Raw genomic sequence first — 62,444 nt, forward strand, 5'->3', positions numbered from 1 at the left:
AAAATGACAGTATTTTTTAATATTAAAAATTCGATTTATTAATATTAAAAAATGATTTTGTAATATTAAAAAATGATTTTGTAATATTAAAAAATCATTTTTTAATATTAATAAATGATTTTTTAATATTAATAAATAGGGAATAAATTCCACAACGGCTTGCCATAAACGTATGGCAAATTAGATCATGTGTGAAGTTGTGTTGATTGGTTATTTAACGGCACGCTTAATGTGTGAATAAGTGTTGATTTACTGATAATTGACATGCTTCAGGTGTGAAACAGTTATCAATTAATCACCGGCATGCGAACTACAATATACTCTTTGAATATTTTATTTTATTACCTTTTCAATTTCAATTCTTTATTAGTTTAAGCACATTATTAATAAGCTTTAAAAACACGTGCTGTCCCCTTAAATCTCTATAGTATTCACATTGTAATACGAAATGGAATTCATCTTCAATGGTATTCAACGTACAAAGAGCACATATTCTGTCTCACCTTTTTACTCATTGATATCGTCCGACTTCAACAAACAAATTATGTGAAGACAATCTACATGATCTAGTAGATCAATTACAAAATAATACTTACAATTAAATTTTAAATATAACCTTATAGAATGGAACACTATCATGCTAAAAAAAATATTGGGTACGAGTTGGTAAAAATAGGATACGAGTCGGTTGAGTAAGAGTTGCCGAAGGTACGAGTTGACATGTATCCAACTCGGACCGTCTATTATGCCAACCCAGACAAAGTATAAAAGGAGTCTCCAGAGTAGACTATGATAAGATGAGATAAGATATTTTATTTCCAATTATGGGCCCCAAAGGGCATAAACATTACAACATCAATAATTTTTCATAATACAATACAAACAATGATATAGAAAAAAAGTTTAACGAGAGCTATTTAAGTTCTTAAAGTATACGTAGATAAAGAATCTATAGTATGTTTTTTTTAATACTAATGCATTTTATTGCAAGTGTGGTTGATATAGATAACAAACAAGCAGCCCAAAAAGAAAAAAGAAAAATAGATATCCATATATGTATAGTACACAAAAAGTTGGATTAATTAAACATATAATAATTAGCCAAAAAGAAAGTAGAAATTAAGCATGTCCATGACTCATCTTGTGTCAGCAGCAAATAGGAAAGTATTATGGTTTCCTAAAGGCAGCTGACACCAGGGGGCGATACCTTATGGGCCATAGGCATGTAAAATGTGTGTAAATGTCTCTTTCCTACCTGTATACCTACTATGTATAAATGATTAATGAAGATTTCAATCAAAATGTAGAATCACCACAATCATGACAATGAAGTAGAAATTAGAATTTACATCAAAACAATTATTGCACGGCACCTGATTTGCAGTAGCAGAACAGTCCAAAGAATACAGTCTGGATTCTACTTCGTCAAAATTATCTCCCCATTACGCCACCTAATTTTAGTAATCGTAAAAATGGAAGCCATTGTAGATTGGTATGAGGACTGCTGTTCAGTCAAACCCAGGATAGCTGTGCATTTCCAAATCACCATTTAAGTATTATAGATACAATGATCCGGGCTCATGGTTTCTTTTTCAAGAATCAACGCTTATCCATTGTATCTATAACTTAAACTATTATGTTAATTATGTTAATGTCTTTTCAAAATTAAAGCCTTTTCTTAATTAGAAGGTATTGTAAGTGAGTTTAAATAACTATGTTATCATGTTCAACGATGCATTAGCACATACTTACAACTTCTCGTCCAATCAAATTGCTTATATTTGCCTTCTAATTTTCATAGTACATACTTTTTCCATGTACTAAGTAACTACGCATGAATGACCACAAGGGTAAGATTTCATTGTATCGTAATCAAGATATTAAAACAAAAATTGCTACTGGCTATTTTGAAATAAATGCTGTGTTACAAATTAAACTAAACAGTGTGTAACTAGTTTTCAAATTGTTTTTCAAACATCCTACTATTTAATCTTTGGATCTAAAAATGTTTTTGACGATTAAAAGTTTCTTTCATTTAAATAAAGAGTAACACATATGTTTTTTTTTTTATACCTTGATTAGAGTACAACGCCATCTGAAAATTGTAATCATTTATCTTCCATGCAATTACTTTGTACACAAAAAAGAGTGAACCATGAAACCTTGTGAAGGAAAATTATACAGCAATTTGATATATTTCGTCATGAATTGATTGATTATTGGTTGCTTAATGTCCAGTGACAAATATTTCATGCATGTAAACTATCCACTAGACTACCTATGGGTACATACCAGGGCAGATCCAGTCATTTTTAACAGGGGTTCCAACCCAAGATAAAAGGGGGGTCCAACTGTATGTCCTCATTCAAAAGCATTGATCATCACAAAAAGGGCGTTTTCCATCCCCCTCCTGAACTCCCCCTCCCCCTTTTTGGATCCGCCAGTGCAAACTATCCATATGTGTAAAATTTATTATAGTTTTAGTTTTTAGGTGAAATTGAAAAAAATGTTTTCAAGATTGTAAAGCTTCCACTGCAATTTAATTATTGCCTGCTTTTGGTCAATTTATTTTGTCATCTTACCATGTGAAGAAGTACATGAATAGTAAAACACCGCTTTATGTCAATAAACATACTTACACCAGCAGCTACCATCTTTTCATTCTGGATTCAATATTTTACAATGATACTAGTGAGTAGATTTACAAAACTACGTACATGAGCTACACCTAGTCAGCCAAAACATATCAATAGACTAATTACAGGATTACTCAAGTTGTAAATATGTGCTAAATTTGGCAAGCCCCTCGCTCTAAATTTCATAGTATATACCTTTCCATACACTAACCGACACTTAATAAATCTAAGTTCACAACTAATTGGTTAGAGAAATACAAATAACATAACACGTCTACATGTCTTTAAATTTTCAGGCATCTGATTATTATCCGTAATTTACAAAATAAGACATATTCGAACTTATTTCTTAGTATTATATAATAAGTATGTTACCGAAATTTCTAGTAGGAAGCCTAATTCTAGGCACATCAGGATTTACTCGCATATGGATTTGCGGATAAACATTTGTAAAATAATGTAGTAAAACAGATGCAATTATACTATATTCATAAAACGAAAATGGACAAATTGAATGTAATCATTTTCGTTTCAAATATGTGAAATAGCCAATAATAATCCAAAAATGAACGGGAAAACCCGCTATTCTTACAAAAATATCCACAATAAGATACAAAATTAGAAAAACGGAAAAACTAAAGAATAGGGACAACAGAGAGAATACAGGGATTCGAACCTTAACCGACAAGGGTCTACCTTTAACTTGACTCTTTAACTCATCGATCTTACCCTCTTTAACTCATCGATCTTGACCATGCTAACCTCACGGCTACCAACTTATACTATACAATTGCCTATTATGTATATATATGTAAAGTTACAAGCCCTGTCTGTCCGTTGTACCATGTGTATCATATGTTCATTTATATCTATAAAATAGACATCTAAATTGCAACACATTGGTAGCCGAGAGGTTTCGTCGATGTGTTGATGTCACTCACACATAACAGATTTCAAGGCAGATAAAAATTACAAAAAATGAAGGTAAGTTTTTAAATCAATTCCATTATAGTGAACAGAAATCAGTAAATTAGCCAATTCAAACTTTATGAAATTAGGCACACAAAGGAAACAATTGAATATAATTTGGTGAGTCCATTTCAGTGACAGATTTAGGAAGGATTGATTCTGTAATAGTTATCCCACCGTCGGACTTGGTGTGTCAGTGTAAGATCACCCCGACGGCGGAGGGTCCGCATCCCCGAATCTCCAGCAGAATTGTTCCTGCTACAATACAAATAGCCCAAACTCAATGTTTATATACTTTGTTATAATTATCATTATAGACGTTCAGAGTTGACTTTAAAAAGACGGTCCGAGTTGACTTAAATTGACAGACTTAAGGTTAAAAAAAAAGATAAATAAAGAATTCAACGAATAGATAAAACAAATTCAACCTAGACTTTTTTTTGCTTGAATGTAGTTTTATAATAAGTTTACAAAGATAAGTAGAAATTTGAATTCACATTAAACAATTTATTTGGATTATGTTTTGCAAAGCCAAAAACATGTAAATGATACTGCCATATAAAATATAACATTAAATCATTTATAATCATTTAAATACTACACAGTAGTTCAAATCCTCTCTTAATACTTTGTCTGAGTTGTCATTATAAATCCGAGTTGACTTTATAGACTGTCTGAGTTGACTGTATAGACGGCCCGAGTTCAGGTATAAATGTGAGCCATAAAAGTGTCCTATGAAAAAGTGTCCACCCGGACATTTTTTCACAGAACAGGTATATTTAAATGTGTCCGATGCTGTGAAAAAGTGTCCATTCAATCGGACATAATTTCGTGATAAAATAGTATTAAATTCTGTCCTGTAAAGGTTGATCTTCAATAAGAGGATACTTTTTCACAGTTTAAAAAGTGTCCTTTAAAGGGAGATAATAAAAAAGTCACTGAAATGTTTCAGATAAATATAGGAAGATGTGGTATGAGTGCCAATGAGACAACTCTCCAAGTAACAATTTATAAAAGTAGACCATTATAGGTCAAGGTACGGCCTTCAACACGGAGAATTGGCTCACATCGAACAACAAGCTATAAAGGGCCCCAAAAATTACTAGTGTAAAACCATTCAAACGGGAAAACCAACGGTCTAATCTATATAAAAACGAGAAACGGGAAACACGTATAAACTACATAAACAGACGACAACTACTGTACATCAGATTCCTGACTTAGGACAGGTGCAAACATTTGCAGCGGGATTAAACGTTTTAATGGTACCAAACCTTCTCCCTTTTCTGAAACAATAGTATAACATCACAACATAGAAAGACACACTATAAAATATCAATTGGAAGGCTTAACTCAAACAAAAAACTATATTTAATTTTCTATTACCAAAACGTTACTCAGTGAATTAAGAACCAGTTATAATTTTATATAAACAAAAATGGAAGGTGTTGAATTCCAAAGCATTGTCAATTATCTTAGCTTAAAAGATGTCGACAAAAAGTATCCACCAGCCTCAACTGACAATGAGAATATAACTATCAGGCGAAAAGCATCCAACTATAAAATAAAAAAGATGAACTGGGCAAGTTGAAGTGAGTGTACTTTACAACTATTGATAAAAAAAAACAAAAGAGAGAGTAGTACGACTCGTAGTTCACATCTGTTATTCACATAGTTCATATTAAGTTCTATTAAATGTATAACTGTTTTTGTACCATATTTGTTTTGCGTTCATTTAAGAATTAAATGCTTCTTTTTGTAAATTTATTGGGGTGTAAAAGCGTTGACCGAAATACATTTTGTATGAAGCGCGGAAGCGCTTCATTCTGAAAATGTACGTTCGGTCAACGCTTTTACAACCCTATGAAATTACCAAAAGAAGCATTCAATACTTATAATTACATTTTTTCGCTATGAACATGAAAACACGATTACTATCATTTTGTTATTTCATTTACCTGTGCACTTTATTGTGGAAACGTGTGTCATCAGGTATGTTACAATTCATGAAATTCATTTTGAAATGAAGAATGACGCGAGATTGCTGTTAACCAATCAAAATAACGTATAATAATGAAACATACATCTAATGTAATTATTATTTTGTACATAAATTAGGCCGTTATTTTTCTCGTTTGAATTGTTTTACATTTGTCATTGCGGGGCTTTTTATAGCTGACTATGCGGTTTGGGCTTTGCTCATTGTTGAAGGTCGTACGGTGACCTATAGTTGTTAATTTCTGTGTCATTTGGTCTCTTGTGGAGAGTTGTCTCATTGGCAATCATACCACATCTTCTTATTTTTATATAGAAAAAAAAACGGATAGCTTGAATTAACTCTTAATTTCATGGTTGTATCATACAAATGTAATTATAAGAATTGAATGCCTCTTTTTATAATTTTATAGGGTTGTGAAAGCGTTGATGTGCCTGTTCCAAGTCAGGAACCTGTAATTCAGTGGTTGTCAGTGGTTGTCGTTTGTTTGTTTGTTTTCCGTTTGCTGAATTTTGTACATAAGTCAGGCCGTTTATTTTTTCATTGTTATTTCGGGGCCTTTTATAGCTCGCTGTGTGGTATGGGTTTTGCTCATTGTGAAGGCCGAACGGCGACCTATAATTGCTAATCTCTTAGTCATTTTGTCTCTGGGGAAATAGCTGTCCTAATTTTTTATTTATTAAATTCAGATATAACTAGAGACAATAACTGATTCGGAAGAAACACATGAACACCTAGCACATTTCTGAACATCAGCATCTGCATATTGAGTATGAATCTCCTAATTGTTATGTTTGTCAGTGACAGATCCAAGGGGGGATTGTTCCGGGGGGGGGGGGGATGGAGGGGGGCGGGGTTTTTGTATGGGGACACTATGATATGGTTGGAACCCCCCCCCCCCCCCTTTTTATATGAATTGCATGTGTTGGAACACTCCCCTTCCCCTTTTAAAAATGGCTGGATCTGCGCCTGCTTGTGATATCTTTCGAGGTTTATTTGATAGAGGGTTAATGCTTAATTACGAGGAAAAAACTTAACCTTTTGTTCTAATGCTAAAATAGAAACCAATTCTAACTTAAGAACGTTTAAATTGAGAATCGTTCCGGAATATCTTTGTCACAGATGACCGCAGAAATATTCCATTTTTGTAGCCACAACCATGCCCTCTTTTCACTGTTTATGATATCACCGAACATGCCGAATGCAATTTATCACGTGATTTATACTTGTCATGAGTAACACGACAGGTACAAATTATGGGGCAACACAAATACCGTATGGTAAATGATAAAAAAAAAACCCTGAAGGCAAAAAACGAAAAAAATATCAAAAGGGGCATGTCAATTTAACCCTTGACACGTTTCCTGTCTTTAAATTGCAGTGACTGTTTATATGATGTGAACGATGTTATAACAAATATACATGATGATATTAAAAATGTTTTAACACCGAGTGCGTATTAATATGTAGAAACCCGCTTATTGCACATGTTAATTAAATAGGACCAAGAACCACGCCATTTCTATAAGTATATTAAATACTTAGATCCTAGATATATAATAGCCATATAATGGAATATCATATCTATGCTTAGACTTTAGCTCTTCTCTTTAGAATTGTTGTAAACATTTCTGTGTTATAGAAAAGTAGACTTTCTACGATTAAACCAACTTTGAGACATCAGGATGAACCTTGTCGATTGCAGTGTGATGTTGGGGTCGCAGTTTTATAGGCATATGTATCATTTTTTACATCGCGATGACCTTGAGGTCATTCCGATGTTTTGCTATCGCCTAGATTTCCATTATGTAAATTAGTTTTGGGTTTGTAACCGGTCTATAAACATGAAAAATATGCGCACATAAACGAGTGCAAAATAACATTCCTTATCGTTTGATATAAATACATTTCTTCAATGAATACTGATAAAAATATTTTTGTTTACCACATAAATTAATAATATGAAAATTTTTTGTAGTTAGATATATATACATAAGTAAAAAATCATTGATAATATCAATGCACACGTACCGAAAAATTGTGTTAAAGCATGCGGAAGAATATCTCAAAGAACGTTTTGCGAAAATACCGGCAAGGACCGGTAACGCTGTAATTGTTTTTTGCGGGAAAATATGAATGCCTACTCGTATCCAATCTTAGAAAAATCGAATTTTTACAGAAAAGTGTCCACCATGCACTTGCATTGCACTATTATTAGAATAGTAGAATAGAATGATATACAAATGGATGCAAATCATATATATATGTAACTGTTATTTTAATATAATATATAACAACAAATCAGTGTATACTGATTTGTATCACTACAATATAATAGTTATTACGGTGAAGTTGAATTTCCTGTCATTTATTCATCATCCACGCACGAACTTGTCTCAGAAAAAAATATATCTCTGTACATTAACCTCAGTTTCAGGTAAAGAGATATGTTGTTTTTTTTCTGAGACAAGTGCTTTTGACTATCCTCAAGAACTTGTGGTCATCCGATGTTCAGTACTTCAGTACTTTGATCTGATTTTCTTTTTCTTTTCATCTGTATTATCTATAATTGTTGGTTAAAATAAAACAGTTTCTGATAGTTTTTTAAACCAATACTACAACAGTGAAATAAGCACAACGAAATAAGTTATCGATTTTATGGAATTTTGAAAGATTTATATATAAAGACTTGGACATCTGTATCCAGAATCAATCAGTGCGACATGTGTTGTTAGAGGAGCTAAATAAGGGAATTGTTTATAATATAAAGTAAAGAAATGCGGAATAAATATTTTGGACATCTAGTTTTCACCCAGTCTGAAATTTGAAGCCATATACTGTCATCGTAAACCCTCCGAACGTTCCTTTATCTTTATGTATAATTTTTAAACCTCTGATTTGAAATAAAGGTTTTTTGAATATAGAAAAAAAACACTTATATGTTCGATGCACTGGTGCCTCAATCAAATTGAATTAAAATTAATTGTATGTTTACATTTATTAAAGATTTACAAGGAGGTGACACATACTTTTGATAACATACATCGATAGAAGGATACCTCGATAAAATGATTTCTTAAGGTCTATTTCTGCATCTACTTGCATTGATTTATACACAAAACGTGTTTTATTTCACTGAATGAAGTGTTGGTCGCTGGTGAGTAATGAATCTTAATATTTGCAGTGTGTTAGTTCTTCTGGGCTTATATTCGAGTTTGACTGTTAGTTTGGCCTTTCAGCTAAAACAGTCGAAAAGAGATGATCAAGAACATTTGAGTGTAGGACAATTATTTGCCCAAATGTTAGACAGTATTCTTGGAGATACTAAAAATGTGACTGTTAATAGCACGACTTTACCGTCTACTTTCAGTTGGTTCACCAACAAATTCTCAACCAACACTGCCGGAACGAGCAAAGCAACACCAACACAAACTGGCACGAAACTTACCACATCTTCTCAATTAGGAGTGTCAAACACCAGTAATGTAAATCTACCATCTAAAAATGTTACCATCGATGGAAACGTGACTCTAGCACCGACATTGTCACGTCCTTCATCTACGACATCTGTCTTGTTGGAAGAAAGATGCGGAGCGGAGTTTACATTAACAGAGTTGTGTGGTACTGGGTTGGCTTCGCTTCTTGTCGATTTGAACATTTGGGATGTTTATGGAATTATGTTCTCAAATGACGTGATTGAAGCATTACTTCTGAATTGTGCTACTGGACACTGGTGTTTATACGACGAGTTTTCCTATTGGAATGGGTTAATGATGGAGAAAGCTGCCATGGTAAAGGATTCTGAAATCTTCTCTCAAATCTGTCAATCGTCATCCTTGTCGTGTTTTGACACCTTTCTGAACAATGTCACCGGATGTCCTATACAAGAGGTAAGAACTATTCTGACAATGTCACCGGATGTCCTATACATGAGGTAAGAACTATTCTTACAATGTCACCGGATGTCCTATACAGGAGGTAAGAACTATTCTGACAATGTCACCGGATGTCCTAGACAGGAGGTAAGAACTATTCTGAACAATGTCACCGGATGTCCTATACAAGAGGTAAGTACTATTCTGACAAAGTCACCGGATGACCTATACAAGAGGTAAGTACTATTCTGACAATGTCACCAGATGTCCTATACAATATACAAGAGGTAAGAACTATTACGTAGAATACATTATGTAAAATACAAGGTATGTTTATGGGAATTTTTGTCAGCTGCGTACCGATCTAACCCTTTCGGATTGATATTTACAGTTGGTTCTTGTGTTGTGCTGCTACACCACGGTCCCATTTTATGGCCCGACACAAGTTTGGTTTCCGGATGATACTTTATGTACCACTTGACCAAATCTGTTTAAATTTGATCACAACTCCATGACCATTAAATACAGGTCAAATTCGGTTTTCAAGGATTAAGTTCCTAAGTAACTTTAAGATTTACATCTCTTTGGTTTCCTGATGGTAATTATGGTATCGCTTGACAAAATCTTTTAAAATTTGCACACAATGTCATGCATCATATTATACAGGCCAAGTTTGATTCTGAGGATTTTTACATCAACATTTTAAAAGTTATGTTCCTAAATAACCTTATAACTTATAAGTTCGGTTTTCTTCGGTTTCAGAATGATATTAGAGTACAGCTTGACCAAATCTTTTGAAAATTAAACATAATGTCATGAGCCATAAAATACAGGTCACGTTTAATTTTGATAGTTTTTACATTTACAGTTCAAGAGTATTACCCATATTTACCTCAATAATCACATTTTTTGGTTTCCTTGTGATAATTTTAGAGTACACTGCCTGATCAAATCTTAATAAATTTGCACACAATATTTCGGATCATATATATTATACAGACCAACTTTAATTTTAATGAGTTCAACAGTTATGTTTCTTAGTAAACTTATAAGTTGGATTCACTTCGGATTCGGAATGATAATTAAAGTAAAGCTTGATCAAATCGTTTAAAGCTTAAACATAATGCCATGAACCATAAAATATAGGTCACGTTTAATTTTGATGGTTTTGTAATTTACCATTCAAGAGTTATGCCCATAGTTACCTTAATAATTATATTTCAGTTTTTGCACTTACTGTTTAAGATTTTTTTTTTCTGCAAACTGGGGTATTCGTAATCACTAGATCGCCTTCTTCTAGTTTTGAATGTTCCTCCTTTTGTCATCCGTACCCACTACATGTTAATATACGGTGTGAGTTTTGCTCATTGCTGAAGTCCATAAGGTTATCTGCAGCTGTTCACATTGCTGGCCTTTGGTCTTTCGTAGATAGTTGTCTCATCGGCAAGCATACTGTTTTTTATATAAATTCCTTCCTTTTTTTTTGGAAAGGGGGGGGGGGGGGGTGGGGTGGATGGCCCGACAAAAATAATTAGTCTGAGCTTTTGCGTCACTTTCGTCCGTCGTCTGTTAGCCTTCAACAATCCACTAAAATCATTGAGCTAGACTGAATCCAATACTATTGATACTGATATAAAAATAAGGAAATGTGGTATAATTGCTAATGAGATAACTACTAGTATCCATCACTGAGTTCAAATGACGGCGATGAAAGCAATTTAAGGTTACCGTACGATCTTCAACAATGAGAAAACCTATACCGTATTGTCAGTTATCAAAAGCCTATAAAAAACATAAAAAATTTGAAACGAGAAAAACTAACGACCTAATTTATAACAATACAATTTACGAAAAACAAATATGGCACACATTATTCAACGACAATCACTGAATTACAGGCTCCTGACTTGGGACAGGCTGTGTTGTCAAACATGTTTGCTAGCGCTCAACCTCCTCTAACTTGGGACAGTGGTGTAACAACACAACATAGAATATACTATAAAATTCATTTGCAAATATTTTAAAATAATAGGTAGGTACTTGTCACAAAAACAGCTAAAATGAAAACAATAGACACAAAGCACCTATATAAGAACACAGCTAGTTCAAAGCCAATTACAACCGTAATAAATAAATCATGTTCTCCAGACAGAAACATTTATTTATATCTTAATTTTAGAGAATGAATTTTACCGTTGAAGCTATAAACATGCTTTGTGATATGAGAAATGACCATCAGCTGGATTTAACCTGTTATGGTCATTTATTGGCAGCATATCACGTGACTGTGGTGGAATTCCTAAGAGACAATAACAACAAGGTAAGTACTTTTATAAATAGTTACTTGTCATTTTAATGGTCGCATTAAAGTTCAGTATTATTATTAGTATTATTATTAAAGCTTTGCAAAATTATGACAATTCTATTGACAAATGAACCGGTTGAATTGACGAGGAAACTTTATTGCAGTAAGATCACTTGTGAATTTACGAATTATACCAGTTAATTTATTGATATAAAATCCAACTTTGAATTGTAACCAATGACAATACAAAGCACTACAACACATTATAGGCGCTTGGGAATTGACACCCCCCTTTTTTCGATATATATATATATATATATATATAATGTTTTGTGTTTTACTGTTTTTAGTAAATGTTCTGTCATATTCTAACTTATTTTCACTTAGCTACTGTACTGTACTGTGTTCTATTTGCCCTTGATATACATAGAATATTACAATAACAACATGCTATACATGATGCCGATCAGTTCTTATTTTCGTATAAGAGGGACATCATATATGAAGTACTGCTGCAAGAAGATTTGTTTGTTTAAATACCATGAATTTTTTTTTTAAATGTTAAAACGCACCGTATACCCGTTTATTAAAAAGATTAACTATATTTTACTTTATCATTTATTACTTCACACAAATACGTGTCCCACACACATTCTCGTGGTATTTGAGTTGACACACATTCTCGTGGTATTTGAGTTGACACACATTCTCGTGGTATTTGAGTTGACACACATTCTCGTGGTAATTGAGTTGATACACATCTCGTGGTATTTGAGGTGACACACATTCTCGTGGTATTTGAGTTGACACACATTCTCGTGGTATTTGAGTTGACACACATTCTCGTGGTATTTGAGTTGACACACATTCTCGTGGTATTTGAGTTGACACACATTCTCGTGGTATTTGAGTTGACACACATTCTCGTGGTAATTGAGTTGATACACATCTCGTGGTATTTGAGGTGATACACATTCTCGTGGTATTTGAGTTGACACACATTCTCGTGGTATTTGAGTTGACACACATTCTCGTGGTATTTGAGTTGACACACATTCTCGTGGTATTTGAGTTGACATGCACTCATTCTCGTTGTATTTGAGTTGACACTCATTCTCGTGGTATTTGAGTTGATACAAACTCTCGTGGTTTTTGAGTTGACACACATTCTCGTGGTATTTGAGGTGATACACATTCTCGTGGTATTTGAGTTGACACACATTCTCGTGGTATTTGAGTTGACACACATTCTCGTGGTATTTGAGTTGACACACATTCTCGTGGTATTTGAGTTGACACACATTCTCGTGGTATTTGAGTTGAAACACATTCTCGTGGTATTTGAGTTGACACTTATTCTCGTGGTATTTGAGTTGACACACATTCTCGTGGTATTTGAGTTGATACACATTCTCGTGGTATTTGAGTTGATACACATTATGGCGGTATTTGAGTTGATTTTGGGATATTTTCTGCAGCTTTTACCTTCTTCAGCAGGGTATTGAATATATTTGTTTGATATGGCTGTACATCTCTACAACGTATACAAAACCTGAACTACATTTCTGTTATTTACATTTAATTAATAGTTAGTATGCTATGAGGTGTGCTGTCCAATAAAGGGTCCAAAATAAAAAACAATGGGTCATATTATTTTTTTTTATTATTACAAATTACTTATTTCAGTTACTTTGATATTATATGTTAATCAATTCAATCAAAATTATTCATGTTATGTACTTTGTTTAACCTAATTTTAATTTACTTTTATATTATGTTTATAAATTATATTGTAATTATTCTGCTCTTTTTGGGCGCCGTGATTGGCAAATAAAATTTTTGTTTGTTTGTTTGTTTTGCTGTCATAGTAATAAATATTGTAAAAAGAAAATGATAAGTATGACAACCCTGATCATAATGCATCATGTATGGAGTCCATTCTCTTGTTACATGTCACAGCTGGATATAACATTTCATTTTTGAAGTCTCCTTTTTATGGTCGATGCGAACCAGTTTAAGCTAGATTTTATTCAGGAGATTTGCCATTGATTGTCTAGTCGCTTGTGTTAGTCACGAGCTACTTTACACCTCATTTCAAATAAGTACACGTTTTTAAATCAACTAAAATATATTTACCGTATGCTTAAAACCTTAAATTGGAATAGAAGATAATATTCCATCTCTTTATATAAGAATACTTGTCCTTTTTTCTGTTTCCAATATCAAATCTACAATTGAAATTGATTCTGTTACACTACTGTCCCAGATTTAAGTAGGGTTGAACGTTCGCCAACATGTTTAACCCCACTTCATTGTATATGTTCACAAGTCAGCAGTCTGTAATTCGGTGGTTTTCGTCGGTTCCTTTCTATCCTATGTGGTTTTCGTCGGTTCCTTTCTATCCTATTTGTTTTTCGTTTATTGTTTTGTCATAAATCAAGATGTTGTTTTTTTTTGTTGTTGTTTGAATTGGTTCACATTTTGTCATGGGGTTTTCTGTAGGTGACAATACGGTTTAGGTTTTAGTTATTGTTGAACGTCCTACGTTGGCCTATAGTTGCTAAGATCTACGTCATTTGGACTCTGGTGGATAGGTGCCTCATTATAGAATCATACTACATCCCCTTTTTTATATTCAATATATTGTAGATACTATGTTAAATCCAAAATATAATTAAAAAAAACAAGTTTGACACGAAATGATTATCTCTCTCTTAATTAACACGATTTTCTTACCCGGGCAGGGAAATACATGTATATGTGAGTTTAACTTAGCTTTAAGATGCAAAAGACACATTCCAACCGAGACCGACTTCGTTTTATGAGTTGGAACCATCCTAACTTCTAAACAAAAAAGAAATCACAAAAACAATCTTATAAAATGTTTTGATTTTCAGAAATTACAAGAAGGTGTGTTTGAAAACGCCGCCTGCCAAAGTCCAGAAGTTTTGGTTAGTACAAAAATGTAACTTCATTTCACTTGTATTTTTATGGTATATAACATAAGAGATAGGTATAAAAAAATAATGATACATATAAGAAAAGTATCTTCAGTTAAATTGCATTAAGATGTCTGCTTTAGCTTAGTTGAAACTTGGAGCAAGGGTAAGCATCTTGCATTAAGTGCCAGACCGCTCATGTGGTCTTGTTCCAGCGTATCGCGTCGAGTACCTGAGGTCGCGTGTACGACCCAAGCTGGGTCAAACAAGACTTAGAGACCGGTATTTTTGCTTCTCTTTCAAGACCGCGTTAATTAAGAGTAAGAGCAAAGACTGGCCGACTCGGGAACATAATAATGTATATATCAGAGTATAGTCACATGTCATTCTGATCAGCTGCTTTTTGAGCCAGCACGTTAAATCCCAACTCAGCGTGCCAATGAAACTGTTAGCAAGGTCTGCTCTGAAATCTCATTTACAATTATTCTTGGTTTATAAGCTCTTCATTTTTTTTATAAGTTTGGGATTTTCCGATACTTTGGCCTCGAGCATCGCTGAAGAGTCATTTATTGTCTGGTACAATAAAATTGGTAGCGTTAATATTATGATCGTCCACAGTATTCATTTAACATTTGCTGATGTTAAGAAATCAGCAATCAAAAAATTTAGTGCTATTTGATACCTTTTTGAATAATAACGTATTTCATTGAGCATATTTTCTTGTATATGTTTTTAAAATTATACTATTTATATTATAAAACATTGAGATATTAATAAGGATGACTGTTAAGAGTGAGATACATAATTTATGAATTCATCTACACAAAACTTATGACAAAGCTACAAAATATAATTATGTTACTGATATCATGATATTATGCACTTCTTCAACTTGTGACAATGATATATGTTTCAAAGTATGTTAGTTTAATCTGATCAATAAAACGAACACATGCATTATGCTAATATAACTAGTAACATGCTATGTGTTGTAATGTTACTTTGAAAGTTTAATCAAACCCCAGGTTATGATTACTTCGTGTCAATAGGAACGATATAACATGTCAATAGGAATGGTATGACATATCAATAAGAATGGTATGACATATAAATAGCAATGATATGACATGCCAATAGCAATGATATGCATGTCAAAAGCAAAATATGACATGTAAAATACAACGATATGATATGTCAATAGGAATGGTACGACGTGTTAATAGGAATTATATGACATGTCATTATGAACGATATGACATGTCAATAGGAATGGTGTGACATGTCAATAAGAACGGTATTGATATGTCAATATGAATGATATGACATGCCAATGACAATGATATGACATGTCAATAGGAATATCGTTATATCGTACTACATAATTTAATGGAAATATTAGTTTGTTTACAGATCAGTAGTACAGTTTATAAACAAAAAAAAGGCATATGAAATATTTAACATCATTGTTTTCTAATTTCTTTACCAAATCTCATTAAAAACTTCGAGATTTCAATAAAATACGCCCCAAAAGCCATCTTTCATTTAACACGTGTATCATCTGATTTAATCTTTCTAGATACAACATATATATAGTTCTAATCCGTATGTTTTCCCGATGTATACTCTGATCGGGGTTCATAGCTGTAAAAACAACATCTGATAGGAAAAAGAATACAGCTTGCTTTTTATATTTGCTTGACCTTCAAAACATTTCAAAATTACTGCCATCATCAAAATCAAGTTTACTGGAAGTTATTGAGTGGCTTAATTCTTTTGATTCATAACTGGAATATTTATTCAGACAATCAATGGTAGACTTTTTCAAAATAAAATACTTTTTTTATATTTTCAGATGACTAAGAGCGTGCTCTGTGTAGAGGCAAAATGTCCTAGCCATAACGAACTTTTGTTGAAGTATGTTATAAATTATTGATAACACTATCACTTTTTTGTAGTTTTATTAAGAATGTAAAATCGTTGACAATGAGGATTTCTCTGTTCATTATATGCTGAAATTGTTTAAATCTTTTACGATTTTAAAATCCTATAAAACTTCAAAAAGAAGCATTCAATTCCGTTCTTAAAATAACATTTAATTGACACGAAAATACACATAGGCTTCAATTTCTTAAGTTTTGAATTGTTTTTTTATCATGGAAAATATGCAACGATGAATATAAATGTTTAAAAAAGGATAAAATGGGGAGAAATGACCTTGCCCTCATTATCGAGTGTTGGGGACAATTTTTTACATCATTTATTCTCTCTTCCCGCTTTTATTTTCTTTACAAAATGTTTCTCTGATTGTGTTAAATCTGAAAAGTACTCTGCACGGATATAATCATATGTCTTAACTATTTCAGTTTCTCGCCATGGCAATGGTTCAGTCCAAACGTAAGTAAAATCAAGGAAGATTGTCACTTACCAGCAGACACGTGTGATGAAGATGCCACCTTTGGACCTACGGCAACAACTTCCACTTATATGACTACAGACGAACCAATGACATCCAGTTTACCAACACAAACAACAATTATTCCTGGGATGGCAAACGATGCATTAAGTGGGTCTGGTAACGGAGATGACGATAACACAGTATGTATACATTACACCTTTTAATTCATGTTTATCTTTTGTCCGTCATTTAAATAAGGCAATGGCTACGATTACCCGCAAAAAGTAACAATAAGAAATACTTAGTTACTTTCGAGACTAATTGCCAAAATGTATTTTCGGGCTGGGACTTGATTTTAATCGGACATTGCAGGTAACAATAACATCATTTTAGCTCACCTTGACCAAAGGGCCAAGTGAGCTTTTCTCGTCACTTGGCGTTCGTCGTCCGTCGTCGTCTGTTAACTTTTACAAAAATCTTCTCGTCTGAAACTACTAGGCCAAATTTAACCAAACTTGGCCACAATCATCCTTGGGGTATCTAGTTTTAAAAATGTGTCCGATGACCTCGCCTGCCAACCAAGATGGCCGACATGACTAAAAATAGAACATAGGGGGTAAAATGCAAGTTTTGTCTATTATATTGAAAACCGTTATATTTGATTTTTTGATTTTTTGTGTTTTAACGCCACTTTTAAGCACCGCTTTTGGGCTATTTCGTGGCGGCCAGATTTTATTGGTGGAGGAAGCCGGAGTGCCCGGAGAAAACCACCGACCTTCGATAGGAAAACTGACAATCCTAGTCAATTAAGATTGGAGTCGAGTGCACCCGCACGAGCAGGGTTCGAACTCACAACCTCAGTGTTGACTGGCTAGTGGTTACAGTAGTTAGACCACTCGGCCACTGAGGCCCCGAAAACCGTTATAAATAGAGAAAATCTGACAAGGCAAAAATGTTCAGAATGTTAAGCTCTACCAATTGTCCATTACGTCAAAACTGTCAGACGACTTCTTATAGGAGTTATTGCCCGTAAATGACAAATTTTACCATTTTTTTCATTTTTGCCTACAATCTTGCAAACTATAAAAGATAGAGAGAAACTTTAAATTGCAAACATGATCAGCAAGATAAGTTTTACAAATAAGTCTAATGGTTGAAATCGTCAATCGACTCCTTATTAGAGTTATTGCCCTTTGATGACGATTTTTACCAATTTTTTGCGTTTTTGCCTTACACCTTAAAAATTATAATAGATAGAAACTTAAGTAAGCAAAAATGATCAGCAAAACAAGATCAACAATTGAGGTAATATGGTGGAAATCGTCCGACGACTCCTTATTGGAGTTATTGCCCTTTAATGACGATTTTTACATTTTTTTTTGCGTTTTGCCTTATATGATAAAAATTATAATAGACAGATAGAAACTTAAATAAACAAAAATGATCAGCAAGAAAAGGTCTACTAACAAGTCAAATTTTGACGATAGTTAGTAGACTGTCACTCTTTATAGGAGTGATTGTCCTTAAATTAGGAACTTTTTTTATCCTCTTTTGTGTTTTGAGCAAAAACTAAAGAAGATAGAGAGAACCTAAACAGAATAAATGATCAGCAATACAAGATCAACATAACAGAGATTTTTGTCATGAATTCTATTCTTGTCTACAATGTTGGAGAGTATCCTTTGTTGAATATGCATATAGACCAAGGTGAGCGACACAAGCTCTTTAGAGCCTCTAGTTGATTGTTACCTGCAGTTATTGTTATTCGCAAAATATATATTGACTGATATAAAAAAAAAGTTTGATTTGTGAGCCATCTGTGAAATAAATTTAAACGAAAAACTATGAACATGATTAACCTTCCAGATGTATAGACCAATATGACGTTCTCTTTTGTCATAGTGGGGTCGATTAAAACAACTATGGATTCGAATGAGAAAGATTTCCAATCTGTGGTCGGTGAAAAGTTTATATCCTTTCAAACTTTTAATGATAAACTTCAACGATTCAAAGAAGCATTTTTTTTTGCTGTTATATAGAAGTTCTTGTAAAATAGGAGCACCATCCAAAGAACAAACAAAAAAAGAGATCAGAATTAAAGATATCATGTATTCTAAATTGAAACATACATGAATTCATAAATTTGTTCAAATATGTAAAACAAGATATACGGGACAATGATACGAAGACAGTACAAAGCAACCCGATGCTACACACAAAAAATGTAATAATTTGTAAATGTGAAATTTTGCGGGTAGCAATAACTGCAGGTAACAATAATCAAAGTACTGAAGTACTGAACATCGGATGACCGCAAGTTCTGGTGGATGGTAACAAGCACTTGTCTAAGAAAAAAAATCACATCTCTATACCTGAAAGTTAGGTTAAGGTACATAGATATATTTTTTCTGAGACAAGTTCCTGTGTGGATGATGAATAAATGACAGGGAATTCAACCTCACCGTAATAATTATTATATTGTAGTGATATAATCATTTGTTATCAGTATACTCTGGTTTGTTGTTATATATTATATTAATGTTTGTATACCAGTTATATATATAGCTTTTCATCCATTTATATATCATTCTATTCTACTATTATAATGATACTGCAGTGCAAGTGCATGGTGGACACTCTTCTGTAATAATTCGTTTTTCTAATACATTGGATTTGAGTAGGAGTTCATATTTTCCCGCTTTTGTTGCAAAACGTTCTCGAGATATTCTTCCGCATGCGTTAACACAAATTTTCGGTATCCATGATTTGCTATTGATATATATATTTCTCACGACAAAACATTTTCATACATTTATCTATGTTCTTAAAAATTATTTTCATGAATATTTATTGGTGAAATTAGTATATAACAAGCGATAAGGAATGTCATTTTGCACTCGATAATATCCGCGTAATTATACGAAATACGTTCGGTTATCAGTCAAACGGCAAGGAAATTTCTTCGGCAACATAACACCGGTATGACCTTCAAGGTCACATCCGATGTAAAAATTATATTATTGTTACCTGTAACCAGAATTTGTCAACAGACTCCTCAAATGAATTATTGCCCCTGACTGACAATTTTTACCATTTTTTGTCAAAAACTATTGTGGATAGAGACAAACTATACAGGCGAAAATAATTAGCAAAATAAGAGCTACAAATAAGCCAGCTTGACTGAAATCATCAGTCGACTCCATATGGGAGTATTTGCCCTTGAGTAGCAATTTTTACTCATTTTATAAAACAATTTTGGCTATAATCATGAAAACTATATAAAGAGATACATTGAACAGCATATATGATCAGCTAGACAAGATCTACAAAGAAGACATCATGGCTAAAATCATCACTGGACTCCTTATAGGAGTCATTGTCCTTGAATGACGATTTTTACCCTTTGTGTAAGGTGATATACCAAAAGAAATTGTAGAAAAAGTGTTAAATGCGAAAAGAATCAGCAAAATTAGATCTACAAATAAGTGACCAAAATTGTCAGTCTTGTTACAGGAGTAATTGCCTATTTCCATCCAGAAGCGAGTGAAAAAGTCACCAAGGCAACATTGTTATATACTAAATAAAATAAGGAGATGTGATATAGTTGCCAACGAGACAACTATCCACCAGATTTAAGCAACTATGAACCACAGTATGGCCTTCAACAATGAGAAAAACTCATACTGTATAGTAATCTATAAAGGTCTCTGGAGACAAAATGTGAAACAATCAAAAATAGAAAACCAAAAGCCTGAATTATGTTTTTATGAATTCATAATGCACATAGGAAAAACATCAGAAGTTAAGCCATGTACTGAAGTAAGTGGTTGTATATATATTTCTTATAAATTTCTTTTTTAGAATGATGGCTCTTTCGTTTCCGAAATGACGATGATTTTAGGAGTTTGTGCTGGTATAATTATAGCAGTGTCGGGTTTCTTTGTATTGATATATTCTTGCTGGAGAAAACACGGATTGAGGAGAATAGACAAGGTTGGATACACACCACTAAGGAATCAGGACTGACTAATATTAGATGATTGATACTTATATCATTATGAAATCAGGCCCAATACATAATTTTCTTTATTCACTGTCGTGTCCTTTTTTTGCCAGATTGATTTCCGTGCTAAGATTGAAAATTACTATGAACACTATAAGTCTTATATTTGTTTTTAATTTGTTTTTTATTTTTTACGTTTAACTGATTTCAGGTATACAGGTTTCTATTAAAAATTAAAACATTGAGTCTGTATGTGACATTATAATGCAACGGAGAGAAAAACAATGTGTAATTCAATTGTACTCCAGAATCTGGATTCAACTTAAATATAAAATGTCATAAAACAAATTGAGTTACCCTTAATTAGAGAAAACAATACATAACAAGACTAATAGGGGCTACACAAATATGTGGCAGTACATAACAAGGATAATAGGGGCTACACAAATATGTGACAGTACATAACAAGGATAATAGGGCTACACAAATATGTGACAGTACATAACATGGATAATAGGGCTACACAAATATGTGACAATACAACAGACCACACCAACCAACAGCGGTCCAGATAGTCTGACTTGGTAATTGCACAGAATGTGAATGGGTTACCTCCCCTTTGCCTATCTAAACCATATATTGTAAAAGTAAAACGCACAATAACGCGTCTGTATCGTGCACTATTTTGAACAAGGGAATAATAGACACATAATTTAGAGACAAAAAGTGCTCGCATACAGGAGGTTAATTACATGTAGTGTAGCCACAGCTGTTGGTTACATCTATACCACCGGTCAACAAAACAGAATCATAATAACACTCATAAAAGGTTTAATGACATCTCATCATAACATTTAATTGAAATCAGCATTATTGTGAGAGGCCAGTACATTATTCAAAATTGTCAGATCATCGGAAGAAAGAACAATTTTAACTCAATTAACTAGTACTAGTATACCAGACATTAAGGCCTAATTGTTGATGAATGATGTAAGAACTTTCCACGAGTTTTTACGAAAAACATTATTTCCTTTCAAATCAGAGAATGTCGGAGAACACAAACTATTAATGGTTGTTTTCATTAACTTTTATTAAAACATTGATTTTACAAAAGTGACAACAAAAAGAAATTTGAATACAAAATATAACAAATTATAACAAACTGTAATTATAAAGTATGACTTTGTATAACATCATCTTTATTATGATACTACCAACAAATAATATTGAACAACATGAAATCAAATATTTACAGTAAATTACAATACAGAAGTCATGTTGCTTGTCTGGACTCAGTTACAATGTTATAATCTGTAGTTAACATCAAGTTCTAGAACTGAGAGAGCAAACAACATACCATGCATCTCCTTATTTAATAAAGATCATTTTAATTAGTTTTGGTTGTGTCTACACTTGTCTACTACAGTTCAGGTATACTTGAGTCTTTACGATGATAAAAAACATCTGTATGCGTTAAACAACAATTACAAACAGAAGAGAATTTGCACAAACACATGTGTCTACAGTGCGAGATTCTAGAAGAGATAAACTTCAAAGAGTTGTCCATTGAAGTACACTCGGAACATATTTGGAACGTAGACAGACAGGCTATTTATTGTCAACAAATGATAAAAAAAATAAAATGCTTCGCTGGGGCGCAGCTTGATACGACCGCAGAGGTCGAACCCTGAACAGTTGGGGCAAGTATGGACACAACATTCAAGCTTGATACAGCTCTGAATTTGGATTGTTATTAAATATTTGACACAGCATAGGTTTCTGACACAGAAAGAATGTGGTCTAAGAACTTGAATTTTTTTAATTTACCTATAATGGTCCAATGTCCAAAATCAAAATACATGGTTAGATTCAGCATATCAAAGAACCCCATATATTCAATTTTTGTTAAAATCAAACAAAGTTTAATTTTGGACCCCAACTTGGACAAACTTGAAAACTGGGCCCATAATCAAAAATCTAAACACATGTTTAGATTCAGCATATCAAAGAACCCCAAGAATTCAATTTTTGCTAAAATCAAACTAAGTTTAATTTTGGACCCTTTGGACCTTAATGTAGACCAATTTAAAAAACGGGACTTAAAATTAAAAATCTAAATACACGGTTAGATTTGTAATATCAAAGAACCCCAATAATTCAATTTTTGATGAAATCAAACAAAGTTTAATTTTGGACCCTTTTGACCTCAATATGAACCAATTTGATAGCGGGGCCCACAAATAAAAAATCTAAATTCATGGTTAGATTCAGCATATCAAAGAACCCCATATATTCAATTTTTGTTGAAATCAAAAAAAGTTTAATTTTGGACCCCAACTTTGACCAACTTGAAAACAGGGCCCATAATCAAAAATCTAAACACATGTTTAGATTCAGCATATCAAAGAACCCCAAGAATTCAATTTTTGTTAAAATCAAACTAAGTCTAATTTTGGACCCTTTGGACCTCAATGAAGACCAATTTAAAAAACGGGACCCAAATTAAAAATCTAAAAACACGGTTAGATTTGGCATATCAAAGAACCCCAATAATTCAATTTTCGATGAAATCAAACAAAGTTTAATTTTGGACCCTTTTGACCTCAATATGAACCAATTTGATAGCGGGGCCTACAAATAAAAAATCTAAATACATGGTTAGATTCAGCATATCAAAGAACCTCATATATTCAATTTTTGTTGAAATCAAACAAAGTTTAATTTTGGACCCCAATTTGGACCAACTTGAAAACTGGGCCCATAATCAAAAATCTAAACACATGTTTAGATTCAGCATATCAAAGAACCCCATATATTCAATTTTTGTTGAAATCAAACAAAGTTTAAATACTGGACCCTATCTTGGACCAACTTGAAAACTGGGCCCATAATCAAAAATCTAAACACATGTTTAGATTCAGCAAATCAAAGAACCCCAAGAATTCAATTTTTGTTAAAATCAAACTAAGTTTAATTTTGGACCCTTTGGACCTCAATGTAGACCAATTTAAAAAACAGGACCCAAAATTAAAAACCTAAATACACGGTTAGATTTGGAATATCAAAGAACCCCAATAATTCAATTTTAGATGAAATCAAACAAAGTTTAATTTTGGACCCTTTTGACCTCAATATGAACCAATTAGATAACGGGGTCCACAAATAAAAAATCTAAATACATGGTTAGATTCAGCATATCAAAGAACCCCATATATTCAATTTTTGTTGAAATCAAACAAAGTTTAATTTTGGACCCCAATTTGGACCAACTTGAAAACTGGGCCAAAAATAAAAAATCTAAATACATGTTTAGATTCAGCATATCAAAGAACCTCATATATTCAATTTTTGCTAAAATCAAACAAAGTTTAATTTTGGACCCTTTGGACATTAATGCAATTTGAAAACTGGACCCAAAATTAAAAATCTAAATACACTGTTAGATTCGGCATAACAAATAAATAAATGTGATCAAAGATTTTACAAATCTAATGCGCCATACTGTGCAATTAAAGATTACTTCTTGAAATTTTTCAATATTTGAAATTTGAAAAAAAAAAAATATTTGAAGAATAATTCTTTTTAATTTCTGAAATCTGAAATGAGAAAAAATTGGCCCCCCACAATTTCTTTTTATCCCCCCCCCCCCCCCTTTTTCCCCCCAAAAAATTCTTTCCCTCAAGATATGGTCATAATCTCAATTCAAATTTCCAATGGAGTTGGCAACCATAATTACCCATTTAAATTTACCATAGTGCTAACTTAATCTATTTTATAATAGAATTAATAAAAATATAGTGTCAAATCTTTCATATGGATTTTTTTGTAAAAAAAAAAGATGAAAACATTTGCAGATATTTTTACTGGTCTTCCTTTATAAATATGCATTTCTTTAAACATAATTTAAAAGCAGTGTAAGGGAAGTAACCAAAACGTTGTATTTGGATTACCTCCCTTACACTGTTTTAGATTATCTTTATTGTTCATTAACCATTACTTTATACATAATTTAAAAGCAGTGTAAGGGAGATAATTTCAATGATGTATTTGATTTATCTCCCTTACACTGCTTTAAATTATGTTTTGAACTAAAGTATTTGTCCATTAACCAGGACAACCTTGTTTTTCCCCCTTTTTTGCCCCTAATTCCTAAACGGTTTGAGCCATAACCCCCCAAAGCAAATCCTAACCATCCCTTTGTGGTATGGAAACTTGTAGTATAATTTCAGAGAGATCCATACACCGTTCCACAGTTATTGTCTGGAAACTAGAAAATGCTCATTTTTGGCCCCTTTTTGGCCCCTAATTCCTTAACTGTTGGTACCATAACCCCCAAAATCAATCCCAACCTTCCTTTTGTGGTATTTAACCTTATGGTCAAATTTCAAAAAGATCCATTCATTTAAACTAAAGTTAGAGTGCGAAAACCAATATGTATTCGGACGACGACGCCGGACGACGACGACGACGACGACGACGACGACGCCAACGTCATACCAATATACGACCACAAAATTTTTTTGCGGTCGTATAAAAAGTATAAAAAAAAAATATGTACAGGTTGTAACGATTAAATTCTTTTGGAAAAATGTTTAATTATTGAGCAATGAAATTTAATCATATATATTAATCCTGAGTTCATATGTTTCTCTAAGTTCAGTATTTCATACAATCAGCACTGGAGTACTGGGTACATTGTGAATTACTGGTCGATTCTGTATAACCTGTGGTGTTACTTAATCCAGAACCTAGAATATAAAGCAATAGGCTAAAAACCAAGTATCATCAGTACGACCACTTCTATTTCAGTATCTTCGTATTCTAAAAATTGTTTTAATTAGTAATTATGTGCCTGGTATCACTTCTTATCAAAGTACTTCTTTGTGAGAGATTGGTTGTCTGTGTGAAAACATTTATAAATTGATTAAGTTTGCTGTTTTCGTTCAATAAAAAAGTTACTGCCCAGTTATATAACAGCAAACGGGTAGTGAAATCACCTCTAAATAATCGACGTCATCGACTATGAGATTTTATATCCAATTGACAGTGTTGTCCATTACACCGATCATGTCATGACAAGACTAGCGTGTTTTATTGCAGGTTGTATTATATATAAATACGCGGCTGTCATTCAGTATTCTTTCACATAAAATTTTATTCATATTTTCATATTGAATTATTTTGATATTACATTCATTTTAAATCTGTGTCTTACATTGTTGTTTAGGTTTAAGATATCCTGGTGAAGTAAATCTAGAAAAGCGCTTTGGTCGCACGAATGTTTTAATTCATTTACATGTCTGATACAAGCCATTTACAAATCTGTAAATCTTTGATTACTTCTTGCACATATTTACCTGTGATTAAGTTGTGTAGATTACAATAGTTTGTTCCAGAGTCCAATACTGCATACCAAGTTTCTGATGTAGAGTAACCCTGTAGTGGATAGAAAACACGTTAGGACAAGCCAAAAGTATTTAACTAGTACATAATGAAAAATAGTTAGACAGAAGCTCCTCTTTATTAAGATAATCTTTTTTTATTTATTGAAAATATTCATCGGTTTAATGTTATTGCAAATCGTACATGTTGTTTTGAAAACCTGTTGTATTACTGAATAAATATAAAAGTAAACATCTAATATTACCTCAGTTTTGCAATTCATCCCTGCATCACTAAAAGTAAAAGTCAGATCATCTTTATAATGTTTGCTAGGAGTTTCGTGTGTGGCTTTTAAGGTGTTGGTGGATTCACTAACGAGCTGAAAATGAAACAATATTTATACACACTATTTACATTTAAAATTTTTAGTATATAAATGAGTTAAGAATATTATTGTCTCTAAAACGCTAAAAACATATCAAAAGAGGCAAGATTTTTTGTTTGATTCAATGCACTACCCTTTAACCTCCGTGAACCTTTAAAATCAGTGTAACACTATTTAAATTTCGACTCGAAATATTATAAATAAAAAGCCCCACATTACCAGTCTTTATTGACAAAGTTATATTCATATTCATGTAGTGACTGCAGAAAGCATGTAAAATAGTAATGAATGTCTCACACAATTATACTTCAACTTCACGATCCGCTATATTAAGATGGTCTCTGTAGTTTGGAGACTACATTGATGCAACAAGTCTATTGATCTTGAAATAAAGGATATCATAGATATATATAAGTCTGCTTTATATATAGACTGACATCTAGAAAATGACAAATTGAGAGGATCGTTTGAGAAATTAAAATGATTATAACTTTCCCATTGTTCATTTTCAATTTTTAAGTAGCTACATCCCAGCGGCATCTGCCTACATGTCTTCTAGATTAGATAATACGATATTCAAGGAGTGCGTTGCCTATTATATCATTTATGGAGGTTATGTCTTTCTACATAAATTTTGACTGCCCTCTAAGTCTTGGTATCTACTTCCCAATTGTTCTTACTTTGTATAGACATTTTTCGCCTCCGTTCTTACAATTGTCCGGCCCATTCCATAGTGATATTTGGTTTCTCAGCTTTGTTTTTACATTATTACACGTCATGGAGGGGAATATCCTAAAAAAGATACAAATAAACAGCGTGAGAGGTAAAAAACTATACACAAAGAAACCAGAGGCTCTAAAGAGCCCGTGTCGCTTACATTGGTCTATATGCATCTTCGACAATAGACAGTCTCTAACATTGTGGACTAGACAAGAATTCATGACAAAAATCTGCTTTTGTTGATCTGATATTGCTGATATTTTTTTTCTTTTAACAGTTTCTCTCCATCATCTTTAGTGTTTGCCCAAAACCTATAAAAGGTTAAAAATCGTCATTTCACGGCAATCACTCATATCAAAAGTCTACTAACGATTTCTGCAAAATTTGACATATTCGTAGATAATTTTTGCTATATAAAGTGTTGATCTATCTTTTTTAGTTTGCAAGATACTAGGCAAAAACGATATCTAAAAACGCAAAAAAATAAGGTAAAAATTGTCACTAAAAAGCAAGAACTCAAATAAGGAGTCGACTGACGATTTCGATGTTGACTTATTTATAGATATTATCTTACTGATCATTTATTTATCTATCATAATTTTTAAGATAATAGGCAAAAGAGCAATAACTTCTATAAGAAGTCATCTGACAGTTTTGATGTAAACATACAATAGGTAGATCTCATCATTCTAAACATTTTTGCTTATGTCAGATCTTCTCTATTCATAGTGGTTTCAAGATAATAGACAAAACTTGCATTTTAACCGTATGTTCTATCTTAAGCCATGTTGGCCATGAAGTTTCTTTTCTTCTTCTTGTTTGACAGGCTGGGTCATCGGACACATTGATCAAACTAGATAATATTACCCTAATGATGATTGTGGCCAAGATTGGTTAAATTTGGCTGAGTTGTTTCAGAGAAGATTTTTGAAAAATTAACAGACGACGACAGACGACGGACGCCAAGTGATGAGAAAAGCTTACTAGGCCCAAAGTTGGGTCAAAAATTATTTTAACAATTCCATGTGCGTATGTTTTATAAGCAGGACAATAGAGCATTTAAATAAAAGTGTCATATATAGATAATCCCGAGGGATAAAAGAAAACATAAAACTGAAACCCGTCTAGTAAAGATGCACAAACATTCGTATATCAAAACAAAGTACATATGCTAAAAAAAACAATAACTCATTAATTTGAATCCAAACTCTTGTGAAACCAGGTGCTCTCAAAAGGATTTTAAAAAACTCCCGTGAAATCGTGTCCTCTGGAATAACCCTTGAAGTATTTAAAAAGCAACAAGGTGTACAACTATATATATAATTCTGGAAAAGTATTGGAACTCCCATATTCAGAAGTCAAATCAAGTACTCTGGAACCGCAAGCATTTAAACTCCAGTACAATCAGATATGAAACTTGGAAATCTAAAATTATGAGTTGAAAGAAGACAGACAATGTCATCTGCGAAAACAAGGAGCAGCCCCCAAAATAGTGCGTTAGAGATTCAGCAACCACGAATCCCACTAAACAGTGGAGTAGTCGGTAAGGATAATAACTTTAAAATTGCACAGAAACCTGCTTCACAGATAATATTTCAACTTTCACTCGTCCTTCGAATATTTATAAATTATTTGATACGAAATATCCCTACAGCAACCTCTTTGAACGAAACGAATTCGAGTTATCTCTCTTTTTTTCTTCTGAAATGGTTATCAAACTCTTAAAAAAATCAAACTGAAAGAGAAACAAGTTACAGGTCGTCATTACTATACAACAATTTATAGTAGAAATATATCTTACCAATTTACTCTGCATGAAGCATGTAATGGATTTGTGGCAGCGAATCCAACAAAAAGTCCTAGGCCGGCTAAAACTACAACTGTTAAGACAACCATCGTTATTTTACAACACAAAGGTATATTCTTGCAACATGAACCGCAGGATTTAGGCGAATAATCAGTTCCAAGCTTCCGGTATGGTTTACTGCTCATGACAATGATTGTACACTTGATAGTACTCGGAAACGAACAATAGTTACATAAGGTATTTACTGTCACATGATTATGAGCGTGGTTTATTATTTAGTTTATAAATAGAACGAGGGACAAAAAGGGTTGGCAGAGACAGTTAATTAACAGTAGAATATCACAGTAAACGGAAAGCGGTAGTATTTTTTCCTCCATAGGCGACCCTTCTAACATGTTCTAAATTTGTCACTTTTTTATATAAAAACCAGAACAACATTTATCATTTTGTTTTAGAAATTGAAGTGAAGTGGTGGCATGACCATATTTGAGATTGTTTATCAGGTATTGGACTATCTCCCAAATAGGTCATAATAAGCTATTTGGGGTATTATAGCCCAAATAGGATATACATTTTCAGTGCGAAACATCTTAATTTTTTAATTTTTCAAAAATTTGATATTTGCATTTGTTGAGGTCAATAATAGCAACTTATGGTAAGCGATTTTTATATCAGCATCTCCCAAGGGATCAAACTCATTAACGATCCGGTATTCAGAAAACTCATTAACGATCCGGTATTCAGAAAACTCATTAACGATCCGGTATTCAGAAAAGTTGCTAACCAAACGTTGTTGCCTTTAAATTTTATGTAATCATTTGCACTTTTCAATATTTTCCGTTGAATCCCAAAATTTATTTTTGGCATTATTGGGGTATTATAGAATTGTAGTACGAAAAGACAATTATTCAATAGCAGTACATTTCTGAAGATTTTAGTAAGGTAAAGAATTTTCTTTTAAAAGAAAGTCCATGTACACGTGTTTTATAGTAAAACTTCGCCTTCAAGTATATAAACATAAAACATAGTCAAGTTTTTTAATTTGAAGTATCATAATTATGACTTTGTTTTTTTAGCTCAATCATATTTTTCTGTTGATTTTTTGTTGACTGTTGTTTTATCTCATTTTTTCTTCGGTATTTTACCTAGAGGTTATAGTTATTATTGTTATTCCTTTTTACAACTATCAATTTTTTTTTTACTCAAAATTACATGTCATTACCAACCATTCCACCTTTGTTTCCTGTGTCAGTTGAAATAATCACCCCTTTCTTTCTTTACATTACATCAACACAAACCCAACTGACTGATTATTTTCAGCTCCGACATTCCGACACCCCATTGGTATGACACCACAATTTTCAGACATCCCAATAGTTCGACACCATTATAGTGCGACAAAGGTTAATAACTGTCGAAATAGAAATTATGCTTCCTTGAATCGGTGTTGATGTGGTATTTGAACTGCTTATGTTATGAGTGTATTAAAGAAACACATAATACCATCCCACCCATCTGATATCTAACAAAATGATACATATTATAGTCGAAAATAAAAGTTTCATTGAAATATCCTAACAAAATTATAAATTTTATTATTATTTATTACGGTTGGAACTCCGAAGACATTATCTGTCAGAATGAACTTGCATTTAATATTCATTAAGCATTTACACTGGACATTAAGCAGACACAAATATATCAATCATGTAAGTCTTAAAATTGAACAAGGACGACACACTAAAACACCTGTAGAAGAAAGAATTTGTCCCTTGTGTCTTTTAGAAGTAGAAGATGAATTTCATTTCACTATAATATGTACAAAACTAAATACAATTAGAGAACAATTATTTTCCAAAATTAGTGAAATAGTTCCCTCTTTTTTAAATATGACTAATGAAGCAAGATTTAAATTTTTGTATACCTGTGGTGAGACTGATATAATTAAAATTATTGTAAAATTCATAAGCACCATGTATAATTCTAGAAATGCTTTATTGAGTTCTTAATAACTTTGTGGTACCACCTCCTCAGCAGAGATTATATACATTCATTTATTACTGTAACAATATTTTCTTTTTATAATGGAGGGGATATACAGTTATATATATATAATGTTTATAAATGTGGTCAGATTTTGTTTGTATGTTTTTGTATTGTCTTGGTAACAATCCTATAGTTTTGGATTTTGAACCAATAAAATTGTCTTATCTTATCTGTAAGAATGGCCACGGGAATGTACTCTTAACATCAACAATTCGATTTGTTATTGCATATTTATAAAACATCCAACCCTTCCGCGTTCTTTGTTGCTTCTTGTAAAACATAACTATTCTGTGGTCTTTCCTTTCTGCTTTCCAAATTATCGATTATCGGTCGAAAGTTTAATCGATTGAACAATACACGTACCACGCTCTGCAAAATTAACTCTAGCAAGCTACACCACGTCCCTGTCATTGGCACATGAATAAAATGAAAGATGAGACGCAAGAATGCTTCATAAGTACAAACTAACAAAAACAAGACTTTGTATAATACATTTATATTGAGAACAATAACACATTATAATGATACGAAGATACCCTGCTTTATATTGACAGACATGCTGAGTCGGATTATACACTTGCAACTTGTACAAAATTGTATTTCCGACTCCGTGGGGACCAGTCTTAAGTTTGCTCTTACTCATAAATGTCACTTTGTTGGCGGATAATCAGCAAATACCAATTTAAAAGCATTTCTTTTTCTTTATTCTATTTCTAGTTGATTTTCGTCTTCTCATGCAGTTAACTTTTGACGCAGACTTAATTAGTATTATCACCCAATGAGACAATGTATGGCATGCCACAATATTTAATGAATTATAGCCAATGCCAAATAATTATTATTAAATGAGAAGATTATCATGATATTTTTGATATATTTCCATTGCACATTTCCAAATGACATTCATTGATTTTTTCATAGAGCCTGAATTGCAGATTTTCCTATAAGGTTTTTAAACGTCTCTGCTGAGTTTCATATATATGGCATGATCACATAGAGTATAAATCTGCTCCTCTGAAATTACTAGGCCAAATGTTACAAAACTTTACATAGTTGTACCTATGGGTATTTATTTTACAACTGTATCTGGGAATTTAATTCATCAACAAACATGGCCGCTGTTGCAAAAAATAAAACATAAGGGTAAAATACAGATTTTGGATTCAGAAAAACTAAAGCAGTTAGAGTAAATCTTACAAGGTAGAATTGACAAGCAGGTCAAGGTATTTATTTCGAGTGCCAAATTTTCAGAAAAATGAAACTACCCATTTTGGAGTTATTTCCCGTAAAATATATATTTTGCAAATTTCGCAGTTTCTGCTTATTATCTTTAAAACTATAACAGAAAGAGAGAAATTTTTAATGATAAGAATGACCAGAACTGTAAAATCCACAAAAAAGTCAACATGGACGACATGACCCCTTACAGGAGTTATTGCCCTTGAAAGACTAATTTAACTGCATGCTTGTTTGCAGAGACTATACTTATAAATATATATATATATATAGATAAAGAGAAATTGTAAAAATTGTAAAAAACAAAAGTGTTCAGCAAAATCAGATCTGCAAATAAGTCAACATGGACGAATTGTCAATTAACTCCTTGTACAGGAATTATTACCATTGAAAGACTAATTTTACTCATTTTTGAGGCTTTTTTTGGCAGAAACTGTAATGGATAGAGAGAAATTGTAAAAAACAAAAGTGTTCAGCAAAATAAGAACTTCAAATGATGTCAAATTAACCGAAATTGTTCATTGACCGCTTATAGGAGTTATTGTCCTTGAAAGATTACTTTTATCTATGTTTTTACCATTTTTTGCAGATATCATTATAGAAAGAGAGAAAATTACAGATAAATAAACTTTATCAGACTTTTTAATATAAAAATATATTGACTATTGCCTAATTATTCGGTGTTGGATTCAAAGGGTGTCAGACGACTATTAAAGCGTCGGACTAATGGGGTGTCGGACCAACGGAGTGTCGGAATATCGGGGCTGAAAGCCATCCTTCGGTTGTGTAGAATTTCAACTGACACGGGAAAATGGGCATTTAGAAGAGAAGGCAGTTTCTGCTCGATGCAATCTGTATTTCCAAGAAAAATATTTGTCTTTCATACCAGAATTAAAGGAATAATTTCACCAAATATCTGCGATTTATTCTTACGGTTGTGCTTTTTAATGCAAGAGATAGAAAAGGTGTAGTTATAAAGAATATTTAGATAAAGAGATTTGTACTCTTATTTATCTGACCTGGAAATATTTATAATCTGTTTGTTTTAAAGTACAGACTCGTTAGATATGTGTGACCTAATATATAGTTTGTCCGCTAGCCATTGCTTTTTTGTAGAATGTCAGTCACATTTATGTTTTTAGACCTTTTTGTAGAAAGTCTTTCAAACGTCATATATTTCGTTTAGTTTTGTTTTATCATTCCATTTTTCGTTTCGTTTCGTTTTGTCAATTTTCCGTTTTGTTTTGTTTTGTAAACTTTTCGTTTCGTTTTGTTCATTGCGTTTTTATTTCGTTTCTCATTTTACTACCACCCTTAAAAAAGAACGTAAAAAAACGAAAATGCATTACATATTTTGGGAAATGGGCCTATCAGCTACTTGATTATATTTATAATAAATCTTATATTGTGTTGTCGGGTTGCTGTCTAAGTGATATATACCCCAAATGATAATCTTTTGGGATAAATTACACAATTTCAACTTCTATCTCCAATTAATGAATGGTCGTTACTCTAAGCGAATAAGCTGCAGATATCATTCTTAGTGTCCAAAAGTATATCAATGTAAGTTCAAACGTACTTAGAATGCCAAATATTCTTCTAAATGTTGAACATTCCAAGGTCTCATATCAGTGACGTTGTTTGTTACACCATGTTTGGTCACTGTTTGAAATGAGATACGTATATAACCTTGACAAAGAAAACGGACTTCCATTACAAGTGGGGTCTCTAAGAAGAACAAGCAATATGAATAGTTTTATTTCAATAGCTCTTGTTGTTGTCTTTGCTGGGTGTTCAATTGCTTATCCAATCCATGCGTCCTGTAAAATTCAATGGTAAGTATATATTTACTATTTATACTTTTCTTTATATTAATTCTTACAGAACCATTTTATTTCGATAAACTGATATTCATTGAATATTTGAAGACACGGGATATACGTGAAGAAGGAATGAATTTCATTTCTCATTATTTACCCTACTGAAATATAGCTATTCATTTATATTTTAGAATTCTGCAATATTCAGATGCAGTTCAACGTGTTCTTAATACATACATTTTTTTAATACCGCCCACGTTTACTTCTTTTTAAATTCTGACCATGGCTATAGCTTGCGGTTACACGCGATGATATAAAATTACAAGGAGTATCATCTTTAATTTCCAATTATTGTCAGAATCTTATAGTAGGGTTTGAGGGCAAGAGTTTTACATATATTACAGATATAAAATGAGCACATAGATATGTTCTCCCATTTATAGGTCACGTGTCTAGGCACGTTGTTTCTTATCAACCAAGGTCATCAAAATTATTTTTACTGCCACAGACACTATATGGCTAGTTTTATTCTGAGCTCTTGTCGTAATATCGTACGTTATACAATTTTAGCTTACCTTGCCTTATAGGCCATGCGAACTACTATCACCAGTGCGTCCGACATCCGTCCGTCGTGGTCGAATTGTCTTCTAATAAATACTTGTCAAAGACCACTGGACCAATATAAACCAAACTAGAACTAATCCTTAGTATGTCTAGTATAAAGTTTTTTTTGTTTATCGTTCATATTAATCAAACAAAATTTACAGAGACAAAGATGTTCAAAATGTCAAAAGATCTAACTTATTTTCATTTCCACCAAATTTATTGGTGAATGATTATTTTTGACAAATGTCCTTGTCTTTGCTTATCTTGAAAAGAATTATAAATACACAAAAACATGTTTGCTGATTATCATGAAAAGTATCAAAAATCGTCAGAAATTGTAAACAGTTAAATGGTCAGCATTACAAGATATACAAAAATGCCATAATCACCAAAACCATCATTTGCCTTCGTTAATGAGTTACTGCCATAAATGAGGATATTTCACAAATTTTAACATGTTTGCTTATTTTCCTGAAAAGTGTAATATATAGATAGAAACTGTAAGTAACAATGATTCGCTGTTGCAATAGAAGATCTACAAAACTGATATATGCTGAAACGAACAACTGGTCAATTCTTTATAGAAATAATCCCTTAAATTATTACCTTCTACACAGATATGATTTATAATAATTTTTTCTTGAATGTTTCGTTGATAAATTTAGAAATAAAAAAAAATTTCAACTAAGGTTCAAACTCCCTCAGGCAAGTATAACTTTGTGGATTTGACTATTCTCTTGAGGTTCCGTTTGGTCATATAGCTCTGTAAGTATTCAAGTTTTAATACATCATTGGCTTTCAAATTTCGGGATTTGAGCGTTCCTGATATCATGCTCTCAGCTATGTGTAATTTATATAATAGTATTTGCGTATGATCTCAGAACCTACATTAGAAAGACAGAAAAAGTAAACTGCAAAAAAGGACTAAGAAGTCGAACAAAACTATTGTGATCCTGGTACTGAAAAACCATTGTTTATTGACCTTGATTTTAAATAAAATGCACTCGAGAAGATGTTTATTTGAAAATAAGTTATTTTTATCTGAAAAAAAAAGAATTAAATGCAAAAAAAGATAAATAAATATTCAATTTGGCATAATTTTGACAGGTGAGCGAATCAGATTTAAGGAAGCTCTAGTTTAGATGTTCACTTGCCTGTCCTTCACATATACAAAATGTATCTTGAAAATTCTACCGTACGGAACACATACCTAGTCTTTCATCGGAAGTGCTCTGGAAGACCACACTGTTTTTGGCAAGCAACTAGTTCAAGTGGCACTAAATCTTGATATCGATAAATTAATGTTTTAATTACTAGGATTAAATTTCTAACAGCGACAAAATAGGCAGAAGATAACAAAGTTAAGTTTAATACTGCAATTAAATAACAGAAAGAAAAAGGGAAAAGGGGATGCATGAGATACTAGAAAAGAAAAATTGCTTACCTTATCAGTTTCTTGTCAATTGTTTCTTTTTGATAGAATTGTCAAACCTGCTCTTTTATATGGATCAGAAGTATGGGGATCATTATTATGTTATTCACATTGTGATATTATAAAAAAAAGTGCATTAAAATTTTGTAAGTCCCTTCTTCATTGGAAATCTTCCTCTCCCAACTCAATGATTTATGGTGAACTTGAACATGATCCAACTTTATGTATAGATGTTCAACTATATATTGTATTGTACCATAAACATAGTTTCAAATCAGTTGATGTGCGGATGGATTTCCTTATGTTTGACTCAGTAGTTTATAAATGATATTGGGTTGAAATTAAATGAAATGGTTGTGTCTTCCAACTGTAAAATTGTCTCCAAGTATATAAGCATTTACGACAAAAGAGACGGTTTTTTTTTTTCGTTCCCTATTGTTAATTTTCCCTTTTTGGACGGTGATGTTCCTTTGGCCCCTTCGTACGGTGTGTATATTTCACAAGTTGTACGCTACGACCGTGTCTGTAGCCGAGAGATTTCAATGAACGTAATTTATGTATAACTGGTAAATTATTAAGTCCGGGATTTCGTTACCTTAAATTAATTAAAACCTTTACTAAATTCTTCCATGGATACAAAGATTCGGTTAGGAAGTTGGCTGTACTTGTAGAATTCTTATAAAAAAATCTCAATTTGATAACAAAGCCGGTAGATACGACCCATGCATGTAATAGATAAGAAAGGATATGGGATATCCATCCATGACACAAAATCCATACATGCACATCAAAAAACACAATAAGCAAAGGAACAACGCTTTTATTGCTGTTCTTCATCTCAAAGTCACAGTGAGGCCTTCAACACGGAGCAAACACTCTCACCTCACTGCATGTTTAAAACGGTCCCAAGCACCGGTTTGATAGGAATTATTGCTGTTCTTCATCTCAAAGTCACAGTGAGGCTTCAACAAACTCATTGATACTTTGAATATACTTATTTTTCAAAGTTATCAACTTAACACCGTAATGAAATCTTTAAATATTCATTTTACATATTTTTGATAATTCAAACATACTTTAATATAAATTGTTATTTATGTACAGTTATGAGTAATCATGATCCTACATCCTGTCGATACTGTTTACTTATATTTTGGCATTGCACATGATCATGCTTTTATGTCGTCCTTTTCCTAAATCCGTTGTATTGTACTGATTGATACATGTACTTCATGTGGAGCAGAATCTGCTAACCATTCCGGGGCACCTGAGATCACCCACGTTTTTTTGTAGTCTTTAGTTTTCTATTTTTTTTTTTTACTGTTGTTTGTCGTTTCGTCCTTTTTCGTCATGGTATTGTCAGTTTATTTTTCGACTTATGAGTTGAATATTACTAATGGGAGGAAGAGTACAGTGCTGTGGCTACGAAAACTGAACCACCTTCATAGTCATATGTGACATAGATAATCATAATGGTCAACAAAATCATGATGGCGTCCGTAAAGTTTCAAGTTTTCAGAAGCTTTATTTATAGACGAATAGTGATATACAGAAAAAAATAAGCTCTATTAAGTTTTTTTGTCGTCTTAGTATCGATAAAAACAATATTTACAAAAATCTGTTCATGATTGATTGAATTCATTAAATAAAATTGAGAATAGAAATGGGGAATGTGTCAAAGAGACAACAACCCGACCATAGAGAAGCCGTTTTAAAGGATGTTTTCAAATTCATATCATTCATTTTATATTTTACGTTTACTCTGACAGAAATATCAACTACATAACTAAATTATAAATGCAATTTGTATTTGTAATTTTGCTAGGACATTTGGAATCAGCTGTGATATGGTGAAGGAAAAAATCAAGAACCAGATTTCTACATGGACTACAGCAGATAACTGTCCCAATGGAGCAGGAGAAAAATGTCTGTATACAGTACGTATTTTGAGTATTTGGAATTCCTTTATAATAGACAAGTAAAATTTTACAGCAAGAAGTTCATTTTCTTAAAGAATTGCAATTTAACCGATTAATTATATGCTTTATACATTTTAACGTCAGTATTTTGTGGTTAAAATTTAAATGCTTTAACCAAACATAATTTTCAGTATGAATACCTTCATTTAATATAAATAAATGATATTGGTTCCGTTTGCACGGCATGTGTTTCTAAAATATCCACACGCAAAACTTTATGAAAAAAATATTTTATGTATCAAGCATTAAAAAAAGGACCAAAACAGCTTATTCTTTTTGAAGCCAATTTTACCCGAGGGAGTAGTAACCATACCTTAGCTAATTAATATTTTCATGCCTGTCTTATGAAACAAATATCTAATCGTAGAAATAGATGGTTTTTTTTGCATCTGTTTTATACTTATTTATGTATAAGGTTGCAAGTGACTGGAACTGTTTACCAGTTGCTGCGGATAAACGATCATTAATATTGCATCGTGAAAAAAAAACCTGTTTGGTAATTTTAATAGCAAGCTGGAAGGATAAAGACGGTAACGCCTCTTGATTTAGCGTAGTAATAGTAATATTATGTCTGAAAGAGACGTTGTAACTTGATTGTGACTATTGATTGAACAAATTAAAGAATCATAGACATTTTTGCTGTAAGTTAGAGGATTAGTAGACTTACCTCGCAATATTCTGGTACCTTCATTATAATACTTGTGATTTAAATAACCAGCTTTTATTGCATTGGTGTTTCAGTTTGTGAGTGAAACAAATACAACTATAACAGCAAAACATGCGACACCAGTTAAGCACTACATGGACGATTTGACCTTCACCTTTACTCCAAGTAACAGCATGTGCAACGTCAAGGTAAGTTCAAGGGTTATTCGGATATATTTTAGATACAATATACATCCCTTTATACTTTTAGATACAATATACAAATTCTATGGTCACATGAAAACATTTAATTGATTAGATTTGGTGTTTTTTCATGGACAAATAATACAATTCTGGAAAGCGGGGGAAACATCACTAATCAGAATCGTCAGTTTTATGCGATCTGGTAACCTATTGCTGTTTGGTGTTTTTGTTGGATACTAGTATATATGTACTAGTAAATACAAGTCTAAATTGAAAACAACGTTCAAACCTATGATTGCGTTGGATAAAAACCGCAATTTTTATACGTGTGCATGCAAAACGAATTTCTTGGAAGAGGGGTCAAAATACAGCACAAACAACATTTTCCATAAGACAAAAAAAAAGTGAAAAAGTATATTTTAACAAAACTCATTTGACTAACAGGTCGAACAACGGATGTTCTTAAACCCTGCTGTACTAGTATATATATACCTTTCCCTTATTCTAAGCCGAATCAACGATTGATATGTTTTTAATCAACGGTTTACCTGACCTCAGTTCTTCATGTCATACTTTTACAAATAAAGTGAATACAAACCATACACTCAACTCTTAGTTTACGCAGTTATTTATACAGCAATGTCCTTGAAAATCCCCAAAGACTAACTTCTGTTGACAGATTGTAACCAACAGTTACTAACAATCCAGATAAAAGGAGTAAATGTTAATGTCTTCAGCAACTGTAAAGAGTGACACTGACCGCGAGACAGATATTTTTTTGTTTATCATGCATCACCGATTGCTTACTTGTCATGCGCAACGCGACAGATGCTGCTAGTTAAGCAGACACTGATTTGCCATCCAGATCACACGGGTGTACCCCCAGTTTTTGATTGGAATCGCATTTCTCGCTCTGTTTTTTGTGTGTTATTAATACGGACTATTTAGACCTCGAGCATTACTTAAGAGACATTAATAGTCGAAATGCGTATCTGGAGCAGTAAAATGGTAGCTTTAATGTTTTTAGTATGTTATTGCTTCATATTAATTTTTATAATTGTTCAAAAAAGTAGTTCTGTAAGATTCGTATTAATAATATCTAATGCTTTAATTTTTAGGGTTACTCCACATCAGAAACGTGGTATGCTTACCTTGACTACAGTACTAACTATTGTAATCTCAACAACCTTATCACAGGTATGGCATTACCTAATCACTGGTATAACAACCATATTTAAAAACACAAACACAAACATGATTAAAAAGGCATTACGTATACAAGTATTTATAGGTCAAATTAACAAAACATGTTCAAATTCATCAGTACAAATAACTTGATTGAATCATTCTCTATTTTATGTATCAATATTCCAGAAAATACTATTTTCAACTCTATGTACAAAACGCCGCATCTAAATTTTCCTAAAACACTCCTGTATTTACCAACGCATTTCATATTCTGATTCTGTATACATTTTATTTTGGTCATAAGAAAAACTAGTAGTGGTTACATGCAGCTAAACTTGCAAAACTTGACACGTTTAAACATTGGTCTTTCTGGATATTATTTCGAAAGGCGTTATCGTACATTGAATGTCTATCTTTCTTTCAGGTTCGGGACTTGACAAGGTTAACGCATACAAGGAAGTCACTAGTGATGATGTTTGTACACAGTATTCCAGCAAAGATTGCGAAAAATATTAAATTATCTGCTTGTATATGTTTTCAATATTTACTTAATATTCAATATTGTACTTCATACAAAGCCGACCAAGTTGTTTTCATCTTAAAAGAGACGCAAAAAATAAAAGATTTTGCATAAAGAATAATCATTGTAGCTCTTTTTGCAGTTTGTATAACATTTTAGAATTCGAAATTGGTGTTTCACTTCATATTGTTCTACAATGATATAAACTACGGAAGCACCATGGGTCCGTAAGCCGTGTTGTGATCTTGTGGAGTTGTACAATGAAGACTGTAAAGTCTGTTGACATTTAGGTGAAATGGTAGGAAACGAAAAAAATTGTCATTTTATAATCTATTATTGCTGCTGTTACTTTGACCTTATAACTATAAATATTTGAAAGAGGTCATTCTCGACCAAAGATGCATAGTCAAATAAACTTTGGGAAAGATTTTATTCATATCTCCCCTGATTCGGGTCAATCAATTCCTGATGTAACATTGACCTTTGACCTAATGACATAAAAATTAAATGGGTTGTTTGTCATTTCATCGGAATTGCGAAATCAAACGAGAAAGTCCGGTAAGGGCTAATTTTGACCTAAAAGGAGTAGGCCCGGTGTCATATGGTATTTTGAACCCCCTGAAAAGTGAACCCGGGGTCAAAATACCATATGGAAAATTGACCCCGGGGTCATTATACCGCATGGTATTTTGAACCCCACCATGGAAAATTGAACCCCCCTGTTTTGGCTATATAGTATTGCAGATTATCTATAGTACAATATGTTGGCTATGACTATTTTGAAATTGGAGGTGTATAGTCGGGGTTCAATATACCATGGCAGGGGGGCCAAAATACCATGACTGAGAAAAAATTTTCAAACAACTTTATAAGCATGTTTAATACATACCAACTACTAATTGAAGTATTATTACTATGTAAAGGAGCTAGAAAAGATATAATTCTTGAAATTGGAGGTGTATAGGAGGAAGTTCAATATACCATGGCAGGGGGGTCAAAATACCATGGCTAAGTAAAATTTTCCAAACATCTTTATAAGCATTTTTAGTACATACCAACTACTTATTGGAATATTTTTACTATGTAAAGGAGTTAGAATAGCTATAATTTTCGAAATTAGAGGTGTATAGGAGGGGATTATACCATGGCTAAGTAAAATTGTCCAACCATCTTTATAAGTATATTTAATACATACCAACTATTTATTGGAGTATTATTATTTTGTAAAGGAGTTAGAATAGATTCATTTTTTTAAATAAGAGGTGTATAGTAGGGGGTTCAATATACCATGGCAGGGGGTCAAAATACCATGACGAAGAAAAATTTTCTAAACATCTTTATAAGCATGATTAATACATACCAACTACTTATTAGAGTATTATAACTACATGTATGTAAAGAAGTTCAAATAGCTTTATTTCTTTTAAATTAGAGGTTTTAAAGTAGGGGGTTCAATATACCATGGCAGGGGGTTCAAAATACCATGGCTAAGTAAAATTTTCCAAAGAACTTTATAAGCATGTTTAATACATACCAACTACTTATTGGAATATTATAATTATGTAAAGGAGTTAGAATAGCTTTATTTTTTTAAAATGAGAGATGTATAGTAGGGGATTCAATATACCATGGCAAAATGTGGGGGGGGGGGGTGCAAAATACCATGGCTAAGTAAAATTTTCCAACATGTTTATAAGTATGTTTAATACATACCAACTACTTATTGGAGTATTTTTATACGACCGCAAAAAATTTTTTGGGATCGTACAATGGTATGATGTTGTCGTCGTCTGCGTCGTCGTCCGAAGACACATTGGTTTCCGGACAATAAATTTAGTTTAAGTGAATGGATCTCTTTGAAATTTTTTAAGAAGGTTCAATACAACAAAAGGAAGGTTGGGATTGATTTTGGGGATGATGGTCCCAACCGTTTAGGAATTAGGGGCCCAAAACAAGCATTTTTCTAGTTTCAGGATAATAACTTGTGTGTAAGTATTTCAATTGCTCTCAAATTGTATCACAATGTTTAATACCACAATTAGAAGGTTGGGATTCATTTTAGGGGTTATGGGGCCAACAGATTAGGAATTCAGGGCCAAAAAGGGGCCAAAAACTAGCATTTTTCTAGTTCAAAATTTTTAAAATTTAGAATTTTTGAAAAGTTTCAAGAAGAAATCTTCAATTGCACAGTATTGCGCAATGGATTTATAAGATCTTTGACCACATTTATTTTGTGTCAGAAACCTATATTATGTCAAAAATTTGATCACAATCCAAATTCAGACAGTATCAAGCTTGAATATTGTGTCCAAATTTGTCCCAACTGTTCAGGGTTCGACCTCTGCGGTCGTATCAGGCTGCGCTCAGCGAAGCATTTTATTACTATGTAAAGGAGTTAGAATAGCTATAATTCTTGAAATTGAAGGTGTATAGTATGGGGTTTAATATACCATGGCAGGGGGGGTCAAAATACCATGGCTAAGTAAAATTTTCCAAACATCTTTATAAGGTTATTTAGTTGATATGTATTAAATATGCTGGAAAAGTTGTTGGAAAATTTTAAAATGGTATATTGAACCCCCTCCTATACACTTCCAATTTCAAAAACTTTAGCTTTTCTAACTCCTTGACATAAAAAGAAATAAGAAGTTGGTATGTATTAAACATGCTTATAAAGATGTTTGGAAAATTTTACTTAGCCCTGGTATTTTGACCCCCCTGCCATGCTAATTGAACCCCTCCAATTCAAAAAATTATAGCTAGTATTACTCTTTTACATAGTAAAAATATTTCAATAAGAAGTTGGTATGTATTAAACATGCTTAAAAAGATGTTTTGAAAATTTTACTTAGCCATTATACTTTGATTCCCCCCCCCCCCCCCCCCAAACTGCCATGGTATATTGAACCCCCTCCTTTACACTTCCAATTTTAAGAATTATAGCTATTCTAACTTCTTTACATAGGAAAAATATTCCAATAATTAGTAGGTATGTATTAAACATGCTTATAAAGATTTTAGGAAAATTTTACTTAGCCATGGTATTTTGACCCCCCTGCCATGGTATATTGAACCCCATAATATACACCGCCAATTTCAAGAATTATAGCTATAGTAAATATATTCCAATAAGTAGTTGGTATGTTTTAAACTGCTTATAAAGATGTCTGGAAAAGTTTACTTCGCCATGGTATTTTGATCCCACTGTCATAGTAAAACTATATTACACCCCTCCTATGCACCTCCAATTTCAAGAATTATAGCTATTCTTACTCATTCACATAGTTAGAATTTTCCAATAAGTAGTTGGTATGTATTAAACATGCTTATAAAGATGTTTGGAAATTTTTTTTAGCCATGGTATTTTGCCCCCCCCCCCTTTGCCATGGTATATTGAACCCCCTGTTATTCACCTCTAATTTGAAAAAAATTAAGCAATTCTAACTCCTTTACATAGTAATAATAATATTACAATAAGTAGTTGGTATGTAAAAATATTCTGGAAAAAGATGATTGGAAAATTTTACTTAGCCATGGTATTTTGACCCCCCTGCCATGGTATATTGAACCTTCTATACACCTTAAATTTAAAAAGAAAATAGCTATTCTAACTTCTTTACGTGTTTACTGTTATGTAAAAGATTTGAACTGATGTGGTCATTAAAGATGCTCAAATTCAAGCGTCACTATGAAAAATCTATCAAATATGCCATAAAACGTCACTTTTCAGATGGTTTTTGTCTAAAATGTAAGTGGCCGCATTTGTGTTCAGTCTGAATCTTTATATATTTTATGTATTATTATCAAATACAACGTGTACTTTAAAAATATTAAGACTGAACACAAGTGCGGCCACTTCCATTTTAGACAAAAACGTCTAAAAATTAGCACAAATACTAAGAAGATTTCAGGAATTATACATGAATTAATGATGCTAGTACCTGATGAATGTGCATAGTATTCTAAAAAAAAAACCAGCCCATATTTATGTAACTAACTTATTCTACTTTCTTATAAATAGCTAAAATTTTATATTTTAAACAAATTGTAAAAATTCTGTATTTTGGGGCTAAAAAGGGGTCTTATCGGGCCTACTCCTCTGATAAAGTTGAACATATGATTTAAAAGACAACATGTGGAAACCGAAACTGTACTGTTACACTGACCCTTGATCCGTTGACCTCAAAATCAGACGGAGTTGTCCTCACTCATAGAGCATTGTTGAACGATGTTTCTAAATAGTTGGACATACAGGTAATACAGGTCAAAAGTTAATATTTGGAAACAAAACTGTTGTCAAGGTTGTAGTTTAGGAAAAGATGATGTGATTTTTAACCTTTGGAATCTTCCTCTTCCAAATTGGCATTATTTAGCCAAATTCGGTTAAGATAATCTAAAAGGTTCAAAGGATTTTGCCCGGAAACAACAGGTTGACTCCCAGATGCCTTGACATCATAGATACATTTTTTTCAGTGGTTCATGCATATGATACAGATAAGACAGTTTTATTTGCCTTTATATGCAAAGTATAATAGACGGATATCCATTTAACATTAAAATATACGGATATTTAGCATAGACGGATTTTTAGCTAACAGTAGAATAGACGGGTATCCAGTTAACAGTAGAAAAGGCGGATATTAACCTTACTGTAAAATAAGCGAATAACCAGTTGACAGTATTATAGACGGTTACCCAGTTAACAGAATAATCGGCGAATATATCCAGTTAACAATAGAATAGGCGGATATTAACCTTACTGTAAAATAAGCGAATAACCAGTTGACCCCCCTGGATCCGCCTAAGAGTCAAATAGTCGAATATCTAGTACCAAGTCAAGAATATGACAGTTGTTGTCCATTCGTTTGATGTGTTTGTGCTTTTGATTTTGCCATTTGATTAGGGACTTTCCGTTTTGAATTTTCCTCGGAGTTCAGTATTTTTGTGATTTAACTTTTTACACTATAATAGGCGGATATCCAGATAATGTTTTTGGTATTTAGCGTCACGCTAGACTAGATGAAATAATAAGACCATTCGACCACCTAAAATACGCGGAAATCAAGTTATAAACAGCATATAGAGTTAACAATAGGATAGGAGATATCCACCTTAAAGTAGAATAGTCGGATACCCAATTAACTGTAGCATATGCGGATATCAAGTCAACCGTAGAATAGTAGGATGCCCAATTAACAGTAGAATAAGCGAATATCCGGTTAACAATATAAATTTCGAATATCCGGTTAAAAGTATGAATTTAGGGTATTCGATTAAAAGTAGAATAGGCTGATATGAAGTTAACAGTAGAATAGGCGGATATCATATTAACAGTAAAATATGTGGATAGCCAGTCAAAAGTAAAATAGGAGGATTTCCTATTAAAAGTAAAAACAGTCGGTAGCTAGTTTACAGTATAGAATAAGTAGATATCCAGTTGATCCGTTTGCATTATGGAACTCTTTTTAGTAGATTTTGTTATAGTAGTTTCTATAGTATATTTTTGTAGTCTTATCATTCAAAATTGATCTCTATGTTATTTAGCTCCTCAAAATTTTGTTTTTGAACGTTCCTGTTGAAGGTTAATCAGAAAAGCGCTTTTATACATCAAATGTATCTATAAAGTGTTACATTAAGTTCTAGCACTGGATCGATACCGTGCTGGGAGAGTAAAGTCCCCATGGGTGTTATTTGTCTAGTCAGTGCTTCGCCACTGATTTGATTCATAACGTATGTAAACTCATAAAAGATACCAGGTGTATAACTTGTTTCGTCAGATTCTGTCTCTTTTCTGGCAGTGTCCTCTTTTCTTTTGGAAGATATATACTTAAATTCCCTGACACGATTGCCCTAGGGTTTCATTTCCGTCGGAATAACAAACACGTGTCAAGAAGAAATACGCTAATGCACTTCATGTCCTGGTAGTTCAAATGACGTGGGTGTAAGCAATTATATGGGACCTAGTATGAACATACGTACAATCAATTTCTATATCTTTAGGTTCCATTTAGCTGTTTTCAAATCTAATATGCATATGTATTTATTGCCTTTACCTGAATAAATGTTTGTATTATCAGTACGCTCGGCCTTCAAGTCTGAACAAAGCCCAACCATTACACACACTGGAATGGCGAACAAACTGTGAAATAGACACACCGTAAAAAGGTGCCAGAGGAAAATCACCGTCCATAAAAAAAGAGGAAAAATTAACAATGGGGAACGAAAAATCATTTGTCTTAAATTCTTGTATCGCGTTTCTCGTGTAGAAGTTAATCCAAATCAAAAAGAGGACAATTATTGCTGTTTGTTTTCCGCATATCATTAGAAAATTCTTCGTTGTTTGCAAAAATACCTTGAAATTTATTAATTAAATGTAATGTAGACGGATCTTTACTGCGTTTGCCCATGAATTGTGACTCGTAACAATACAGGAGTCTGATATTAAAGAGGCGCAATTGGTGCCCATAGGAATACCTACAACCAGTCAATAAAATTTATAGCCGAAATGTACATAGATGTAAGACTCAAAACTCCTCCTGGCAAAGTTTTCCTTCGATGTGTTTGGCTATTCTGTTTTCTTGTGTTCTATTGTGTATATATTGCAAATATTGTAACCACATATAGATTAGTTTGATCCTGAATTATGTCACTTTCTATAATGTGCTAGCAAAAAAAGAATGTCTACTACAAATTATATGGTCTTGACAATTTTTTTCTAGAGTACATGAATTAATGAACGAGCAAGTGAATGTTGGCTAATAATTAATACATTAAAGATACCGATGCTAATCCATATGTGTGAAAAGGAAAACATCAAAAACGAACGAGACAAATCGAAAACAACGAAACAAGTGTTTGTACAAACAAGAATAGTCGTAAATACAAACGAAGCTTACACTTTACACTAAAGTAATAGGAAGTCCTTTCAAACCCGCGATGATATCACGTACTTTTGAATGGAAGTTTTTCCTTCTTTGATTTGATTGTTTTTGAGTGAAACTTCGGTTTAGCATTAAGTGCAAGAACATTTTGTAAATGCGCAACATTTACCTGTTTAGTTCTGCAATCAGGCCTACATTCATCATACGATTGTGTGCCATACGACTTCTCGAATTCTCTTCATACTATGTTAACATTCTACTTTTTGAAAAGAGGATGCCTTTCTATCCTTGATTTTTTGTATTGTGTATTGAATGGACATTGGTTTACAGTTGTATTTGACAGTTATTTGAAAACATGTGCAATACTCCTAATACTTTGCGGAGAAATTATTTTTAGAGTTATTATTTGCAGAGAAATTTTTGCATTCAAACATAATCCTTAATTTTTGCCATTTAGTTGAACAATAAAATAACAAAATTGATATCTTTCCGAAAATGAAAAAGGCGGTTGGCTGTATCTTTTGTCACTGTATGTGCTGAATTAAGAGAAGTAATGAGGTTATATAGATATGTAGCCTCATTGAGAGAAGTAAACTGTTGACAATACATTCTACAATGTCGTTTTGGCGCAATTTCCTATTTACTGATTCAAAAAATGTTATCTGACTTAACAAAAGTTGACCTCTGAAAGCCATTTTGAATTGACATATATCACACAAATATGAATGTATTTAAGTTGTTTAACACAATTTTGATAAATAAAAGATAGTTTCTACTATTTTCCTTGGATGATCACTATTCTAAGCTAATCAGCTGCGGGTATCAGATCTATCGCTAGATAGGATTTTTATCAAAAGATCAAGCATACTAAGATTGCCAAATTTTGATCAACATGTGAAACATTTCATGTCCTCATGTCAAGTCACGTTGTTTCTTATCATGTAGGGTCACTGATTTGTGTGGCCAAATCCACATATATTTACTTGGCGGAGAAATCAGACTTTCTTTCTGAAGGATCCCTCATAGAAGAACAAGCAATATGAATAGTTATATTTCAGTAGCTCTTGTTGTTATCTTTGCTGGATGTTCAATTGCCTATCCCATCCATGCGTCCTGTAAAATTCAATGGTAAGTATACATTTTTTCAACATATATTTTACTTTATATCTTTTTAAAGTAACATCCTTTTTTCCATAAACAGATATTTTGTTATCAATAAAATGAAATTAAGAATATACGTCAGCGAGACAGCAACTCACCGACCAGAATAATCAAAAAACTAAAAGAGGTCAACATGCAATATTTCCTTACGATCCTGGCCAATGATATCGTTCGTCCGGTAATAAAATCACATATATCACACACATACATATAAAAATAAAGAAGATGTGGTATAATTGCCAATGAGACAACTCTCCACAAGAGACCAAATGACACAGAAATTAACAACTAATGGTCAGCGTACGGCCATCAACAATTAAAAGACTCCGAAATGTCAAATGTAATACAATTTAAACGAGAAAACTAACGGCCTAATTTATGTACAAAATAATGAACGAAAAACAAATATGATCCACAGAAATAAACAACCACTGAATTACAGGCTCCTGACTTGGAACAGGCATATACAGAATGTGGCGGGGTTAAAATGTACATCATTCAACATGTTTTTGGAAAATATCGCTTATAATCAAAAAGCTAATATGAAATCAAAATGCAATTTTTATGTCTGATTTATACAGATTTACCTGTTCGTAATATTCAAAACTCATAAGTCGATTTGAAGACTGGAAAAAGTAATACATACATAATGATATAATTGCCAAAAAAAGAAAGAAAACAAATTAAACACAAGAAAAATACTTAGGCAATTACATCTTGTAAGTGTTTTCCAGTTTTCGTCTGTAAATTTTCCAAACTGCCTTATCCATGTTATCGTAAGTGCATTTTATCAATAAAGAAAACGTCGAGCAAGGGCAAAGGTTAACTTATGATTTGGTACTTCAACTGTTTTGATTCGGGAGCCACTGATATTACGTATGAAGACAAACACGCGTCTGGCGTAACTAAATATAAACCTGGTATCTTTGATGAAGTTTATTACATATTTTGAAGATTTTATTGCGTCTCTTATTTGTTGATGTTAAGTCTTGATTTTAATGATTTATGATAAAATTTTGTCGTTCTAAACTCAGTCCATAGGTCAAGTGTCGAAAACTCTCAGGTCATTTGCCGCAAATTCTCAGGTCAAGTATCTGTTGCATATTTCTAAACAGGATAAGGTCTATATTGTTCGAACATATTAGTCATACTCAGGGTTTCAACGTTTTTATGAAGTTTTACTCTCCAAAGTTCTTGTGTCTCAGCACTTTGTTTCTTATCTTGCAAGGTCGTCGGATTACAGTATCTTGTCTTATAAACATAATTACATTTACCCCCCCCCCCCAAAAAAAAACTACATTTTTACAGCTTACACAGCACTTACAAGTAGTATCGTTACATTTTTTTAGATGTTTAGACACACCTGACAACGAACACAATATGACTTGTTAAATTGTTTGCAGTTCTTTTTATGATATCGTTACTTTATAAGTATATTTGCTTATCTTACACATTCCTCTTGTAAAGTCGTAAAGACAGGAATCTAATCATTTAATCTATCTTTTAATATGGTACAGTACCTTTAATGGTATTAAAAAGAATTGACTATGATTTCTGATAGATGGAACTATGATCTACAGTTGGTTTTTTTAACAGTGATCTACATGATCTACAGTTTTAGCTCGCATTGAAATTAAAATTAAAAATACAAAAGATATAAAAACGAGCCCAAATGAGGTCTCGTATCTCAGCACGTTATTTCTTATCTTACAAGGTTGTCGGATTACAAGTATGTTGTCTTATAAACGTAATCACACTTTAGCACCCCACCCCCCACCTCCCCTTAAAACATTTTTACACACATGTAGTATCATAGAAGAACTGTCTATGATTTCTGATCGATGGAACTATGATCTACAGTTTTAGTTCGCATTTAGTAAATCGAGAGATAACAAAAACAGCAGGTATAAAACGAGCACAAAGATATATACCAAAAAATAGGTCTCGTGTCTCGGAACATTTTTTTTTCTTATCTTAGAAGGTCGTCGGATTACAAGTATATTGTTTTATAAACGTAATCACAGTTTAACCCCCAAAAAAATACATATAGCTTGCACAGCACTTCACGTTTTTTTTAAATGTTTAGACACATCATCTGACAACGATACACATTCCTCATGAAAATTCAGTCGTAAAGACAAAAAAGTAATCTTTTAATGAAAGTGTTTGAAGGACCAAACTTTTTCTGATGAACTCATTGCTGGCAAATAGATCAAATGGGACTTTTTCAAAAGATTGTTTTTGTATTACTACATTTACCGAGAGAAACTTAGTTTTCATTTGGCAATTAAACACAAGTAGATGAAATGACAAAGAGAGGCGAAAGATACCAAAGGGACATTCAAACTCATAAGTCAAAAATAAACTGACAACGCCATGGCTTAAAAAGAAAAAGACAAACAGACAAACAACAGTACACAAAACACAACATAGAAAATTAAAAAATGAGCAACACAAACCCCACCAAAAATCGGGGGTGATCTCATGTGCTCCGGAAGGGTAAGCGGATCCTGCTCCACATGTGGCACCCGTCGTGTTGCTCATGCTAGTACAAACCCGGTAATAAGTCTAATTCGGTAAATCACATTCGGGGAAAGGGGGAAGGGATTGTGGTTACGACAAAAGCGATAAAGAAATAACAAAAAGGGGCAAATTTCATAGCTGATCATTTTTCTGTCAGTTGGGTCTTTTTGAGAAAGTTGTCAACTAAAAGTTCACTGAAACTGACATCATCAAAACACATATTTGTTACGTTTGGAGGACGTGTTTTCAACAGAAAATTGGCATTCATATAGGAACTAATTGTTCTCATCGTTTTGTCGATTTGTTCATTTATTCTTAATATCAGACAGACTTCATACAGGATCTTTTCAAGAAAAATAAAAAGAAGCTGGCATTATCATTTAGCGTCACTTTCCGCTATACAGATGATGACCTTTCACTGAATAATTAAAAGTTTGGTGACCATGTTGACTGCATCTTTCCCACTTAAGTTGAAATAAATGATACCTTAGATACAGTTAAGCCTGTTTCGTATTTTCAGTTACATCTAGAAATTGACTTTGAGGGTCGGTTGAGAATTAAACTTCATGACAAAAGAGATGATTTAAATTTCTCAAGACGAAGTTTCAATTTATGCGTAGCAACATTCCAGCATATGTAGTATACTTCTCCCTATTGATACTATATTTAAGGACTTGTGTTTCCCATCATTATTTCCTTGACAGAAAGGGATTTAAAGTTGAAGTGATCATTTCCAAACTTTTACGGACACCATCCTTATTTGATTGACCGTTGTGGGATGTCTGTGTCGCTGATGACCATATATATATCCAATTATCGTAACCACAATACCGTATATTTCATATCGATTGGGACATTACCAAATGCGACTTATCACCGGGTTTTAACTTGCATGAGCAATACGTCGAGTGTCTTTTAGAGCAGGAACTGTTTACTCTCAAGGAGCACCTGATATCATCCCCGGTTTTTTGTGGGGTTCGTGATGCTTAAAACTTAAGTTTTTTGTGAAATGCTTTGTTGTTGTTTGCCTTTTCGTCGATTTTAAATTGTCCCATGGTGTTTTCTGTTTAAATTAGACTAATGATTTTCAATTGCCCCTTGGTTTCTCTTTTATATTTTATCCACTTTACATTGATGTTCAACATACTGGTTAAGACGACAGTACTTTAACGATGTTAAAAAAGATTCAAAATATCCCTTTATCATATAAAGATTAATGTATAACTTGTATTTTACCCGAACATAGATTTAAAATGGTTAAGATTTCAAAAGTATGTTTGATGAGTGGGTCTTATATTTGGATTATATAGTACTTTACAAATGATTTCGAATTAAAATGCAATGCAAAATTTAGATTCTAAGATTAATTCTAACAGACCTAGCTTGAAACTATTCCGAATTGTTCCAAATATTCAAATTGCCCTTCAATCAAAATAGTTTGTTTTAAAGAATACCATATTTAAGACGGAAACTATTGTTAGACGTTTGTTAATAATTCAGAATACCATTCAATATGATGTTCTTCGTTCTCTCGGACAGACACTACCTAATTAAATCATGAAAACAGTTTATATTTTGAATTTTGCTAGGACATTTGGAATCAGCTGTGATATGGTAAAAGAAAAAATCAAGAGCCAGATATCTACCTGGTCTACAGCAGATAACTGTCCAAATGGAGCAGGAGAAAAATGTCTGTATTCGGTACGTATTTTGAGTATTTGGAATTCATCAATAAAAGACAAGTAAAATGTTACTGCAAGGAGTTCATATACTTAATGAATTGCAATTTAACCCATTAGGTATCTTTTATACAGTTATCGTCAGTATTTTGTAGTAAATTAAAATAATTTAAATACAATAAACCTCTTTAGCTCTGGTATATTTACTATTTGCTTTATAATTCATCAAGAGTATGCAATGACATTATGTACCGATTGTACTGAAAAGAATGATGTGCAAACTGGGCTGTTGCACTCACAAACTGAATAAAAGGATTGTATGTAAAGTTTGTAAGTCAACGGCTCAATTTTTTTTGGACGGATTTCGCCTTTTTGAATTTGCCTTGTAGTTCGGGTTTTTTTTTGTACTTTATTACACAGCTTTAGAAAAATGTGTTTAATCCGTATATCTTGACACAAACATTTGTTACCTACTTATTGCATACATAATGATATTGATAAACTCATCAAAGATACCAGGCTTATAATTTTGTACGCCAGACGGGCGTTTCGTCTACAACCGACTCAAAAGTGAAACTCGAATCATCACGGTTAAAACGACCAAATAAAGTACGAAGTTGAAGATCATTTAGGACCAATTATTCCGAAAGATTTTGCCAAATAGAGCTATGGTAATCTATTCTTGGGGTAGAAAATCCTCATAACTTCGAACAATTCACATTTTTGTTAACATTTTAATTTATTAATATGCCATGATAGAATGAAAAGTTACATACTAACATATCATATTCCTTATATTTAAACACTCTGATATAAAAGAGGAAGACAGTTTAAGTAATATTGTCTGTTCACCAATTGAGATATGTCTTCAACAATGTTTATGTTACGTTGTATTTCTAATTTAACATCGATTTTATTTTCTAATATTTCTCGAATTGAGTCAAATCATTACATTGTAGAAAGAAAAGTTTTTCTTCAATTTACCAGTTATTATAGATAGGACAGAACCTTTCATTTCTTGGAATAATAAGATGTCTTCCCCTTTCAATCATTAAAGTATTTGCACCTATGCGTATTTAACATATTACTTCTCTATTATATGAATTGTTTAACAAATCAACACATGACAACTTATTTATAAAAGAAACTAAGTTTAGAAGATTCATGTATGTTTGCATTTTCATTTTGCAAGCACTGATCATAAATGCTTAGTTTTATTTGACTTAAGTGCTGTTTTGTTAACAAATTATTATCCACAAAATAAGAATATCCTAAATTTTGTAAAATATTTTTAGTTTTGTTAACCATGGGGTTTGAAAACCTTTTAGAACAGTAAATCTGATATGAATGTATTTTCTGATGAAAGTATATGTTCCAAAAAAATAATGCTTGAAAATACAATCTTACTTTTTAGTGGAATTTGGCCAAGCTCGGCACGATATGCATCATTTGAAGCCTTGCTATGTACACCATGTGCTTTTTTTTCAATTAAATGTAATGAGTAATTTTAAAAGGGTTTCAGAGTCCCTTAAGGATGAGTAAACGCCCCAAATTTCACGACAGTACATAAGTATAGGTGATTAAAAGGTATATATCTAGACTCAAACTGTTCACTGGTTGCTAAGTTTGAACGATTGAGATAAACTGCAACTTGAAACTATGTCAAAGTTCATTTAAAAGTCGATATTCAGTAAACAGTTAAAGTTTTTGGTCAAATAACAACTTGGCAGGTCGAAGCCTCTTAAATAAGCGCGGCCATTTACATATCATGGTTATTTTGAAAATGATGTGAATAAACTATTCGTTTTAGTCTATGAAATAAATAAAAGCATTTTCATTATAGACATTTTTTATTTAAGTTATAAGATTTATAGATGTTCATATACAACATGTACAATGGTGTATCTTCATAATAGTACGTGTATATACTGTATACATATCATAAACTCGTTTGATATTTTAGTTTGTGAGTGAAACAAGTACAACTATTATAGCAAAACACGAGACACCAGTTAAGCATTACCTTGATGATTTGACCTTCACATTGACAGCAAGTAACAGTATGTGCAATGTTAGGGTAAGTTCAAGAGACACACAAATGAAATAATACAATATATTCCTTAACAAGACGTAAGTAAACAAAATGGCAACGTTCACGTTACAGGAAGCACAACGAGTAACGAGGAAACAAGGCTTTGGACATGCATCTAGTGCCGATGATATCTGTTATAAACGGTCCTTTTCAGTATTTTACAAAAAATTCTACCTTTGTTGTACATACAAGAAATTCTAAGACACAAATTTATTTTCTAACGCTAACTTGTGTTTGTTACTACAACTACACATTAAAGTAAGTGCTTTTTCAATGGTTCAAAATGTCCTTCCACTAATATGTATCAGTATGTATGCGCCTTATGATATGACCAATTGGAGATCGATTGTGCATGTGATTTGCATGTTCAGATAATGAAAAGCATGTCAGATGTAAAGGTGAAACAAGGGAAGGCAGCAAGTACCGATTTTTTTTTCGGTTAAGGCTCGCCAATTAATCATGCTTATAAATGTAAAACGATGATTTACATAATTCTTATCATGATATGAAATCAAAAATTCTTAGTAAAATGTTGCATGTAAATATCTTATATATCTTAATTATATTTTTGAATCTTTATATATATCGAGGTCGCATACCCTTCGTAAATCTCTTGAGGTCATGTCGATTGTTAATTTGATAGTCTCCAGTCCTAAAAGAGAGGCAAAAGATACAAAAGCGACATTCAAACTCATAAATCAAAATGACAACGCCATGCCAAAAAAGAAAAAGACCAAAAGACAAACACTCATGAAATGTTGTTACTTTATAACGATTTCAAGCATTGTTTATAGGTTCTATGAAGTTTGAGTAATTCTGATATCTATTTTAGAATGTTATTAATCATATTTGAGTCTTTGAGTGAATTTGATGGATTGCCAGGTAATGCCGTTTTAATTGGAAAGGATATTCGTACATCTATTTATAAACGTAAACATATAAACACATGATGTGACTTATTAGGTTTTCATTCTTCCTTTCATAAGGTCTCTTGTTGTACCTTAACTTGTTTACATAGATCTATTTATTTAAACAACTGTTTTAATTTGTAGGGTTACTCCACCTCAGAAACATGGTATGCCCACCTTGACCATAGCACAAACTATTGTAACCTCAACAACCTGATCACAGGTATGTCAATATCTTAATGTAAAATCGAACGGACACCAAGGCTTGAATTTCATTAATTACACACGTAAGAAAAAAGTATTACAAAAATACAGAACTCCTAGGTAATTTCGAAAAGGGGAAGTCCATAAACACTGACAAAATCAACCGTTATCAGCCAACAGAACGAGTGAAAACAACTGTCATATTCCTAACTTGGTACATGCATTTCCCAAAGGAAACGGTGGGTTAAATCTAGTTTTATAGCCAGCTAAACCTCCTTCTTGTATGACAGTTGTCAGAAAATGCAGAAAAAAAACCTTGCTATGTCGAATATAGAGAAAGTATTTTTAATTGTATGAAATATGCTCCTGTTAGGTAAAAAGATGTAAAAATGTATAGGGGAAAACTAATTTGTGTGTGGAAAGGAAATGTCAGTATTAGAGCTTTATATTCTGATTTGTATCCAATATATTGTTATAAGGTTAAATTGTAGTTTCATACAATTAAAAATTTGAATGTCTCAACAGGTCATCGTGAATAAGGAGTTATGGTATCAAAGAATGATTTTCTATCTTTATTTTAGGATCCGGACTGGACAAGGTTAACGGATACACTGAGGTTACCAGTGATAGTGTTTGTACACAGTATTCCAGCAAAAATTGCGCAAAATATTAAATTAGTTAGTAAAATTGGTACAGTTAATGTTATTATGTCAATATAAAATCTTTCGTATTGTTAAGTATTGTTGAGTTTCAATATGTAGTCTTGAGTAATTGAGTAAATGAAGGGGACAGTAGTTTACCGATATTCCGATCGCATAATTCGATTAGGAAGAAACAAAGATAACAAAAAAAAAACCTGAGGAAATCACACTCCGAAAGGAGCAAGATCGGGTACTTCGAAATTTTTAGCGTCTCCTACTGTGCATGTATCACCCGCCATGCAAATCCATTCAGTCAAAATGTCACAATCGGGTATATAAAGATCTTAGACCGCGAAAAATGTTGCTGATGAGTTGAGATACAGACACATTGTATCGGTCAACCAATTCATGATGGTAACCATAAAACTCATTTAGTGTCGATTTCAATCTTTCTTCCTTATACATAACTCTGTTGGATTCGGTTTTTTTTAGTAGCACACCCCTGTTAATGAAGTTTGTCTATAGCATGAACATGTACGACCGTGACGTATCAACTAAGATATGTAAACGCCATACGACAGAGCAGAGGGTATATTACTGTAAATAAATGGAAAGTTGATAATTGGAAAGTTGAAATCATGACGTTTGACATAGATTCTACTTTTAAGTCGTCCATCTTTGTCAAAGGGAGGCAAAAGATGTCGTCAAAGGGACATTCAAACTCATAAGTCGAAAATAATCGCCATGGCAAAAAAGCGAAAAAGACCAAAACAAAAAAACCAACAGTAGACAAAACACAACATAGAAAAACTAAAGACTGAGGAACACAAACGCCAGCCATCAAAAATCGGAGGTGATCTCATGGTGATCTCAGGTGCTCCGGAAGGGTAAGCAGATCCTGTTCCACATGTGACACCCGTCCAATAGCGAGAAGACAAAGATATGAAGCAGATCTTCTAGTTTCAGTAATATCGCTTATCTCACTGGTACGTTTGTTTAACGGGATATATGAGATGCATGCACTCATTGAAGTATGTATCAGGGAATAAGAATAAGAATATTTTATTTCCAATTAAAGGGCCCTATAAAGAGCTTTCATCACAAGTACATAAGATTAGAAATAAATTAGAGACATATAAGAAAACAACATCGTTTAATACTATTAAAAAATGCTATAAAAGGCCAGGACAGAACCAAATAATACAATTCACATCTTTGAAATATACCATTCAAAATCATATACCACTCAAAATATGTGTATTTGTGGCTAATTTGCATTTATTATCTTTGAACTTCTCCTTCTCTCAAGATTTTTAGATAAATACTTTCCCAAACATTTATACATTTTTAAATTTTCTTGTGTAAATAGCCATGAAAACTTTGAAAAATTGTCTAAAGATTAAAAATTATTACAAGTTAAAGAAATTTCAGTAAAAAACTCATTTCTGTTATCAAAATATAGTGGACATTCAGTCACAAAGTGTATCTCATTGCGTAAACCCCTGAGGGTTTACGGAGTATATATTGGACGATGTCCGTAGTCTTTCGGAACACCGGATGTTATTCGAAATACATCTGTTCTTTCTATGACCACCTTTCATATACATGCGCAATAGCTTATTAATTGACCTGTTGAATAAGCATTAGCATCTTAAAGTTGCAATAGAGATATGTTACATATGATGCGAAATTTATTATGATGCAAGCTACTTTAATAAGCATTTGAATACTTCCTTGCACGCAATTACAAGCTGCTAATATTTACCTACATATATGCGTACTTATTTTAATTAGAGTCGAACGTTGAAACCAGCTGTGTTTAGATATGAGATAAGATTTCATGTAAACAATGCGATTTATATTCGGAACGAGAATCGTTAAAACTAAAATCTATAAAAGAAGTATTACTAGCATTTCATTTAAGATTTTGAGTCTAGGGAAGATGCACTTGGTGTACAAAGCAGGCTAATTCATTTTTTTTTATACTGAAATTAAAAGTCTTTCTTGCACTTTATTAAAGTTTTACGTCTAGAACAGACCAAGGACGTATATAATCTATTATACGTCCTTGAATGGTTGTAAAAAACGAGGATTTTTCGAAAAAAATATCGTTTATTAAAAATAACGTTTAAATTAATTATGAAAGTACATTGCAAATTGAAATACAGTTATTTTATTTGTTTAAATATTGCAACATTATTTCCTTTTTAAAAAACAAGGAGGTCATATAACCTCCTTGATTAAAATAACAAATCAGATTGTTATAGGTATATCTGGATCCTTTTTCGTTATTAGAATGTGAATAAATAGATATTGAATATGAAGAAAAAAACTAAAACTGAAATCTAAATCTAAAGTATATTTAAAAAAAAATACATCAGATGAAAGAAATAATACTTCAAGCAATGAAATAACGAATTAAATGTGCCGCTTGAATTACGATCGATAACCTAAAAATAAATCATGCATGCAATTACAGCAGACTTAACAGGGTCAGCGATAAGATATCAAATGTCTATTTATAGACATCGAGTGATGACAGATGCAGGCAGAGATAAGAAAAAATAATTTCTATTTATAGTTATCTGGGCCAGGGAACAGATTATCTAACCTGTAGTAATTAAGGCTCTTCAAAATGTTCGTCAAAATAAAAAAAAAATAATTATTATTTCTTGAAAACGATCAGATGGTGAATTTTCGGATTTAATATATTAAATACGAAAATGTAAAATAGTGCAAGGAGATTTTGAAAGACGACAGGATAATTGATACTTAAGTTTTATGCATGTAAAATAGATTTTAGGAAATTTTGAAGTTTGTTTAATTTATGTTATATTTTTATAATTTTGACCACAAGTAGCAGAGCTTTGTGTGACCATTGTGATAATGTACCGATGTAAACGCGTTATCTAATTAATTAAAAGCTCCTGGTCAACTGTTCTCATAACTGTGTAAACTAAACTTTCTCTGATTTCTTATATAACAGCTACGGTGTGTGGGTTGTAAGTGTTTCTTTGTGATGTTAAAGTTGCGTTGCAAAAACAAATCGGTTGTTGTACTAATTAATTAGATTACAAGACAGTAAGTGAGTATAAAATTATTTATAATTGATACTGAGAGAATCTTAATTATATAGAGCGACGCCTGTTGTTACCATATGTTGACATAATGGCTACATTGAAAGTCCATGCAGGTGGAGTGAGATGTAGACTTTACGAATGAGACAATAGCCTATTCAAATGATTTTTTAGTAATTTAATTTGGAAAAAAAAGAAAGACAATATAAATACTAAATTTTTTTTATTAGAATTATGAATTGCAAACACACCAAAAATTTCGGATTAGCAACTTTTAAAAGTTAATGAAAAAACGTGTTCAAATAAAAAAAGGAACACCTTACAACAGTTCATAAATGTGGCCTTTAAACAAACTAATGTTTAGAAATTGGTATTCAGTGATAATTTCAGGTTTGATTATGTTAGTTGTTTTGTTGTTTTCAATTTAGTTTGTTTATTTATAAGTACAAGGTGTAAGCTGTTTTGTCTAGGCTGTAAATAGCTTTCTTAATGAACTGGTTTTGGTCATCAAGGTGAAGAGAATACAGTGCAATTCAAATTATATATATTTACAATTAAACTTGCAGGCTTTTTTTTCATGACCCACAATTTAAAATATAAGAAAACATCAAAATAAAAAGGGACATTAAAAAAATATCTTCAAATCGAGTTAAAGGTTTTAAAAAGTTTTTGTTTTTAACAAAAGAGGTTTGTCATCTAAAACTTTTAAGAGCACAAAGCACACAACTTCAAATTGCCAATGCTTACTACCCTAAGCATCACAAAAACCTTGCAGAGCAGGTGTAAGGATCTTAATAATGAACAATATCAAGCCATTGTTCAGATAACCATGAACATATCTCAAATTCCAATAAAAACAGCTATTAAGTTTCACGTATTGCATTTCTTTTTTTTTTTTCAAGCACAAATAATCATTAATTGATTGAATTTCTTCACATTTGTATTTGAACATAAGCCTAGAAACTAACTCTTATCTAAAAAAAAACAATTATCTAATATTTAATGCCAAACAAGCATTTGGGTTTACGATTGCATTTCTTTTTTTTAAAGAAAGCAACTTGCACGGCTGGTAATCTACACACGCAGAACAATCGGTTCTGCAATGAAAACCGTGAGAGGATTTTCCGGTTATGCTTGAGTGGAGTAATTGTCACCGCTTCGAAAGGTATGTACATTTCTAAATCGAAATTTTCTAATTCAATTGATCAAAATATTGAAAATCGGAGAATGCTATGCTGTGGTGAATACTTTAACGAAGAGACGCATGTATCATTTACTGTTGTGCATGGAGTAAAACTCCTACAAAATCAATCGTCCCACGAGTAATTGATGAAAAAAGTGACATTTCAATTTTGAGATGGTTCTATTAACACACCTACAAGTTCAAATTTAGTTTTTTTTTCTGTCAACGGGATTGAATGTCGTTTTGGGCGGCGTGTACGCTGTCCGAAGTTGAAAGACGTCGTAATTAATCTAGAAACTGCCAATTTTCATTATTTCATGCGTGATGGGATCGGTTCTGATTAAGGACATCGTGAATGCGTGAGAGGAAGTGCAATTATAGTCAATCATAAATCTAAATCACTTATATTTACGTTGCAGCCATTTCCATATTCATTGTCAATTTATATTTAGTATGAACTTCAATAAAACTGTGCAAGTTACTTGCCTTTCTTTGAAAAAAGTAAAATCACAAAAATACTGAACTCCGAGGAAAATTAAAAAAAGTCCCTAATCAAATGGCAGAATCAAATGATAAAACACATTAAACGAATGGACAACAACTGTCATATTCCTGACTTGGTACAGGTTTTTTCAAATGTAGAAAATGGTGGATTGAACCTGGTTTTATAGCGCTAAACCTCTCACTTGTATGACAGTCGCTTCAAATTCCGTTATATTTACATCGAAACGTGAACAAAACAGACATAATAGGTAAAGTTGTCAAAATAGGGGTCAGCAGTCATCACCGTGTCACAATCTCAATTAGAACAAAAACAAACAAATATTTAACAAAGAAGCATAAAAAAGTATCTATCAAATTTAACAATAACTCGAATAAATCAAGCCCTTTCCGTGTCCGATTTTCTCCCACACGAGGGCTTGAACTCCTTATGATCATTGGCCGCGTCGTCTGCTCTCTGTGAGAGAGAGCCAATCGGCGGCGATCAGGATAATGAGTCTGCGCAA

At 32.5% G+C, this 62,444-nt stretch overlaps 4 protein-coding genes across 5 annotated transcripts; 3 read left to right on the forward strand and 1 right to left on the reverse strand.

Annotated features, from left to right (window-relative positions):
* The first annotated feature begins 9,639 nt into the window (after positions 1-9,639).
* LOC127731158 (uncharacterized) lies at positions 9,640-21,364 on the forward strand. The gene is made up of 6 exons (XM_052240088.1): positions 9,640-9,668; positions 11,656-11,796; positions 14,679-14,732; positions 16,573-16,634; positions 17,084-17,315; positions 20,977-21,364. The coding sequence occupies exons 2-6, from the start codon at positions 11,659-11,661 to the stop codon at positions 21,139-21,141; spliced, it is 651 nt and encodes a 216-aa protein (XP_052096048.1). The 5' UTR covers positions 9,640-9,668; positions 11,656-11,658; the 3' UTR covers positions 21,142-21,364.
* An 823-nt stretch (positions 21,365-22,187) lies between these two features.
* On the reverse strand, positions 22,188-29,678 carry LOC127731159 (uncharacterized). Of its 2 annotated transcripts, XR_007995520.1 has the most exons (6): positions 29,407-29,678; positions 27,566-27,677; positions 26,766-26,879; positions 26,476-26,554; positions 24,154-25,866; positions 22,188-23,231 (listed from the first exon to the last, which is right to left on the reverse strand). XR_007995520.1 is itself a non-coding variant. In XM_052240089.1 (5 exons), exons 1-5 carry the CDS (start codon positions 29,595-29,597, stop codon positions 25,775-25,777), a joined length of 588 nt encoding a protein of 195 aa, XP_052096049.1. In that variant the 5' UTR covers positions 29,598-29,678; the 3' UTR covers positions 22,188-25,774. The 2 variants fall into 2 exon arrangements, 1 of the variants encoding a protein (XP_052096049.1); XM_052240089.1 differs by having other exon boundaries at positions 22,188-25,866.
* A 4,719-nt stretch (positions 29,679-34,397) lies between these two features.
* Positions 34,398-41,098, forward strand: LOC127731160 (uncharacterized). The gene is made up of 5 exons (XM_052240090.1): positions 34,398-34,529; positions 38,378-38,489; positions 39,273-39,386; positions 40,499-40,577; positions 40,993-41,098. Exons 1-5 carry the CDS (start codon positions 34,441-34,443, stop codon positions 41,082-41,084), a joined length of 486 nt encoding a protein of 161 aa, XP_052096050.1. The 5' UTR covers positions 34,398-34,440; the 3' UTR covers positions 41,085-41,098.
* A 7,894-nt stretch (positions 41,099-48,992) lies between these two features.
* Positions 48,993-57,273, forward strand: LOC127731161 (uncharacterized). The gene is made up of 5 exons (XM_052240092.1): positions 48,993-49,097; positions 53,243-53,354; positions 55,296-55,409; positions 56,477-56,555; positions 57,118-57,273. Exons 1-5 carry the CDS (start codon positions 49,009-49,011, stop codon positions 57,207-57,209), a joined length of 486 nt encoding a protein of 161 aa, XP_052096052.1. The 5' UTR covers positions 48,993-49,008; the 3' UTR covers positions 57,210-57,273.
* Positions 57,274-62,444: the final 5,171 nt, after the last annotated feature.

Source organism: Mytilus californianus, unplaced genomic scaffold (genome assembly GCF_021869535.1).
Source record: "Mytilus californianus isolate M0D057914Y unplaced genomic scaffold, xbMytCali1.0.p SCAF_2, whole genome shotgun sequence".
Taxonomy (NCBI): domain Eukaryota; kingdom Metazoa; phylum Mollusca; class Bivalvia; order Mytilida; family Mytilidae; genus Mytilus; species Mytilus californianus.

Bases quoted from the DNA above. Each gene is read 5' to 3' on its own strand.
- LOC127731161 (XM_052240092.1), top strand. From the start codon at position 49,009: ATGAATAGTTATATTTCAGTAGCTCTTGTTGTTATCTTTGCTGGATGT. The intron at 49,098-53,242 runs GTAAGTATACAT...GAATTTTGCTAG, and splicing joins GCGTCCTGTAAAATTCAATG to GACATTTGGAATCAGCTGTG. The intron at 53,355-55,295 runs GTACGTATTTTG...TTGATATTTTAG, and splicing joins GAGAAAAATGTCTGTATTCG to TTTGTGAGTGAAACAAGTAC.
- LOC127731159 (XM_052240089.1), bottom strand. From the start codon at position 29,597: ATGAGCAGTAAACCATACCGGAAGCTTGGAACTGATTATTCGCCTAAA. The intron at 26,880-27,565 runs GTAAGAACAATT...TTTCATTTTCAG, and splicing joins GCGAAAAATGTCTATACAAA to CTCGTTAGTGAATCCACCAA. The intron at 25,867-26,475 runs GTAAATATGTGC...TTTATATTCTAG, and splicing joins TCTACACAACTTAATCACAG to GTTCTGGATTAAGTAACACC.
- LOC127731158 (XM_052240088.1), top strand. From the start codon at position 11,659: ATGAATTTTACCGTTGAAGCTATAAACATGCTTTGTGATATGAGAAAT. The intron at 16,635-17,083 runs GTATGTTATAAA...TAACTATTTCAG, and splicing joins CATAACGAACTTTTGTTGAA to TTTCTCGCCATGGCAATGGT. The intron at 17,316-20,976 runs GTATGTATACAT...TTTCTTTTTTAG, and splicing joins ACGGAGATGACGATAACACA to AATGATGGCTCTTTCGTTTC.
- LOC127731160 (XM_052240090.1), top strand. From the start codon at position 34,441: ATGAATAGTTTTATTTCAATAGCTCTTGTTGTTGTCTTTGCTGGGTGT. The intron at 34,530-38,377 runs GTAAGTATATAT...TAATTTTGCTAG, and splicing joins GCGTCCTGTAAAATTCAATG to GACATTTGGAATCAGCTGTG. The intron at 39,387-40,498 runs GTAAGTTCAAGG...TTTAATTTTTAG, and splicing joins ACAGCATGTGCAACGTCAAG to GGTTACTCCACATCAGAAAC.